The sequence below is a fragment of the Aquarana catesbeiana genome, linkage group LG02 (assembly GCF_042186555.1).
Source record: "Aquarana catesbeiana isolate 2022-GZ linkage group LG02, ASM4218655v1, whole genome shotgun sequence".
NCBI lineage: Eukaryota > Metazoa > Chordata > Amphibia > Anura > Ranidae > Aquarana > Aquarana catesbeiana.
The window spans coordinates 139794896-139866984 of NC_133325.1; the positions used below are offsets into that span (position 1 = coordinate 139794896).

At 44.9% G+C, this 72089-nt stretch overlaps 1 protein-coding gene across 1 annotated transcript; it reads right to left on the reverse strand.

The window, feature by feature from the left end:
• Positions 1–12657: 12657 nt before the first annotated feature.
• LOC141127253 (keratin, type II cytoskeletal cochleal-like) lies at positions 12658–38127 on the reverse strand. The gene is made up of 9 exons (XM_073613533.1): positions 37717–38127; positions 30634–30842; positions 29629–29689; positions 28552–28647; positions 27341–27505; positions 26317–26442; positions 21024–21244; positions 14012–14046; positions 12658–12776 (listed from the first exon to the last, which is right to left on the reverse strand). The coding sequence occupies exons 1-9, from the start codon at positions 38125–38127 to the stop codon at positions 12658–12660; spliced, it is 1443 nt and encodes a 480-aa protein (XP_073469634.1).
• Between the last annotated feature and the right edge of the window lie 33962 nt (positions 38128–72089).

Consider the following 72089-nt stretch of genomic DNA (forward strand, 5'->3'; position numbering starts at 1 on the left):
ATCCCTCCTTGACCACCGTTACAAGGGGAAAGTCTCCAAACTCATCCTGTCCCCACAGAAGGAGCAGAAGATGAAATCTCTTGAGGTCACCTTAAAGAGGAGTTTATGTAATTTCTTTCCAGACTCTGTCAGGTTACAGTCTTGTGGAAAACATAGTTTTGAGGCTTCTGTTGGTCAAGAGAGGAGCAGTGGAGAAGGGAGCCGCCTCATGATGCTTTTCAAAAACATTTTAGTCCTCGGCGCCCAGGTCTGTCAGCTTCCACATCCCATCGGCAGCGTCTGAATCATATGGCGGGAGATTATCTAAGGGTGAAAACAGACATAGAGAGCTTTCCAGTTGATGATCCAGTGTGTTACAGGGTCAATAGAATAGACCACTGGCCAGAACTTGTCCAGTATGCAATTGAGCTGCTTGGCTGCCCTGCATCCAGTGTGCTTCCTGAACAGGCATTCAATGCTGCCGGAGGTTTTGTGACAGATAAGACAGGTCTGTCCACAGACTCCATTTACCGGCTGACATTTATCAAAATGAATCAGTCCTGGACTATCAAGCCCCTGATGCTGATGTCACTGATTAAGTGCTTTGTGGTTCTGGAATCTCTGAAAGACTGTCTAGGCTACCTAGCTTTGTGGGTGTTGATTTCATATGGAAGAAATTTTTTGGTGTACGTTTCATGGTCACAATTAACACTCAGGGAACAATTTTTCTGCACCTGTTTGACAGGTGCATACCATTTCAATTTTTGACAGCAAAGCCAATTCTAAGTTTCCTCCAATGTACCTCTATAGGGTTATGGTATGAAGGCACCACTGACAATCAAATGCTAATTTTTCTACACCTGTTTGACAGGTGCATATCATTTCAATTTTTGACAGCAAGGCCAATCCTTGCTTTCATCAAGAGTACCTCTATAGGGTTACGGTATAAAGGCACCACTGACACCCAAAGACAATTTTTCCACACCTGTTTGACACCTGTTACTTCTATCCAAAGTCTGCGAAACAGACACCAGAATGTATCAAAAAAATCTCTAATCTTGTTCGAAGTGAACATAATTGTGGCCTCATCATACAGACTGGTTCCCCAAGCCATTACAAAATAAAGAAAGCTTGCAGGAAAATTTAATTTTTTTTTTACTTTATAAATGTCATTATTGCTGCAGCAAGTTCTATACATGGTACATATATGCCACTTTATAGGCAGACTAGGAGGACCCCCACAGGCACTATATTTAAAGGAATTTTTCATTTTTATTGTTATTTCTCATTTTTATGGTTTCATGTTAAGCATCAATAAATCACTGCTCATTTAAAAATGTTTTCTACAAAACATTTTTCATTGATATATGTCCTCCAGGGCAGTATCCAGACCCCCATAACCATTGTATGCCCAATTACTTACATATAAGCCTTCAAAATGGGCACTTTTGATTTTTCCAGTTCGGGTCTCATAGACCCTAATCAATGGGGTTCATTATTCGGTCCAGAACTTTTGCACTGTTCGAATGTTCTGCCACAAACCAAACCGGGGGTCCATGTCTAGTGATCAGGGACACTGTAACTGGTGTGGCAGTGATTAGGGACTCTATAACTAGTATGGCACTGATTAGGGACACTGCAACTGGTATGGCGGTGATTAGGGACACTGTGACTGATGCGGCAGTGATTAGGGACACTGTGAGTAGGTGGCAGTGATTAGGGACACTGACTATTGACAGTATGTAAAAAAAACAACCCTTATGAACAGCTGGAGATCTTCAGGCAGAAATTTGTAAACATTGCAAAGCAATAAATAGGAACACCAAAAGAGACTGATTATACTACACTAAAGCCTAGCACACACCAGTAGTTCAATGTTAGTACAGCGATCTCCCCTACTGTGCTATTGTGTTCTGACAGGGGGGCGCCCCCCCCAACAGAGCACTCCGGTCAGTGCTCTCAGCCTGGTAGCCCGACAGCAGACCTTTTTTGGTCATGCCCCTTCGACAGAAGTCAGCCGCATGGCTGGCTTCTGTTGGACCGACTTCCCAGTACTCTGGGCCAAATGTCGGCTGATTTCTACTGAACCAGCCGATGCCGTCTGACATTTGGCCCATGTGTACTAGGCTTTTGGGTTAAAACCCTTTTTTGTTAGGGATAGAGCAATCTTAGGACTTTGGTATTTACTCCTGGTAAGCAGTGTAATGGCAAATGACATACGCTGGTTTTACTGTTTGGAGTTATTGCTGTGACAGTCTGCTGTGCTGCACTTTTTGGCTTGAAGTGGATTTTAAAGATGTGATTTTAATGGTGGAAGAGAGTGTTATTTTAATAAATATCATTACGTTATTGCACTATTGGATCACTTTCTTTTTTTCATGTGGAGAGAACTCCTTACTATTATACTCTGGATATGTAAAGGTGAACCACTGGAGGCCATTTAATTTCCCCCTTCTGTGTGGGACAAAGCTTTAAAGCCTAACACGAGAGTGTGGACGAAAGGAGCTGGTGAGTTTATTAACCTAAGGGGAGTGGATTCACAGTCACAGAGGTGCGGTGGAAGAGTGTTTAAATTGAAGATCTACACTGTATCACGTCACGGATTAATATTATTGGACATTGATTTATCACACATTTATGAACTTTTCTTACACTGGTTCATTTATTTTTTAACTCCTTATACACAATTTTGTTCGTGCACAGATGTTTTATTCACTTAATTGTTTATGCGCATACATTTTGTGGATTTGGATCACATTGTTTTGATGCACAGAAGTGGAAAGGAGTGATTATATTTAATATTATTATTAGTATATTTAGTTGTAGTTTTTCTTAGCGCTGCTATTTGAATTCATTATTGGTTGGGGCTGGATTTTGGTGAATCAAATTTGTGCACAAATGACAATGTATACATTTTATCGCCCCATCAGACTTGGGGAAAATTTGGTCATGTATGCAAACTTGCTGCATTTTACTCTTACTACTTACTTTGGCCTTGCTCCAGTTTAAAGCCATTAACAAAAAGTTTGAGTACTGTCCTAGAAAGTAAGGTAGCTGATCAACTGGGTGAAATTAACAGTCAATGCTTTCTTACAGTACAGGTAAGTTTCAGTCAAGAGTAAACAGAAAGGTAAACTTACATGAAATCAGGCCGATCTGGAGAGTGTTTACTTTGTCTCAGATCTCTCTGTTTGTAGCATAAATAAGTATATATAGATAAGGAATAAGTAATCAAGACTACTGAATTATGTCCTATTTATTTTTATCTGTTCTAAAATGAAAGTTTATACATAATTGTGTTTCTTCTGCCTTCTCAATTTACAATGTTATATTTTATTTTAATGTATACAGCAACACAATCTGACAACTGAAACTGATGCGCGTTGGCTCCAAAATATGGATGAGGAGAATTGAGAATTTTTATTTCCCCAACATTTAAACAGAATTTCAACTAAAAGGTTAATTCTGCCAACATTTTACCAAAGACGAAATCAGTAATTTCACAGCAATTTAAATTTTATGAAAATCACTCTGCCCATTTCTATCAGTGAGGTTATGTGTCATATTCAAGAACCAATAGGGAGGTTTTGGAGAGGGTCAGGGCCTGGCGCCACAAGTAAAATATGAGGTTTCCATATAATTTCAGCTCTTCCGCTTTTATATCTGGATTCGCGGATAGTTCTGACTTGCAATTTTGACTTGAGGCAACCTGTGCGTGTGAATTTTTTCATATTACAGTATATGCTCAGTTCCCATAGCCCATGTCTGTTTTAACTATTTCCCATCTACAATTTGTAGAATCTCCTTGCTTGTTTTCCCCTGTTTTGGGAATGTTAATCTACGTTCACACTATGACAACTCGCAGCCAACACACTAGCCGTCAAACCAAGCTATAGAAAAAAAGCTCTGGGCTCCAATAATTAACAAAGACTCTTGGAGTCTAAGGCTGCAGCTGGCAGCCTATGTGTGCACGTCTGTAGTAGGCAGATGTGGCCTACGACCGAACAGCACAAAGCTGACAGTGAGTAAGCCAGGAGGCTGAAGTGTACAGTATGTTTATACAGTGATGGTGTAACCCCTGCGAGGGAAGATTACTGTTTGTTTGAACTTTTTTGTTTCCTTTAAATAAAAGTGGGCTGCCAAGCCTTTAAAATACAGTCTGGACTGACACGTGTTACTGAAAACGCATGCACCACTTGAGTATAATCACCCGGAATCTTACAATTATATATACAGTATCTCACAAAAGTGAGTACACCCCTAACATTTATGTAACTATTTTATTATATCTTTTCATGTGACAACACTGAAAAAATGACACTTTGCTACAATGTAAAGTAGTGAGTGTACAGCTTGTATAACAGTGTAAATTTGCTGTCCCCTCAAAATAGCTCAACACACAGCCATTAATGTCTAAACCGCTGGCAACAAAGGTGAGTACACCCCTAAGTGAAAATGTCCAAATTGGGACCAAAGTGTCAATATTTTGTGTGGCCATGATTATTTTCCAGCACTGCCTTAACCCTCTTGGGCATGGAGTTCACCAGAGCTTCACAGGTCGCCCCTGGAATCCTCTTCCACTCCTCCATGACAACATCAGGGAGCTGGTGGATGTTAGAGACCTTGCGCTTCTCCACCTTCCATTTGAGAATGCCCCACAGATGCTCAATAGGGTTTAGGTCTGGAGACCTGCTTGACCAGTCCATCACCTTTACCCTCAGCTTCTTTAGCAAGGCAGTGGTCATCTTGGAGGTGTGTTTGGGGTCGTTATCATGTTGGAATACTGCCCTGCGGTCCAGTCTCCGAAGGGAGGGGATAATGCTCGGCTTCAGTATGTCACAGTACATGTTGGCATTCATGGTTCCCTCAATGAACTGTAGCTCCCCAGTGCCGGAAGCACTCATGCAGCCCCAGACCATAACACTCCCACCACCATGCTTGACTGTAGGCATGACACACTTGTCTTTGTACTCCTCACTAGGGATGAGCCGAACACCCCCCTGTTCGGTTCGCACCAGAACATGCGGACAGGAAAAAAATTTGTTCGAACACGCGAACACCGTTAAAGTCTATGGGACACGAACATGAATAATCAAAAGTGCTAATTTTAAAGGCTTATATGCAAGTTATTGTCATAAAAAGTGTTTGGGGACCTGGGTCCTGCCCCAGGGGACATGGATCAATGCAAAAAAAGTTTTAAAACGGCCACTTTTTTGGGAGCAGTGATTTTAATAATGCTTAAAGTGAAACAATAAAAGTGTAATATCCCTTTAAATTTTGTACCTGGGGGATGTCTATAGTATGCCTGTAAAGGGGCACATGTTTCCCGTGTTTAGAACAGTCTGACAGCAAAATGACATTTCAAAGGAAAAAAAGTAATTTAAAACTACTCGCGGCTATAAATGCGTTGCCGGTCCGGCAATACACATAGAAGTTCATTGATAAAAACGGCATGGGAATTCCCCACAGGGGAACCCCGAACCAAAATTTAAAAAAAAATGACGTGGGGGGGTCCCCCTAAATTCCATACCAGGCCCTTCAGGTCTGGTATGGATATTAAGGGGAACCCCGGCCAAAAAAAAAAAAAAAAAATGACGTGGGGGTCCCCCTAAATTCCATACCAAAATCTTCAGGTCTGGTATGGTTTTTAAGGGGAACCCAGCGCCAAAATAAAAAAAAAACGGCGTGGGGTCCCCCCAAAAATCCATGCCAGACCCTTATCCGAGTACGCAACCTGGCAGGCTGCAGGAAAAGAGGGGGGGACAAGAGAGTGGCCCCCCCTGAACCGTACCAGGCCACATGCCCTCAACATTGGGAGGGTGCTTTGGGGTAGCCCCCCAAAACACCTTGTCCCCATGTTGATGAAGACAAGGGCCTCATCCTAACAACCCTGGCCGGTGGTTGTGGGGGTCTGCGGGTGGGGGGGCTTATCAGAATCTGGAAGCCCCCTTTAACAAGGGGACCCCCAGATCCTGGCCCTCCCCCCTGTGTGAAATGGTAAGGGGGTACAAAAGTACCCCTACCATTTCACAAAAAAACTGTCAAAAATAACAAGAGACAGTTTTTGACAACTCCTTTATTTAAATGCTTCTTTCTTCTAGCTTCCTTCAGTTTCTTCCTCCATCTTCTTCTTCTTCTGGTTCTTCTGGTTCTTCTGGCTCTTCTGGTTCTTCCTCCGGTGTTCTCGTCCAGCATCTCCTCCGTGGCGTCTTCTTCCCTTCTTCTCCTCGGGCCGCTCCGCATCCATGGCTCCCGCTCTTCTCTTCATCTTCTTCTCTTCTTCATCTTCTTCTCTTCTTCATCTTCTTCTCCGGGCCACTCCACATCCATGCTGGCATGGAGGGAGGCTCCCGCTGTGTGACGTTTCTCCTCTTCTGACGGTTCTTAAATAACGGGGCGGGGCCACCCGGTGACCCCACCCCCTCTGACGCACGGTGACTTGACGGGACTTCCCTGTGGCGTCACAGGGAATGCCACAGGGAAGTCCCGTCATGTCCCTGTGCTTCAGAGGGGGTGGGGTCACAGGGTGGCCCCGCCCCCCATTATTTAAGAACCGTCAGAAGAGGAGAAGCGTCACACAGCGGGAGCCTCCCTCCATGCCAGCATGGATGCGGAGCGGCCCGAAAAGAAGATAAAGAGAAGAAGATGAAGAGAAGAAGATGAAGAGAAGAAGATGAAGAGAAGAGCGGGAGCCTCCCTCCATGCCATGGGTGCGGAGCGGCCCGAGGAGAAGAAGGGAAGAAGACGCCGCGGAGGAGATGCTGGACAAGAACACCGGAGGAAGAACCAGAAGAGCCAGAAGAACCAGAAGAACCAGAAGAAGAAGAAGATGAAGGAAGATAGAAGAAAGAAGAAAGAAGAAGCATTTAAATAAAGGAATTATCAAAAACTGTCTCTTGTCATTTTTAACATTTTTGACAGTTTTTTAGTGAAATGGTAGGGGTACTTTTGTAACCCCTTACCATTTCACACAGGGGCCAGGATCTGGGGTCCCCTTGTTAAAGGTGACTTCCAGATTCCGATAAGCCCCCCGCCCGCAGACCCCCACGACCACTGCCCAGGGTTGTGGGGATGAGGCCCTTGTCCTCATCAACATGGGGACAAGGTGTTTTGGGGGGCTACCCCAAAGCACCCTCCCAATATTGAGGGCACGTGGCCTGGTAGGGTTCAGGAAGGGGGGCGCTCTCTCGTCCCCCCTCTTTTCCTGCAGCCTGCCAGGTTGCGTGCTCAGATAAGGGTCTGGTATGGAATATAGGGGGACCCCCACGTCATTTTTAAAAAAAATTTAGGCTGGGGTTCCCCTTAATATCTATACCAGACCTGAAGGGCCTGGTATGGAATTTAGGGGGACCCCCACGTCATTTTTTTTTCCTAATTTTGGCTGGGATTCCCCTTAATATCCATACCAGACCTGAAGGGCCTGGTAGGGAATTTAGGGGGACCCCCACGTCATTTTTTTTTTAAATATTGGTGCGGGGTTCCCCTTAATATCCATACCAGACCTGAAGGGCCTGGTATGGAATTTAGGGGGACCCCCCACGTCATTTTTTTTTCTAATTTTGCCTGGGGTTCCCCTTAATATCCATACCAGACCTGAAGGGCTCTGTGGGGAATTCCCATGCTGTTTTTATCAATGAACTTCTATGTGTATTGTCGGACCGGCAATGCATTAATAGCCGTGAGTAGTTTTAAATTACTTTTTTTCCTTTGAAATGTCATTTGAAATTTCATTTTGCTGTCAGACTGTTCTAAACACGGGAAACATGCGCCCCTTTACAGGCATACTATAGACACCCCCCCAGCTACGAAATTTAAAGGGATATTACACTTTTATTGTTTCACTTTAAGCATTATTAAAATCACTGCTCCCGAAAAAAACGGCCTTTTTTAAAACTTTTTTTTGTATTTATACATGTCCCCTGGGGCAGGACCCAGGTCCCCAAATACTTTTTATGACAATACCATGCATATAAGCCTTTAAAATTAGCACTTTTGATTTCTCCTATAGACTTTTAAAGGGTGTTCTGCGGCATTCGAATTTGCCGCGAACACCCCAAATTGTTCGCTGTTCTGCGAACTTGCCAACAGCCGATGTTCGCTCGAAGCTCATCCCTACTCCTCACCTGGTTGCCGCCACACACACTTTACATTATCTGAACCAAAAACGTTTATCTTGGTCTCATCAGACCACAGGACATGGTTCCAGTAATCCATGTCCTTAGTCTGCTTGTCTTCAGCAAACTGTTTGCGGACTTTCTTGTGCATCATCTTTAGAAGAAGCTTCCTTCTGGGACGACAGCCATGCAGACAAATTTGATGCATTGTATGGCATATGGTCTGAGCACTGACAGGTTGACCCCCCACACCTTTAACCTCTGCAGCAATGCTGGCAGCACTCATAAGTCTATTTCCCAAAGACAACCTCTGGATATAAGGCTGAGCATGTGCACTCAACTTCTTTGGTCGACCAGGCCTGTTCTGAGTAGAACCCATCCTGTTAAACCGCTCTATGGTCTTGGCCACCGTGCTGCAGCTCAGTTTCAGGGTCTTGGCAATCTTCTAATAGCCTAGGCCATGTTTATGTAGAGCAAAAAAATTTTTTTCAGATCCTCAGAGGGTTCTTTGCCATGAGGTGCCATGTTGAACTTCCAGTGACCAGTATGAGAGAGTGAGAGCGATAACACCAAATTTAACACACCTGCTCCCCATTCATACCTGAGACCTTGTAACACTAACGAGTCATATGACACCGAGGAGAGAAAATAGCTAATTAGGCCCAATTTGGACATTTTCACTTAGGGGTGTACTCACTTTTGTTGCCAGCGGTTTAGACATTAATGGCTGTTTGTTGAGTTATTTTTAGGGGACAGCAAATATACACTGTTATACAAGCTGTACACTCACTACTTTACATTGTAGCAAAGTGTTATTTTTTCAGTGTTGTCACATGCAAAGCTATAATAAAATATTTACAAAAAATGCGAGGGATGTACTCACTTTTGTGAGATACTGTATGTAGTATAATGTATATCAATTGCCATAAAAAAGGATTGTTCACATCGGTCTCCATTTAATCTGTTGTTATATAATAATCACAGGGATGCAACGTCCTTCAAATGCAAATATTTTTACTTGTAATCCAACTGTTATACAACAATCATCACATTGCAGCTCTGCAATAGTTTCGAGCGACCACACACTTTTTAAGCCATAATGTGAATTGAACAGGTGGAAGACATCAGATAAATACCATACACCAGAAGTCCCACAAATGTAACCTATAAAAACATTTTAATAGCCAGTGCATTAGTATCAACATACCATATTAACCGTTACTGCTAGAGTTCATAATAGTCCACATTACTGATAATGATAATCCAGAAAAAAAACACACAATACAAATGTTATAAATTGAGTTCAGTGAGTAAAATAAGTATTTAAACCCCAAGCAAAACATGACTTAGTACTTGGTGGAGAAAACCTTGTTGGCATGCACAGGGGTAAGATGTTTCTTGTAGTTGGTTACAAGGTTTGCACAAATCTTAGGAGGGATTTTGGTCCACTCTTCTTTACAGATCTTTTCTAAATCCTTAAGGTTTCTATGCTGTCACTTGGCAACTCGAGGTTTCAGCTCCCTTCATAAATGTTCTATAGGATTAAGGTCTGGAGACTGGCTAACCCACTCCATGACCTTAATGTCCTTTTTCTTGAGTCACTCCTTTGTTGCCTTGGCGCTATGTTTTGGATCATTGTCATGCTGAAAGATCAATCCATGACCCATCTTCAGTGTTCTTATTGAGGGAAAAAGGTTCTCATCCAAGATTTTACAATACATGACCCCGTTCATTGGCCCCTAATGCGGCAAAGTACCTTTAGCAGAGAAACAGCCCCAAAGCATAATGTTTCCACTTCCATGCTTGACTGTAGGGATGGTGTTCTTATGGTCATAGTCTGCATTTTTCTTCCTCCAAACACAGCGAGTCCCCCTCCTCAAGAAGGCACATTACAGTCATTTAAATGATTCCGAGAAGGATTGGACGAAAGTGCTGTGGTCAGATGAGACCAAAATTAAGCTCTTTGGCATTATTTCGACTCACCATGTTTGGAGGAAGAAAATTGCTGACTATGACTCAAAGAACACAATCCCTACAGTTAAGCACAGGGATGGAAACATGATGCTGTGGGGCTGTTTCTCTGCTAAATGTATAGGCTGCCTTTGTCGCATTGAGGGGCCATTGGACGGGACCATGTATTGTAAAATCTTGGATGAGAACCTTCTTTCCTCAGTCAGAACTCTGAAGATGGGTCGTGGATGGGTCTTTCAGCATGACAATGACCCAAAACATAGCACCAAGGGAACAAAAGAGTGGCTCAAGAATAAGAACATTAAGGTCATGGAGTGGCCTAGTCACTCTCCAGACCTTAATCCTATATAAAATTTAAGGAGGGAGCTGAAACTTGGAGTTGTCAAGTGACAGCTAAGAAACCTTGAAGATTCAGAGAAGGTATGTAAAGAAGACTGGACCAAAATCCCTCCTGAGATGTGTGCAAACCTGGTCACCAACTACAAGAAATGTCTTACCTCTGTGCTTGCCAACAAGGGGTTGTCCACCAAGTACTAAGTCATCGTTGCTTGGGGATCAAATACTTATTTTACTCACTGAACTGCAACTCAATTTATAGCATTTGTTTTATGTGTTTTTTTTCTGGATTTTTGGTTGATATTCTGTCTCTATCAATTATAATACACCTATGATAAAAATTATAGCCCCTTAAGTGGGCAAACTTACAAAATCTGCAAGGGATCAAATAATTATTTCTGATATATATATATATATATATATATATATATATATATATATATATATATATATATATATATATATATATATATATATATATATATATATATATATATATATATATATATATATATATATTAGGGATGGGCCGAACACCCGGTTCGGTTCGCACCAGAACATGCAAACAGGCAAAAAATGTGCTCAAACACGCGAACACCGTTAAAGTCTATGGGACACGAACATGAAAAATCAAAAGTGCTAATTTTAAAGGCTTATATGCATGGTATTGTCTTAAAAAGTGTTTGGGGACCCGGGTCCTGCCCCAGGGGACATGTATCAATGCAAAAAAAGATTTAAAAATGGCCGTTTTTCGGGAGCAGTGATTTTAATAATGCTTAAAGTGAAACAATAAAAGTGTAATATCCCTTTAAATTTTGTACCTGGGGGATGTCTATAGTATGCCTGTAAAGGGGCACATGTTTCCCGTGTTTACAACAGTCCGAGAGCAAAATGACATTTCTAAAGGAAAAAAAGTCATTTAAAAGTACTCGTGGCTATAATGAATTGTTGGTCCCGGCAATACACATAAAAGTTCATTGATAACAACGGCATGGGATTCCCCCACAGGAGAACCCTGGACCAAAATTTTTTAAAAAATGCGAGGGGGACAAGGGTCTGGTATGGATTTTAAGGGGAACCCCGCGCCAATTTTAAAAAAAAAAATGGCATGGGGTCAGACCCTTATCTGAGCATGCGACCTGGCAGGCCGCTGGAAGAGAGGGGGGACGGGAGAGAGACCCCCCTCCTGAACCGTACCAGGCCACATGCCCTCAACATTAGGAGGTGGGTAGCCCCCCAAAGCACCTTGTCCCCATGTTGATGGGGAAAAGGGCCTCATTGTCAGAAACCATAAGCCAGACCAAGACAGAAGTACAGTTAAATCACACTTGTTTATTAATAAAAATAAAAAGGTAAATAGAGTAAGCTTAGTCAAAGCATAGCCAGAGTCCAGTAACCGAATCGGGTAGTCAGCCAAGCCAGAGTTCAGTAACCAGATTGGGTAATCAGCCAGGCCAGAAGTCAGGGATCCAAGTGGAGGACAGCAAGCAGGATAAGGAGCCAGAAGGGATGTCACACAGTATATATAAATGACACAACAAATGACACAATAAATGCATTTTTCAATAAGCATAACTAATTTAATTTCCAAGCAGAAAAAGGGAGATAATACACACAATCTCTAAATACAAATCAGCTTTTACAATTTCAGATTTTTTTTTGTCACTCTAGAGCTGAATGCCAGCTTCCACCTTGCACACTATGAAGTAAGCGTTGCATACTTGTGTCCACATCAAATTAACAGGTAACACTAAAATGTGCTTACTATGCTCACTATATGTTAGAAAAGATAGCATTTGAATGAATCTAAGACAAGTAAATATTCATACTAAAGTATTCTGCTTTAGTAAAATGCATTGGTATGGTGTGCATTAAGGAGTTCTAGGCTATTTTGGTTGTTAATAATCAGCCACCTTTATCTGTATTAATGACCAGCTGTAAGCTGGATACTTCCAGACAAAAGGTTCAATTGTTGTACACAAAATTATATATTTGCAAGGACTCAACAACTACAAACCTTCTGAGACATATACGTTTCTAGTCCTGCCAACTTCAAATCTTGGCAAATCATTATTCTGTTTATATTCAAGGCAAAGTTGAATTACCGGATTGCCATACCATGCAGTGAAAGTTCCAGAAATAAGCACTGAAATTTATTTGCACATTTATAAACTGGAAATTGTCATGTTGGCTTCAAATTGGTTTACATATTGACATTTGACAAGCTATGAAATGCTAGGACATGGTCACATTGTCTTTAACTATGGCCATGTCCTGAACTGTATTTCCCTTTAGACAGACTGCTTGAGCTAAATCCGTTCTTGTGATGATGTCCACTCCCTCCACGGGATCCTCCACTGCTAGAGTGTAGTACAGCTATAAAAAGAATACAAAGAATTAGTTACCAAATGTGTGAAAAGTTAACAGATGCTGAAAATATAATGAAGAGATTTTGGGCTAATTCAGACTAGTGCATTGGAAACTACTGAATATTTTACCCCTTTTTTGCCCTTTTTTAACAAATGAAACCACCAAGCTCCTCATTCACTCCCTTGTTATCTCTCGCCTTGACTATTGCAACTCCCTTCTCATTGGCTTACCTCTCCATAGGCTATCCCCTCTTCAGTCTATCATGAATGCTGCTGCCAGACTTATCCACCTTACCAACCGCTCAGTGTCTGCCAACCCTCTACTTCAATCCCTACACTGGCTCCCAATCACCCAGCGAATTAAATTCAAAATTCTAACCACAACATACAAAGCCATTCACAACTCTGCCCCAAGCTACATTATTAATCTTGTCTCCAAATAGCACCCAAATCGACCTCTCCGCTCTTCTCAAGACCTCCTGCTTTCAAGCTCTCTCATCTCCTCCTCCCATGCTCGTCTCCAGGATTTCTCCAGAGCCTCTCCCATCCTCTGGAACTCGCTACCTCCATCTATCCGGCTATCCCCTACTCTTACTACCTTCAGGCAATCCCTGAAAACTCATCTCTTCAGGAAAGCCTATCACGTCTCCAACTAATCTCCTACCACTTCCACCAGCTCATTCCCCACAGTTACAACCTTTTGTACCACCTGCCGCACCCTATTAGATTGTAAGCTCTTCTGAGCAGGGCCCTCTTAATCCTATTGTATTGTATTGTATTATAACTGTATTGTCTCCCTTTCATATTGTAAAGCGCTGCGTAAACTGTTGGCGGTATATAAATCCTGAATAATAATAATAATAAAAAGTGTATATCTGCATTGTGGTGTGCTGCCATTCATTCAGAATCACATCCAAATGCACATATATAGTACATAGTAACATATCTCCACTTAAGCGCACAACAACACACATTCCATGCGCTGATGTGCTGTTTTGGGAATAAATGGTGCTGGTGCATTTTTACATGCATTGTGTTGACTGCCCATTTAAAACAAATGCATGTTAAAGCACCACAAAAATGGGAATGGGCCCAAGGACAATGTAGTATTTTGTATGCTATGCTATTGCTGAAATCAAAATTCTGACTTAAAATGGAACAGGAATTTATAAAGTTGAATTCTGAAAGTATAAAGCATCTGTTGAATATTTATTACACTTTCTGTAGAAATATTATACTTACAGATACTAACAGCACCACCTCCCTCTCCAGATATCCTAAAAGATAAAAAGAGATTAATTTTAGTTAGAACAAGAATGTCTTATTAACTATTAATGGAAAAAATATTATTTTGACTCTTCTTCATTCATTTTTTATTTTTAGTTTTTTTTATTTTGTAAACAGAACTTTAAAAGTCAATTTGATTGTCATGAAGCTTGGAATAGTGGCTATGCAATTCGTAATGCCATTTGGGATGAAGAATGCTCCGGCTACCTTCCAGCGGATGATAGATGAACTCCTCGATGGTCTGCAAGATTTTGCATGCGCATATCTTGATGACATCGCAATCTATAGCCAGACATGGGAGGAACATCTTAGACACCTGGGAATAGTGCTAGATAGGATCCAAGCCGCTAACCTGACCCTGAAGCCAGACAAAAGTAATATCGGGATGTCTGAGGTGCAATATCTGGGACATAGAGTGGGATGTGGGAAGTAGAGGCCAGAACCTGCAAAAATCGAGGCCGTCCTAAACTGGCCAGTTCCCAGAGCCAAGACCCAGGTACTTGCATTTTTAAGGACAGCAGGGTACTACAGGAAGTTTGTACCCCACTATAGTGACATAGCGAAACCCCTGATGGACCTGACCAAAAAGACTCTCCCTAGACAGGTCCTGTGGTCCCTGGAGTGCGAGACAGCATTTCATCAGTTAAAAACCGCCCTAACACAAGCTCCCATACTGGCGGCACCCTATCCTAACAAACGCTTTGTCATTCATACAGATGCCTCCATGTTCGGACTGGGAGCCGTACTAAGTCAAGTTGGTGATGACGGGAAAGAGCACCCAGTGGCGTATCTCAGCCAAAAGTTGTTAACCCGTGAAGTTGGATATGCTGCCGTGGAAAAAGAGTGTTTGGCCTTAGTCTGGGCTTTAAAGAAATTGCAGCCCTATGTGTATGGACGCTCTTTTACCATCATGATGGACTACAATCCTTTGATATGGCTTAACCGGGTGGCGGGAGAGAACGGCCGATTACTAAGGTGGAGCTTGGCTTGGCAACCGTACAATTTCACCATACAATATCGGCCAGGGCCTCAAAACGGGAATGCGGATGGGTTATCCCGGCAGACAGACCTGGAACCTTAAGACTACTTTTCCAACATCCTCGAGTTGACCCTTTCGGGGTCCCACTGTGGCTGTTGGACTGTTTCCCAAGGGGGAGTATTATCATGAAGCTTGGAATAGTGGCTGATTCATAATGCTGGGACAAACACTGTTAGGAGACGCTGATGTCATCAATTCCAGCTACCTGTCTGTTGTCTGCTAAAATGTGTATTGTAAATAAGTCTCTAGCATGGGATCTAAGAGTCATTAGATCCCCATTGTTGTTTGTGTTTAATTAACTCTGCTATTGTGATACTGTTGATTGGATTTTCTGAGCTACAAGATGGCCAGTCTGGCCTAAAGGTCATGTCTGAGTCATCTAGGCTGTCTAAAGGGATTAGTTAATTAGCTCATGTTAATTAGGTTAATTAGGTTACAGCTGTATTATTAGAGTAATATGAGCAGGAGGTCTGCACCTCCACTTTTAGTGTATAAAAGAGTCTGTATTGTGCAATAAAAGAGATTCCTGTTTGAACTTACATACAGCCTGCCTGGTGTTTGTTCTGAGCTATCACAACTGGGTTAGAACAGCACATAGCTGAAGTTCTAATCCCGGAGCATTGGATGACCAAACCATCAGACGTTGCAATCTGATTCAATAGCTGCAAAGGAGTGTCGGGAGAGTGGAACCGAGCGAGCAAGGGGCTCGTTACATTGGTTGGCAGCGGTGGGATTTGCTCTCCAGTTACTGGGACACTCCAAACCACCACAGTGAATGGCCAGCTATGCAGCCTGCAGGAGAGCCATGCTGAAAGACTTACTTGAGAGCCGTGGAGGGACCGGTGAGACAAAGAACAAGGCCACCCTGATCAGTGAGCTAGCCAAGATGGATCAGAGGGATGGTGATGCGGGACCCCGGTCAGTTGAAGACTTGTTTCAGCAACGAGTTCGAGAGCGGTTGGCATTATATGGTGCTAACCCATCAGAAACCGCCAAACAGAATGCCATTAAAGACATCCAGCTGCAGGATGAGCGACAAAAGAGAGAACTAGAGCAACAACATGAGCGGAGAATGGCGGAAATACGGCAATTGAAGACAACACCTAAAGATACAGCGCCTTTCCGTAAGTTGCCCTTTCGGGCGTTCAAACTATTTAAGGAAGGAGAGGAGGAAATTGAAGCATTCCTGCAGGACTTTGAGAGACTATGCCAGATACATAATGTACTGTCCCAAGATTGGGTTGCCTTACTGGCGAGTAATTTGACTGGCAGAGCAGCCGATGCGTATCGGGCCCTGGAGGACGAGGACGCTAAAGATTATGACCGGGTAAAAGAAGCTCTGCTAGCCCAATTTGCCATTAAACCCGAAGTCAGTCGGAGTAAGTTTAGAGAATCCCGGAAACAAGCCAACATAACATACGTGGAGTGGGCACATCGTCTGCAGCGAAACCTTAAGGGCTGGTTCCAGGGAAGCCACACTAATACCATAGAGGACATCACCCAGCTAGTACTCTTAGAACAGTTCTTTAACCACACCCCTCCGGTAGTACGGGATTGGGTGCAAGATAAGCGACCACAGACTGTACAGCAAACGGCTACTTTAGCTGATGAATGTCTGGACTCTCGAAGGTCAGGCGAAAGTGAGTGCTATCCACTATCTCGGCCCAGTTTACCAGCCTCTAACCCAACTTCAGTATCTCAGTGGTCTGCCTCTAGACCCCCAACCCGACCCAACCCTCCTAACGGACCTAAGTGCAATACCTGTAACCAAACCAGTCATCTGCAGCGATATTGTCCTACCCGATCCACGAGGTACCGAGAGACTGCTCATCCATCCAGACCAGTGGCTCGTTGCTTCCAGAACGAGCCCAACCATCGAGATGTTCAGGAAGAGTTTGGCAAACTTTTTGAGGCTGATCCCATCCAAGCTGCTGCCGGAGATAATCGGCAGCACCATCGTCAGGCAGTATGGGTTAATGGGCAGCCAGCCCAGGGACTCCCCGATTCCGGGGCTTCGATTACCCTCATCCAGCCTCACATGATTCCCCAGTCGGCCCGGACCGGCCAGACTGTTGCAGTCAAGGTAGCAGGGGGCCAGGTGCTACATTTATCCACCGCCCAAGTCCTCTTGGATTGGGGCTCAGGGGAGAGACAAGTGCAAGTGGGATTACTACGTGAGTTACCCGCGGAAGTACTTTTGGGGAACGATTTGGGGCATTTGACTTCCTCATATGCCCCAGAGGCCGCCATGGCCGTGACCACCCGACATCAGAGCCAACTTCAAGGCAACTCCACTCCTATGGGGACCCAGGTAAGACCAAATCCTCCTACGTTACCCCGACTTGACAACCCTGCGTCCTGGTATTCTCCCTCCGACATTAGGCAAGAGACTCAGAATGACCCAACATTAGCTGGTTATCGGGACAGGGCGGGCAAGGATCCAGGGGGGTTGGGGGAAGACAGAATAGAGTGGGGGGGTTTCTATATCGTTACACTGAGGGAATGGGTACCGGTAAGCAACAGGGTCCCCACAAACAGCTAGTTGTACCCTAGAAATACAGACGGGAGCTATTGCGGCTGGCTCACGACATCCCTTGGCCGGACATTTAAGGATAGCTAAGACCCGGAGTCGGTTGTCTCATGCATTCTTCTGGCCCAGGTTACATGCTGAGGTGCGAGAATACTGCCGGACCTGTGAGACTTGTCAGAAAGTAGGGAAGACAGGGGATCACCCAAAAGCCTCGCTGCAACCCCTGCCGATCATTAGAGAACCCTTTAGCCGCATAGCGGTTGATATTATAGGCCCACTGGCCTGCCCCAGTGCCACTGGGAAGAAGTATATTCTTAAGGTGGTGGATTACGCCACCCGCTACCCGGAGGCCATTCCCTTATCCACTAGGGTAGGGTTTCCCCAGGAGATATTGTCCGATCAGGGTACCCAGTTCACAACCGAGCTGACGCAGCAGCTCTGGCGTCTCTATGGGATTAAACCCCTCCAGAGCGCCCCCTACCACCCTCAGACTAACGGACTGTGTGAGAGATTTAACGGGACCCTGAAGCAGCTGCTTCGGGCCTTCGTGGAGAGTAGGAAGGATTGGGAGAAATATCTTTCCCATCTACTGTTCGCCTATAGAGAGGTACCCCAAGAGTCCACAGGGTTTTCCCCATTTGAGCTGTTGTATGGGCGAAGGGTTAGGGGGCCCTTAGACTTAGTGAGGGCTCAGTGGGAGGGGGTAGAGGATCCAGAAGGCCTCCCCATCCTTAGTTATGTCTTGGAACTCAGGGAGCGCCTGCGGGAACTTACCGATCTAGTCCATGAGAATATGCAATCGACCCGGAGTCAGCAGAAGGTTTGGTATGATCGGTCTGCGAGAAATCGCACCTTTTATATCGGACAGAAAGTCCTGGTACTAAAACCCCTGAAGCAAAATAAATTACAGGCCTCCTGGCAGGGCCCCTTTCAGGTGGTAAAACAGCTGTGCGATACCACCTACGTGGTTGCCAGCTGTGCAGACACAAACATTAAGAGGACGTTCCACATTAATATGATGAAGGCCTATCATGAGAGGACTGAGGCTGTAGCCGCCATATGCGCTCCTGCCACCGGGGACTCTACATATCTACCGATGCTGGAGCTTCCCGAAATCAGTAACTGTTCCAGGGGTGTGGAAGATATATGGCTAGGAGATAGATTAGGATCCCAAGAACGAGAACAGGCCAGAGAATTACTCCAGGACCGGCAGGAGTTGTTCTCGGCACTCCCTGGGTACACTCACATAGCTGTGCACAAAGTAGAGACCCCCGGGCAGAAGCCCCTGAGACAACCAGCCTATAGGATTCCCGGAGCAGTGCAAGAAGGGATAAGAGCAGAGATTAGGGAGATGCTCGAATTAGGGGTGATCGAACCATCGGCAAGCCCCTGGGCTTCCCCTGTAGTATTAGTCCCAAAACGGGATGGCACGACCCGATTTTGTGTGGACTATAGGCGACTGAATGACTGTACTGTGACAGATGCCTACCCTATGCCCCGAGTGGATGAATTGCTGGACAAAATAGCTCAGGGACATTATCTGATGACTATTGACCTTTGTAAAGGCTACTGGCAGATTCCCTTGGAAGCGGAAGCAATTCCAAAGTCGGCCTTCATCACCCCGTTCGGCCTTTACCAGTTTCGGGTAATGCCATTCGGAATGAAGAATGCTCCGGCTACCTTCCAGCGGATGATAGATGAACTCCTCGATGGTCTGCAAGATTTTGCATGTGCATATCTTGATGACATCGCAATCTATAGCCAGACATGGGAGGAACATCTTAGACACCTGGGAATAGTGCTAGATAGGATCCGAGCCGCTAACCTGACCCTGAAGCCAGACAAATGTAATATCGGGATGTCTGAGGTGCAATATCTGGGACATAGAGTGGGATGTGGGAAGCAGAGGCCAGAACCTGCAAAAATCGAGGCCGTCCTAAACTGGCCAGTTCCCAGAACCAAGACACAGGTACTTGCATTTTTAGGGACAGTAGGGTACTACAGGAAGTTTGTACCCCACTATAGTGACATAGCAAAACCCCTGATGGACCTGACCAAAAAGACTCTCCCTAGACAGGTCCTGTGGTCCCCGGAGTGCGAGACAGCATTTCATCAGTTAAAAACCGCCCTAACGCAAGCTCCCATACTGGCAGCACCCGATCCTAACAAACGCTTTGTCATTCATACAGATGCCTCCATGTTCGGAGTGGGAGCCGTACTAAGTCAAGTTGGCGATGACGGGAAAGAGCACCCGGTGGCGTATCTCAGTCGCAAGTTGTTACCCCGTGAAGTTGGATATGCTGCCGTGGAAAAAGAGTGTTTGGCCTTAGTCTGGGCTTTAAAGAAATTGCAGCCCTATGTGTATGGACGTTCTTTTACCGTCATGATGGACCACAATCCTTTGATATGGCTTAACCGGGTGGAGGAAGAGAACGGCCGATTACTAAGGTGGAGCCTGGCTTTGCAACCGTACAATTTCACCATACAATATCGGCCAGGGCCTCAAAACGGGAATGTGGATGGGTTATCCCGGCAGACGGACCTGGAACCTTAAGACTACTTTTCCAACATTCTCGAGTTGACCCGTTCGGGGTCCCACTGTGGCTGTTGGACTGTTTCCCAGGGGGGAGTATTGTCATGAAGCTTGGAATAGTGGCTGATTCATAATGCTGGGACAAACACTGTTAGGAGACGCTGATGTCATCAATTCCAGCTACCTGTCTGTTGTCTGCTAAAATGTGTATTGTAAATAAGTCTCTAGCATGGGATCTAAGAGTCATTAGATCCCCATTGTTGTTTGTGTTTAATTAACTCTGCTATTGTGATACTGTTGATTGGATTTTCTGAACTACAAGACTGCCAGTCTGGCCTAAAGGTCATGTCTGAGTCATCTAGGCTGTCTAAAGGGATTAGTTAATTAACTCATGTTAATTAGGTTAATTAGGTTACAGCTGTATTGTTAGAGTAATATGAGCAGGAGGTCTGCAACGCCACTTTTAGTGTATAAAAGAGCCTGTTTTGTGCAATAAAAGAGATTCCTGTTTGAACTTACATACAGCCTGCCTGGTGTTTGTTCTGAGCTATCACAACTGGGTTAGAACGGCACATAGCTGAAGTTCTAATCCCGGAGCATTGGATGACCGAACCATCAGACGTTGCAATCTGATTCAATAGCTGCAGAGGAGTGTCGAGAGAGTGGAACCGAGCGAGCAAGGGGCTCGTTACATTGATTATTTTGCAATCCCATTAATAGACACATTAAGGTGCTTATGCCCTTTCTACTTTGTTAGCAGTTGATAGCGAAAAAGGACTACAATATCACTCAATACACGCCAACAGCCAAGCCAACAAATGGTGGTTTATTTATTTATGCTTGTATGTTGTGAAAAGGTACATACCTGCATTCTTCTCCTTCCAACAGTTTTCTGTAGGTGGCGATCTCAATATCCAGAGCAAGTTTAACATTCATCAGTTCCTGGTATTCTCTCAGTTGGCGAGCCATGTCCTGCTTGGCTTTCTGTAGAGCTTCCTCTAGTTCAACTAATTTGTTCTTAGCATCCCTGACTGCCACCTCTCCACGTTCTTCAGCTTCTGATATGGCGGCTTCCAGTTTTGCGCGCTGTCAGAGATACCAAGGAAAAGAAAATGTGTAATTAAATAGAGATAAAGAGTATATTGTGCCCTCTTAAATAGGCCTGAGGACACCATAGGAATTATAGTGTTGGATGCACACTTGCACAGTATATCTTCTTTTGAAAACATTAGAGGCAGCTGGAAAAGAAAATCAGCACTGTCTATAATTAGTATTTTGTTAAATACAGTGGGGACGGAAAGTATTTAGACCCCCTTAAATTTTTTACTCTTTGTTATATTGCAGCCATTTGCTAAAATCATTTAAGTTCATTTTTTTCTTCATTAATGTACACACAGCACCCCATATTGACAGAAAAACACAGAATTGTTGACATTTTTGCAGATTTATTAAAAAGTAAAACTGAAATATCACATGGTCCTAAGTATTCAGACCCTATGCTCAGTATTTAGTAGAAGCACCCTTTTGATCTAATACAGCCATGAGTCTTTTTGGGAAAGATGCAACACATTTTTCACACCTGGATTTGGGGATCCTCTGCCATTCCTCCTTGCAGATCCTCTCCAGTTCTGTCGTTCTGTCAGGTTGAATGGTAAACGTTGGTGGACAGCCATTTTTAGGTTTCTCCAGAGATACTCAATTGGGTTTAAGTCAGGGCTCTGGCTGGGCCATTCAAGAACAGTCACGGAGTTGTTGTGAAGCCACTCCTTCATTATTTTAGCTGTGTGCTTAGGGTCATTGTCTTGTTGGAAGGTAAACCTTCGGCCCAGTCTGAGGTCCTGAGCACTCTGGAGAAGGTTTTCCTCCAGGATATCCCTGTACTTGGCTGCATTCATCTTTCACTCGATTGCAACCGTCGTCCTGTCCCTGCAGCTGAAAAACACCCCCACAGCATGATGCTGCCACCACCATGCTTCACTGTTGGGACTGTATTGGACAGGGGATGAGCAGTGCCTGGTTTTATCCACACATACCGCTTAGAATTAAGGCAAAAAGTTCTACCTTGGTCTTATCAGACTAAAGAATCTTATTTCTCACCATCTTGGAGCCCTTCAGGTGTTTTTTAGCAAACTCCATGCGGGCTTTCATGTGTCTTGCACTGAGGAGAGGCTTCCATCGGGCCACTCTGCCATAAAGCCCCGACTGGTGGAGGGCTGCAGTGATGGTTGACTTTCTACAACTTTCTCCCATCTCCTGACTGCATCTCTGGAGCTCAGCCACAGTGATCTTTGGGTTCTTCTTTACCTATCTCATCAAGGCTTTTCTCACCCGATAGCTCAGTTTGGCCAGACGGCCAGCTCTAGGAAGAGTTCTGGTCATCCCAAACGTCTTCCATTTAAGGATTATGGAGGCCACTGTGCTCTTAGGAACCTTAAGTGCAACAGAAATTTTTTTGTAACCATGGCCAGATCTATGCCTTGCCACAATTCTGTCTCTGAGCTCTTCAGGCAGTTCCTTTGATCTCATGATTCTCATTTGCTCTGACATGCACTATGAGCTGTAAGGTCTTATATAGACAGGTGTGTGTCTTTGCTAATCAAGTCCAATCAGTATAATCAAACACAGCTGGACTCAAATGAAGGTGTAGAACCATCTCAAGGATGATTAGAAGAAATGGACAGCACCTGAGTTAAATATATATATAATGTCAACAATTATGTGTTTTTATGTAAATATGGGGTGCTGTGTACACATTAATGAGGAAAAAAAATTATTTTAGCAAATGGCTGCAATATAACAAAGAGTGAAAAATTTAAGGGGGTCTGAATACTTTCTATCCCCACTGTATGTTTTGGTACACACTTCATATCAACCTATTTTTCTGTCTACGGCAAGCCACTGCCTCACATTTAACAGCGGCATCCTCAGCTTGCCCTGTGAGCTACTTTAATTGGCCATGTGATTGCCTATTTAGAGTTTGCATACACTTCATTAATAAAAAGAATACCACATATGTGAGTAAATAACAGTGACATCTTTACATCTCCAACAAGACATATTATTGGCAGGACTCCTTTAGTTGACCATTTGAGGGGCACATTAATATGATTTTTCAAATACAACTATAGTTTTCTTGGAGATTACTTTCATAGGAGACGTTAGAAGAGCTCTATTCTATCATAATCTTTGCATAAAGGATGATGGATACTAATATTTATGATATTTATAGGTAAAGTTGATCCAGGATAGGATAGGATAGGATTATGTATATCAAGGTTTTCAATGTATGTGTGTTTTGTTTTTTTGGGGGGTTTTTTTGTGGAAAACTAGATGGGCTTATGTCTTTTTTCAACCAGACTATGTAACCATATGTAACTATGAAGGAATATCCCTAGCCTAATTCAAACTCCAAAAAATCAAATTCAACCTTAAAGTGGTTGTAAAGGCAGACTTTTTTCATCTTAATGCATTCTAGGGACCTGAGAAGGGGAGGATCCAGGTTTCTCTGTACAAAACCACTGCATAGAGCAGGTAAGTATAACATGTTTGTTATTTTTATAGGAAAAAAAAACGAGACTTTTGTATCACTTTAAATATCTGGTTAATATAGGGTAGATAATATATGAGTGTTTTAGGGAAATTATATTTTGTTTCTTCTTTTTCTCAGAAGGGACAGCCTGTCCATCATTAAGAATTAGGGGATAGATGAATTATAGTCTAGGTCAAGATAAAACTGTTTTCTTAGTTTTGTACAGAAAAGAAAGTGTTAGAAACCCTGGCAAGTTTTTACTGCTATCCAGGGCTAGGTTAGAAAGATTTCTTCTCACCCCCTGTCCTTCTGGCAATTTTTTTACCAGATATGAAATGAAGGGAGCTCTCTGAAAGCAACACTGACCCAAGCAAGTCAATTTTTTTTTTTTTGAGGCGTAGGGGAAGGCTAGAACCCCTGTCAGATTTTTCCTAACTTCTTGTCTGGTAAAACCATTGTAAAAAAGACAGAAATTGAAGGAAATGTATCTTACAGAGCCCAGGATAGCTTTAAAAAAACAGGCAGGTGTTCTAATCCTTCCCCATTCTATCCAAAACTAGAATACATTTTGGTTTGACATATACGTTAGGTAAACATCTGATAAATTATCTTATTTTCTAGTTCCGCCTCTTTCAGAGGGATTGGGACTATTGCGGTACCAGGAGGAATGTAAGAAGACTTTGTTTAAAAAATAATAGATTTATTTCAAAATAGCAATAAAAAAGTCCTGCAAAGGACACGTAATATACATCATCATGATTTAACATACACAAAGAACAGTGATTGTTACAGCATTGTTGACACTTAGTTAGTAGAACTAATGCCCACACAGATGCATGGACAGAGGTTGTATAGTATAATACTTGCAGACGTGACCTCTACAGTTTCGCGGTCACAGCCGCTTCTTCAGGAGGCGTCTGATAGTATATAATCAACCTATAACCTCAAGGGTTTTTGGAGCGATACTGTGAGACGTCCTCAAGAGGCGTTCCCTCGGGGGCGAGCCAGGGAGGCAAATTGGGGTGATACGTTGCTGTAGTATTAAAAGCTAGACTCAAGGGCTGCTGGCACCCAGAATGAAGTGACTAATGCAGCTGATGGCCAGTAAGCCACACCGCAATGCCAAGAGGAGTCAAGGGGCTCCGGGTGGTGCCGGTGGAGTGCTGGGTGTCCGCCTGTGACGTCACAGGCGGACACCCAGCACTCCACCGGCACCACCCGGAGCCCCTTGACTCCCCTTGGCATTGCGGTGTGGCTTACTGGCCATCAGCTGCATTAGTCACTTCATTCTGGGTGCCAGCAGCCCTTGAGTCTAGCTTTTAATACTACAGCAACGTATCACCCCAATTTGCCTCCCTGGCTTGCCCTCGGGGGAACGCCTCTTGAGGGCGTCTCACAGTATCGCTCCAAAAACCCTTGAGGTTATAGGTTGATTATATACTATCAGACGCCTCCTGAAGAAGCGACTGTGACCGCGAAACTGTAGAGGTCACGTCTGCAAGTATTATACTATACAACCTCTGTCCATGCATCTGTGTGGGCATTAGTTCTACTAACTAAGTGTCAACAATGCTGTAACAATCACTGTTCTTTGTGTATGTTAAACCATGATGATGTATATTACGTGTCCTTTGCAGGACTTTTTTATTGCTATTTTGAAATAAATCTATTATTTTTTAAACAAAGTCTTCTTACATTCCTCCTGGTACCGCAATAGTCCCAATCCCTCTGAAAGAGGCAGGACCCAATTGGAGAGGTCTCTGCTCTGGTTTCTCTTTCAATCCCACTTTTTGTCTTATTCATATTCAGGATGATGGTGCCTATTGATGATATTATACCTTTTTTGTAAATCATGTGGCACACACTTGAATTCTCTTATTTTCTAGTTCATTCAAAATTTAAAGTAAAAAAAAATGCTATTTTCCAGTACTAATTGACTGTCTTCATATTTCTCAAATCAGATACAAAGAATAATTTACCTAGGTTCAGAAATTGTCTCACTTGTTATATAAATGGGTATGTGTTTAACTAGAGAGGGTATTTTGTCTTTCTAAAGCCCAACAATCTTTTTTTAAGTTTTGCCTTGTAAAGAAGTAAAAAACTAACACATGCCAACTGTCGCAGATTTGCTGGGGTAATCCCACTTCCAGCTGTTCTGTCCTGATTATGCTGTGTCCCAAGCTGCTTCCCAAAATTAGAGCATCACTAAAGACATTGTACCTGCGAGTGGGCATTTGCTGCATAATTAGAAATAAGGCCACCCAGAAAGTGGATGTGATCTGTACAGGACCATTGGAAAGTGGACAAGTTCTGCTCAGATTCAGGACTGCTTGGAAGGAGATGCGTGTGGGCTGTGGGCAGGGGTGGCAGTATACCGGTGACTGTGATGAAAATGTTGCCAAGTATGCTACCATGATGTGAATTTTAAAAAACAAATGTCAGTGGGCATGAAGTGGATTGATTAAAAAAGTATGATGTCAGTGAACAGTATTTATGTAAAATGAGCGTATTAGCAAGGATAGGCATGGTTTCTTAATGAGAATGTTTTGTAGAGTTACATTTTTGAAAGGAATACTTGTTTTAACATCCAGTCCAGGCAAAACAAAAATCAAATCAAAACAGATTATACCTGATCCTTCACACTTTCAATTTCTCCTTTAAGTCTCTGAATGACACGGGTAAGTTCTGCAATTTCATGCTTGGTATTTTGTAGATGATCTCCGTGTTTTCCAGCACTCATACGCAGCTCTTCATACTAAAAATTAGAAATATCCAGTTACTGTATACTATGAACAGTAATTAAACACAATGAAAACACATTTTTTTGCCCAATTCAGGGCCAAACTTTTATTTATTTTTTTAAATGTCCCCCAGGTACCCAAGAAAAAGCAAAAACTGCAGCTGTGACCCACAGTACTTCTTCTTGCCCAGAGGATGTTCTCAGTCTATCGAGTTGACATCATTCAACCTGGAAGACTAAGAATTCTACTGTGTCATTGCCCCACTTCCTAATGGGGCATCACCAGTGCACCCTTCATTCAAAGTAGGGACCACCCAGTCTAGAGAAGCAGAGAAGATGAAAAGGGAAGCTGTGGCATCACATAACCAGCCTAATGACTTTGGAAAGAGTGGGTATTAAAACAAAAACAGCATAAAAAAACTGCCAGTGGGGATCATAAATAGGAATAAATTAGGGAGAGGAACCCAATTTTTTAAGCATTATACCCAAATTTACTTGGCTCCCAAGAGCCAACAGATAGTAATATATGTAACAGATAGTAATATAACATGTAGGTGTTTTATTAAAGAAGCAATTTTTAAAATGAATATGTTTCTTCAAACTTCTAGTTAATCAATAAGGAAATTAGCTGTTGCTTACATTTCCCTCTACTTTACCAGATATGTAAGGTTTACTTAGGCATACTAAGCATTTAAAGACTATTAATTTAGAATATCATCTATAAAATGTTGTCTGAGGTGGAAATCCAGCAAATAATGTGTTATATGGTAGTAGATTTTTTACAGAATGTTTTTTTTTTCTGAAATGCAGTTGGGGTTATGCTATGTGGTAAATTTACATGCAAACAGTGTTTATCTGAGTTTTTTTTAATTCCAGGTAACATTTTTGAAAGGTATGTTTTGAAAACACATACTCTAGTTTGGTACAATATCTCAGCCTCTGATCTGCTCCTCTTAGCAATCTCTTCATACTGATTCTTGACTTCAGAGATGATACCGTCAAGGTCCAGGTCTCGGCTGTTATCCATGGACACAATAACTGAAGTGTCTGAGATCTGGGCTTGCATTTGAGAAATTTCCTGTAAACAATAGAAAACGGTAAAATATCATTATGTTCTGCTTTTCTCAAATTTTATCCAGAAATTGGACTCCAGCTCAACATGTTAAATGATATCTCCTGGCCACTTTGTGCTCTTTTTAAACAAGGAGTTTGCTTTAAACATTCATATCAGAAAAGAAACAATGTGGAGTATTCCCTAAGTGTACATACCAGACTCTTATCCTTGATAAGAGTCTGCTATGGATGCGAAGGGTGGCTTCATGCAAAAAAAAACAAAAAGAATGTGGGGTCTCACAAAAACCCATACCAGATCCCTATCTGAATATGCACACTGAATATGCACACAAGACCGTCCAGCTGCATTCTGTCCTTGAGAGGACAGCATCCAGACACCTGTAGTAGTGGTAGTATGTCAGGTAGTATGTCAAAATGCAGCTGGATAGCCTCATGTGTAAGGGGTCTTACCTAACAAAAGATTTGTATTTCTGTCCCTATAGTCCCAAAATGTATTCGGATTTCTGAGATTTACCTAGCCTTGTCTGGCAGGACAGGAGACTGTAGTTTCCTCTGCTTTATTTTTGTAACTCTTACAGGCATTGCCCCTCTCCCCAATCTGTAACTAAACAGTGAAAGGGGAAGTCGCAGCGTGATCGGTTCATCCCTGGGTCATTCTGTTCTCCGATCAGCATGCTGACTGGTTCCTTGTGCTGCTTCTCTCATTCTCCATCTGATCCCTGTTATATAGGGATTGCATAAGACTGATAGCCAGTCAAGCAAGTTATTAAACTGCTTGCATTAAAAAAAAAAAAAAACACCTGCTAAGATCACCTTTTTATACAAGTACTAGCTTTGAATATAATGGTGTGTATAAGCTTACAGAAGATGACTAGTGGATGGTGTGAAAAATAAATATTTTGCCTTGTTTCTTCTGTCATTTATAGGAATAGGTCTAATATGCAAATGAAATGCAGCCAAGGATAAAATCAGAATTCACTCAAATCCACAATACATGAAAATTAAGTTTGAATGATTGTTTGATTGACATTATTGTGAAATAGTACATACCGCATCAAACAGTGCACGCAGGAAGTTGATCTCGTCTGTTAGAGAGTCTGCTTTAGCTTGGAGTTCTGTCTTATTCATAAATGCTGCATCTACATCCTAAGAACAGGAGAAAGATAAAAGAGAAGTATTTTTTTTAAAAAAAGTAGTTTTTGTGTTTGGAAAATTATGTCAATGATAAAAAAAAAATGGAAAACATATTAGAAAAATGAAAAATGTTTAAAGAGCTTATATATGTATTAAAATATTAGCATATAATATGTTCATATTATAATAGTTGACATTACGGTAATAACTAATAATTAACTTATAAGGCACTGATGCATTCCAGCACCTTTCAAGAACAATATGGCATTCTCTGTAGTCCATGCTGTGCTGAAGGTTGCAATTTAATGATCCACACAAATGCACACATGCACTCACACCAATATCTCTTCTAAATGGTACACAAGTGTACCTTAACAGGTACACACAAAGCTTCCTTCAAACAAATGACTTAAATGGTATGTCTGGGCAAACTGAACATGAAAAAAAAAAAAACTTGTTCCATACATCTCATTATCTCTTCTATACATGTCTGCAATACATGCACATTTACCCATGATCTATTCCATTGTGGCAGGGTGACTTTCTTTTAAATAAAAGTAGGCAGGAAAGCCCTGAAAACTACTTCTGGCATGGAGTAACCTCACTGTTTTGGCACTACCAATGAGCTACAAAGCCTCAACTTGTCACACACCCTTTAAAAATACCTTTTGATTTACCAAAACTCCAGTGTGCTCCTGGCTTCCTGTTTGGGGTGACAACACAGAGCCTTTTCCAGTCTCAAGCAGTGGGGTCAGCCCTGTCTGTTGAACTACAGAATACAGTACCTATCCCCTAGTCCTGTGCTGCCCTGACTCTAAAAAGCCTGCCCACAGGGTCATGCATATGTCAACAGAAACTGAGCTCCCAGCAACGTCCCCTGCAAGAATTTTACAAGACTGATAATGACCTCAAGGAGAAATAACAGCTTAGATTAGCAGCCCTGAGATGCAATAAGGATGATCTGCCTAAGTTATTGTTTTATGTGTCACTTACCCTCTTAAGGCTAACAAATTCGTTCTCTGCAGCTGTACGTTTGTTTACCTCTTCTTCATATCTGCAGGAATACAATGGATTTTTAAACATATACCCCTGTTTGACAGTTATATTGTGGTCAATAATGACAGGAAATATTGTCAGATCACTAATCCAGGGAAGTTACAGAGTTACATAGTTACACAGTAGGGGAGGTTGAAAAAAGACACAAGTCCATCAAGTCTAACCTATGTGTGTAATTATATGTCAGTATTACATTACATATCCCTGTATGTTGTGGTTGTTTAGGTGCTTATCTAATAGTTTCTTGAAACTATCAATGCCCCCCGCTGAGACCACCGCCTGTGGAAGGGAATTCCACATCCTTGCTGCTCTTACAGTAAAGAACCCTCTATGTAGTTTAAGGTTAAACCTCTTTTCTTCTAATTTTAATGTGTGGCCACGAGTCTTGTTAAACTCCCTTCTGCAAAAAAGTTTTATCCCTATTGTGGGGTCACCAGTACGGTATTTGTATATTGAAATCATATCCCCTCTCAAGCATCTCTTCTCCAGAGAGAATAAGTTCAGTGCTCGCAACCTTTCCTCATAACTAAGATCCTCTGGACCCTTTATTAGCTTTGTTGCCCTTCTTTGTACTCGCTCCATTTCCAGTACATCCTTCCTGAGGACTGGTGCCCAGAACTGGACAGCATACTCTAGGTGTGGCCAGACCAGAGTCTTGTAGAGCGGGAGAATTATCATTTTATCTCTAGAGTTGATCCCTTTTTTAATGCACGCCAATATTCTGTTTGCTTTGTTAGCAGCAGCTTGGCATTGCATACCATTGCTGAGCCTATCATCTACTAGGACCCCCAGGTCCTTTTCCATCCTAGATTCCCCCAGAGGTGCTCCTCCAGTGTATAGATTGCATTTATATTTTTGCCACCCAAATTATTATTTACATTATTTTACATTTTTCTACATTGAACCTCACTTCAGCCACTTCTTTTTTTGTTCAATACTCACTTTGCCTTGAATTCTTCCACTGTTTCCTCCATGTTCCTTCTTTCTGCCTCCAGGCGAACTTTTTCACATGTGAGACTCTCCAGTTGTCTCCTGAGGTTGCTGATAAAAGCTTCAAACAGAGGTTCAATCTGACACCTGGCTTTCTTCTGCTCTTGTAGAAAAGCCCATTTGGTCTCCAGCATCTTGTTCTGCTGTTCCAAAAATCTCACCTAGCAGTAAAAAGGAATATGTGTGTCATGTCTGCAGTGGTAATTTACATAGCAGGGCTCTCTGATTCTTCCTATATTAAATTGTATTTTAACTATACTGTCTGCCCTCATGTTGTAAAGCGCAGCGCAAACTGTTGGCGCTATATACAGTGCCTTAAAAAAGTATTCTTACCCTTTGAAATTTCCACATTTTGTCATGTTACAACCAAAAACAAAATGTATTTTATTGGGATTTTATGTGATAGACCAACACAAAGTGGCACATAATTGTGAAGTGGAAGGAAAATGATAATTGGTTTTCAAATTTTTTTACAAAAAAAATGTGAAAAGTGTGGCGTGTATTTATATTCAGCCCCCCTGAGTCAATACTTTGTAGAATCACCTTTCACTGCAATTACAGCGAAAGGTGGTTTGAGGTATGTCTCTACCAGCTTTGCAAATCTAGAAAGTGACATTTTTGCACATTTGTCTTTTGCAAAATAGCTCAAACGCATTTGTGAACAGCAATTTTCAAGGCTTGCCACAGATTCTCAATTGGATTTAGGTCTGGACTTTGACTGGGCCATTCTAACACGTGAATATGCTTTGATCTAAACCATTTCATTGTAGATCTGGCTTTATGTTTAGGGTTGTTGTCCTGCTGGAAGTTGAACCTCCACCCCAGTCTCAAGACTTTTGCAGACTCTAACAGGTTTTCTTCTAAGATTGCCCTGTATTTGGCTCCCTCCATCTTCCCATCAACCCTGACCAGCTTCCCTGTACCTGCTGGATAAAAGCCTCCCCACAACATGATGCTGCCACCACCATGTTTCACGGTGGGGATGGTGTGTTCAGGGTGATGTGCAGTGTTGGTTTTTTGCCACACAAAGCGTTTTGCTTTTATGCCAAAAATTTCCATCTTGGTCTCATATGGCCAGAGCACCTTCTTCCACATGTTTACTGTGTCTCCCACATGCAAATGACACTTCTTATGACTTTCTTTTAACAATGGCTTTCTTCTTGCCACTCTTCCATAAAGGCCAGATTTGTGGAGTACACGACTAATAGTTGTCCTGTGGACAAATTCTCCCACCTGAGCTGTGGATCTCTGCAGCTCCTCCAGAGTAACCATGGGCCTCTTGCGGCTTCTCTGATTAATGCTTTCTTTGTCCGGCCTGTCAGTTTAGGTGGACGGCCATGTCTTGGTAGGTTTGCAGTTGTGCCATACTCTTTCCATTTTCAGGTGATAGATTGAACAGTGCTCCGTGAGATGTTCAAAGCTTGGGATATTTTTTTACAACCTAATCCTGCTCTCCACAACTTTATCCCTAACCTGTCTGGTGTGTTCCTTGGCCTTCATGATGCTGTTTGTTCACTAAGGTTCTCTAACAAACCTCTGAGGGCTTAACAGAACAGCCGTATTTATACTGAGATTAAATTACACACAGGTGGACTCTATTTACTAATTAGGTGACTTCTGAAGGCAATTGGTTAGTTAGGGGTATCAGAGTAAAGGGGCTGAATACAAATGTATGCTACACTTTTCACATATTTACTGTATTTGTAAAAAATTTTGAAAATCATTTATAATTTTCCTTCCACTTCACAATTATGTGCCATGTTGTGTTGGTCTACTCTATCACATAAAATCCCAATAAAATACATTTATGTTTTTGGTTGTAACATGCCAAAATGTGGAAAATGTCAAGGGGTTTAAATACTTTTTCAAGGCACTGTAAATCATAATAATAATAATAATAATAATAATAATATGTTTACTTGCATGTAATGCTTTTCTTATATTTGCAAAGTGACTCTAAAGTAATGAAAAGTAGTAATCTTGTGCAGCAGACACATGTACATGATCTCTAAAGTATATGATCTTGCCTTTTCCATGCTCCCTCCTTTTACCACTGTTGGTCCATAAAACATTGAATATTTGTGGATATGGGGCACAGAAGGACCCCCTGCTTTGCACAACATATTGGCAGGAGTTTTGTGTATTCTTAGTGGCTAATTACGAACTTCAAGTCCTTTCAAATAAAGGGAAGTTGGTGGGCTTAACTCCATTAAAATTTTGACTCTTAGAAAGACAACAAATCAGCAGCAGATAACTGAGAAGGGGTGTGGAAAAGGTGGCAACAGGCATGAGGTTACCTTTAATTCCATTGCTTTAGTACAAGTACAAAGTTGCTTTGAAGAAGTCTTAAAAGGCTTAATTTTCTAGTTGATGTGAGTGTACTTTTAAAGAAGAGCTCTACAATAACATGATCCCTGGATCGAAGTGAGATTTTTTTTTATGATGATGTGAGATACAAAAATTTATATGCAAATGTAAAGGCTACAGCTGCTATATGAATGTAAATAAAATGGAATCAGGGAATCAGTGATTTTAGACAATAGCCTGTACTTCAGCTTTTGACAAATCGTGTAAAGTATTTCTAAAGACAAAACTTTTTTTTTCATTTTGGGATAGAGTATTGTTGTTTGTTTGCTATTGTTATACAGGATTAATACAGCATCAAAAGTCTGCACAGCACTTTACAAATTAAAGAGCAATTGTACAGTTACAATTTAAGACAAAAGGGTTGGGAAGACTTCTGGTGAGAGCTTACAATCCAAAAAGGGATGGCAAGTGATACAAGAGGTAGTAACTGTGTGGAGGTGTTCCAGAAAGAAATTTTTCAGGTGCTAGATAAAAGAGGGATAGGCTTTTCTAAAGAGATGAGTTCTAGAGGGTGTGAGACAGTGACCTCCCATATGACCTTGGGAGGAGGCAATGAGGGAGCTAGAGAACAGGAGGTCTTAAGAATGTAAGGGTCCTTTCACACTGGGGCGGTTTGCAGGCGCTATTGCGCTAATAATAGCGCCTGCAAACCGACCCGAAAGTGCCGCTGCTTTAATTCCAGTGTGAAAGCCCCGAGGGCTTTCACACTGGAGCGATGCGCTGGCAGGACAGGCAAAAAAGTCCTGCTAGCAGCATCTTCGGAGCGGTGAAGGAGCAGAGTATATACCGCTCCTTCTCCGCTCCTGCCCATTGAAATCAATGGGACGGCGCGGCTATACCGCCAGCAAAGCGCCTCTGCAGAGGCGCTTTGCGGTGGTTTTAACCCTTTCTCGGCCGCTAGCAGGGGGGTAAAACCGCCCCGCTAGTGGCCGAATATCGACGGTAAAGCCCCGCTTACAATAGCGGCGCTTTGCCGCCGACAACGCCCCCGCCCCAGTGTGAAAGGACCCCAAGGAGGATAGTTATGATATTAAAAATACATTTTATAGGTGCCTTTCAGAACACCCCATGTCACCTTGCAAGAATAGCAACAGAACCACAAAAAATAAATTAATAAAATAAATATACATTAAATATACATTAAATTACAAAAACAAGTCAGACAGAATATGCTAGATTAACCACTTGCCTACTGGGCACTTATACCCCCTTCCTGCCCAGGCCAATTTTCAGCTTTCAGTGCTCTCACACTTTGATTGACAATTACTCAGTCATGCAACACTGTAATCATATGAAATGTTTGTCCTTCTTTTCACTCAAATATGACACCAAAATGGCCCCATTTTGGAAAGTAAACACCCCAACATATATTCTATGAGGCATAATGAGTCTTTTGAACGTATCATTTTTTCCACAAGTTTTTGGAAAATGTGGAAAGAAAATGAAAACCTTTTTTAACGCATTTTTTTACACATTTTTATGGCACTAATGGGCGCTGATGAGGATCCACTAATAGGGTAGCACTGATGAGCACTGATGTGCACAATTGGGCACTGATGAGCACTAATAGGGCACTGTAGTGGCACTGATGAGCACTGTAGTTGCACCGATGAGCACTATTAGGGCACTGTAGTGGCCCTGATGAGCACTGTAGCGGCACTGATGAACACTTTAGTGGCACTGATGAGCACTCACTAATGGCACTGCACTGTAGGGCACTGATGTGCACTGTAGGGAACTGATAAGCACTGTAGTGGCACTGATGAGCACTGATGAGCACTGTAGTGGCACTGCTGAGCACTGTTGTGGCACCGTGCAGCACCGATGAGCGCTATAGCGGTACTGATGGGCACTGGTGGCACTGCAGGGCACTGATAAGCACTGTAGTTGCACTGATGGCACTGTAGTGGCACTGATGAGCACTGAGCTCATGCTGCTCCAAAGTGTCTCTCTCCTCTCCTCACACACTGTATTGGTGTGAGGAGAGAAGAGAGCTGAACTGGGCATGACGCCAGTTTGCTGACAAAGCGATCGCACCGTCATTGGATGGAGCAATCATATGGTAAAAGACCGATGTGATTGGCCCTTTACATCGATCACTTGAAGCCAGTGAAGGTGCTGAAGGACAGGAGTGGTATGATTAAAAGAGGGGGTTCTGGTGATGATGTGGGCAGCAGAGTTCTGAACCAGTTGTAGTTTATGGAGGGACTTGAGAGGAAGACTAAAAAGAAGGGAGTTACAATAATCTATGCAGGAGTGAGGAATTTACACAGGTGATTAATCTTGCATAAATGGAAATATGCTGACCAAGTAACATTACTGATGTGGTCTTGGAAAGATAGTGTATTGTCAAGGATGATACCCAGACTCTTTACCTGAGGTGAAGGGAAAACTGTGGAGTTATCAATATTAACTGAAAAACTGTTAAATTTGTCAGGGTAGATTGCGTGCCGATGAGGAGAACCTTGGTTTTATCAATATTTGATTTGAGAAAGTTAGAAGAAATCCAGGAATTTAATTTCCTGTAAACAGTCGGTAATGGATTTGGGTGGAAGGGTGGTAGAAGGTTTAGTGGACAGGTAGAGCTGGGTGTCATCTGCATAGCAATGGAAGTGGATGTTAAGTTATGGTGATCTTTTGAGACAAGGTTGGTGATGTAGATGAGGTCAGAGTTGCTTTGTATATTGTTGTTAGCATTTTAAATTTTACTCATTGGGAGAGTGAAAACCAGTGGAGCATATTTATCAATGTAAACATATTAACTGACCAGGGGAGGGGGTGTAAAGAAAGAATAGAAGGGGTCAGAAGACAGAGCCTTGGGGGACCCTTATGATAAGAGGAAGAGGAGAGAAGAAGATTGTAGGTGACACTAAAGGAATGCTTAGATAGATAGGAGGAGAACCAGAAATTAGCATGAGTCTTGGAGGCCAAGGGAGGGGAGTTTTTTTGAGGATGAGTGTGTGGTCAACTATGTCAAGGGCAACAGAAAGGTCTGGTAGTAGGCCATTGGTTTTATTACTTATTAAGTCATTTTAGAAGAGGTGTTCTGTGGCGTGTTGTGGGTTAAAGTCAGACTATAATGCCCTGTACACATGACCAGTTTTGCCGTCGGAATAAACTCTGAAGGTTTTTCCGACGGAGTTCCAACAGAATTCTGCTCAAGCTGTCTTGCATACACACGGTCACACCAAAGTCCGACCGTCAAGAACGAGGTGACGTACAACACGTACAACGGGACTAGAAAACGGAAGTTCAATAGCCAGTAGCCAATAGCTTCCGTCTCATACTTGCTTCAGAGCATGCATCGTTTTTGGTGCATCGGAACAGCATACAGACGAGCATTTTTTCCGAAAGTAATCTGTTCCATCGGAAAAATATAGAACATGTTCTCTATCTAAGTCCGTCTGAATTTTCAACGTAAAAAGTAGGAAATTCCGCTCGTGTACACGTCATTAGAGGTTAAAAAGTTATTGTTAAAGTAGCAGCCCAGAGAGTTGTAGACTAGGTGTTCTAGGTGTTCTCCCCCCCCCCCCTTTGTATGCAATTTAAGAGATTTCCCTTAACTTCATGTCTTATAGGTACAACAGTGAGCAGAAGCAAATCTTTCTAAAAAATGTTTTAAAAAAGGTATGCTTTACATATACTTTAAATTGTATCAGATGAGGAGGTTTCACCCTCTTGGCTGTGTTGTCTGGAAGGGGCGTAGCCAGTAGCTACATAATAGTTGGCAAATAGAACATTTCACATATGTGTATTTTAGTTGTGTTTTTAGCTGTTTGCCTGAATTTCAGCAGTATTTATAGCAAGTGATCTATATCGAGATACAAAGGCAAACTTTCACTATAAACCAAGTGATCCCAAGCATATGTCATCTTGTTAACCAAGTGCAAATACAGACAAGGTGACTAACAATAATGCCCCGTACACACGGTCAGACTTTGCTCGGACATTCCGACAACAAAATCCTAGGATTTTTTTCCGACGGATGTTGGCTTAAACTTGTCTTGCATACACACGGTCACACAAAGTTGTTGGAAAATCCGATCGTTCTAAACGCGGTGACGTAAAACACGTACGTTGGGACTATAAACGGAGCAGTGGCCAATAGCTTTCATCTCTTTATTTATTCTGAGCATGCGTGGCACTTTGTCCGTCGGATTTGTGTACACATGATCGGAATTTCCGACAACGGATTTTGTTGTCGGAAAATTTTATCTCCTGCTCTCCAACTTTGTGTGTCGGAAAATCCAATGGAAAATGTCCGATTGAGCCCACACACGGTCGGAATTTCCGACAACACGCTCCGATCGGACATTTTCCATCGGAAAATCCGACCGTGTGTACGGGGCATTAGAGTACAAAAAGACTCATGTTGTGCAGTTTAGCAAAAATATATAGTTTGGAGAACCCATGCTTAGCTTTAAATTAATGACACAAATCCAAAACATAAAAGAAACCCTGCAAAAAGTAACCCTGCCAACATGTGGTTCATGATGCGTTACTGCTTACCGGGGTAAAACTATACATTTTAACTGCTGTATTTATATGAGTGTAAGGTATTCATGTGTCTAGATTTAGCAGATTATCTGTATCCTGTTATATGATGTTACATTTTTCAGACATGATACATTAAAAACCTTATAAAAAAAAAGCTTAGTTGTCAATTACCTTGTCAATAAAAGTGGCAAACTTGTTGTTAAGACCCTTGATTTGGTCCTTTTCATCTGTTCTCACTTTCTGGATATTTGGGTCAAGCTCCAGGTTCAGAGGTGCCAAAAGATTTTGGTTCACTGTAACAGGGACAATGCCTGCAGAGTTAGATCCACCAAAGCTATGTCCATATCCATGTCCAATTCTTGCTGAGTGACTCCCTCCAACTGACATCTTATGTCCTCCAGAAACAACGCTGTACACACTTTTACTACCAAAACTTGGAAAGACTTTGTGGCCAATTGAGACTTTTTTTGTGCTGATAGGGTTGATGCTGTGCTTGCTCGCTGATGGTAAGCAAGCTGAGGAGGAGCTGAAATTCCTGTGTGCAGAGCCGCTGTGGGTAGAATGATGAGATTGATGAGACATGTTTCTAGTTATCAGAGGGCAATGTTGTGTTATTCTAGATTTGAAGTGCTGTGAGATGTGAACAATTTCTTCTATATCCATAGCACAGACATTTACCTTTTATACACTCATAGAATTGGGTTTGGCCACTTTGATCTTTGACAAAGACCCAGTAATTTTGTCTTATGAGCTTGGATGTCTGACATTACTATAACGCTGTCCTCCTAGTTTAATAGATGGCAAAGCATCAACACACCTCAAATATTAATGTAGATTAAAAGCATTCACATTTACTATAAAAAAAACCTCTTTGAACAGTGAAAACCCCAAGAATAAAAAGCAAATCATCTGAAGATTTCAATCTATACACGTATATAATTAACCAAAATTTAGTGGGTACATGTTACACCAGACATTTTATTTTCTTAAAGTAGATCTAAACCTTAACTCACTGATATGCTGCATCACTAAATATCATAAACAACTGTCATTTTGTATTGTTTTATGAAGTATACTGTTTTCATTTTTTTGCATTGGTTGTTGCATATCATTTTTGCTTATCATCTTCATTGTTTTGCAGTCACTCACTTTCTACAAGTGTAGCGGTACCCCGTAGGGGCTGTTGGTTGTTTGTGGTCCGTCTCTCACCCTGCACAGCCAGGTACACAATCTTGGGACTTCAACTATATACAGTCTCTGTATATACACCTCCTCACTGCCAGCTCCAGCACATCACTTGATTACTGATCTCACTCTTCAGCACATCCCTTGATTGCTGATCTCACTCTCCAGCACATCACTTGATTCCTCACTTCCAGGACCAGCTAGCACTATGTTTTAGGCCTGACACTGGCTCCGCCAGGCCTTAGCAATTGCCCTTTGTAGGCAGAGACCGCAGGCCCCTTTGGTGTAGCAAAAATGTAGGTAGTCCTAGTGCTAGCTGTCCATGTGGCTACTTATCCCAGCACCACCTCTTCAGGCCCTGCCAGTCCTCCTTGCTGCAGCTGCCTCTCTCCACTGCCAGTGCCACTACAGTCCACTTTACTGGCTCTGCACCCATCTCAGACTGCACTCTCCAAGTCCCATCAGGCGTGCCTCCCCAGTCCTCCTGACTATGTGAACACTCACCACCCCTCCTGGCTGCACTCTGTGGAACTCCTGGAGACTTGCCCGACAGTGTTTCCCCCCCGCTGTCTGCTCTTACTCCTCCTGTGCCTCCTGGTAAGGACACCTCTGGGGGTTGTAAGAGGGTCCCGTCTGCACCCAAGCCCAGGCCCAAGGTCACCCCCCCTCCCAAACTGGGAGCTCCCTCAATGGCCACGACAACCTAAGACTCCATCTCCATTTTCCACCCGATACCAACTCCTCCCCAGCTGGGCTGACCTTAAGTATTTGAGGAGGCCAGCCCCCTGCCAATCCTAGTTGGGGATTGGTCAGGGCCCTCAGAATAATCCAGACAGCTCGACCTCTCCTCTTCTCCTTCCTTTCCAGAGGATTCTAGCATTTTCTGGAAAGAAGTGGGAGGTCTTAGTGATGCTGCCTGTTTTTCACCCAGCTCTCCTTGAGTCACTCAAACCCTGACCTAGAAAGAAACCACACACAGGCTTGGCTGCCAGGCAAGCCTGGAAATTTACCTACACTAAAGAAAAAACTCTGCACACATCCTAGTACCTAGTAGGTGCTACACAAGCATTCCATCTTTATCTGCACATTATTTGCTCTTGACCAGCTAATAGTGATGGCAGTGGCCCATGACTGTACAATGTTTGCTGACACGACCATTTGTCTCCACCAGGGTTGTATGTGACAGGATAACAATGCAGGAGCACAGCTGTCATACCATATCAAGCGGTGTCTGCGCAAGGACCTTCATGTCACTAAAGCTGGCCATGGATGTATCAAAATTTGGCTGGTACAGCAGGACTGGGCAAATTTTGATCCATATACACTATATTGCCAAAGTTTCGGGACACCTACCTTTACACGCACATTAACTTTAATGGCATCCCAGTCTTAGTCCGTAGGGTTCAATGTTGAGTTGGCCTACCCTTTGTAGCTATAACAGCTTCCACTCTTCTGGGAAGGCTGTCCAAAAGATTTAGGAGTGTTTCTATGGGAATGTTTGACCATTCTTCCAGAAGTACATTTGTGAGGTCAGGCACTGATGAACAAAAAGGCCTGGCTCTTAGTCTCCACTGTAATTTATCTCAAAGGTGTTCCATTGGGTTAAGGTCAGGACTCTGTGCAGGCTAGTCAGCCTCCACCCCAAACTCGCTCATCCATGTCTTTATGGACCTTGCTTTGTGCATTGGTGCAAAGTCAGGTTGGAACAGGAAGGGGTCATCCCCAAACTGTTCCCACAAATATGGAAGCATTAATTGTCAAAAATGTCTTGGTATGCTGACGCCTTAAGAGTTCCCCTCACTGGAATTCTTATCTACGCCGTTCCATGGTGTGCTGGCAAATATTTTCATTTTGACTTGAACCAGTATCCAGCTGGCTGTTGCTACAGCACCCATATTTCGTGAGCTCATCCAGGAAAGTGTGCGATGGGAATATGAAGTCTCACTGGAATTAAGGGGCCAAGCCCAACCCCTGAAAATATATAAATAAATAATTGCGCTGATATTATCCTGTTAATAATACACCGTGTGTCTTAAAATGTAAGTACCATAAATAAGTGAACTTTCAACAATAAGATAAGTGACTGTGAATAAATAATGAACAGTCCTCCTGTGAACTAAAATACACTTAATAAGTGAATATACACAAATAAAACGTCCACTAATTGTGTAACATAAATGTTCTTTGTAAAAAAGTGACGGGACCTTATATGTAAGCCCAGATATATAGCAGTGGATTCATTAGTGGGTATGCTTAAGTATATAGCAACGGGTTCAATAATAATACCAATTTCACTGCCGTTGGTTTATGGTACAGTTTTCCAGTTTTCAGCGGACTTCCACGATATGTAAAGCAAACACAGAAAACAAAGCCATTGCGCAGGGATTATACCAGATTGGTGTTTAAATAATATTGATGATCTCACTCACATGTCCCCGTTAGAATGATTGCATAAAAGAAAATGATCAGCTGCATTCAGCTAAGCGCTGGAGGCTCCTCATCCACTGCCAGTGCACAGAGGTTGGGGTGGAGGAACTTGACTGGCCTGCACAGAGTACTGACCTCAACCCGATAGAGCACCTTTGGGATGAATTAGAGCAGAGACTGGGCAAGTTAGGGCAAGTAGGGCAGGTTGGGGTAGTATAGGGCAGGTTGGGGTGGTATAGGGTAGGTTGAGGTGGCACAGGTCAGGTTGGGGTGGCACAGGGCAGGCTGGGGTGGTATAGGGCAGGTTGGGGTGGTATAGGGCAAGTTAGGGTGATATATGGCAGGTTGGGGGGCACAGGGCAGGCTGGGGTGGTATAGGGCAGGTTGGGGTGGTACAGGGCAGGCTGGGGTGGCACAGGTCAGGTTGGGGTGGTATAGGGCAAGTTAGGGTGATATAGGGCAGGTTGGGGTGGCACAGGGTGGGCTGGGGTGGTATAGGGCAAGCTGGGGTGGTACAGGGCAGGTTGGGGGGCACAGGGCAGGCTGGGGTGGCACAGGGCAGGTCAAGGTGGTATAGGGCAGGCTGGGGTGGTATAGGGCAGGTTGGGGTGGTATAGGGCAAGTTAGGGTGATATAGGGCAGGTTGGGGTGGCACAGGGCAGGCTGGGGTGGTATAGGGCAAGTTAGGGTCATATAGGGTATGTTGGGGTGGCACAGGGCAGGCTGGGGTGGTATAGGGCAGGTTGGGGTGGTACAGAGCAGGCTGGGGTGGCACAGGTCAGGCTGGGGTGGTATAGGGCAAGTTAGGGTGATATAGAGCAGGTTGGGGTGGCACAGGGTGGGCTGGGGTGGTATAGGGCAAGCTGGGGTGGCACAGGGCAGGTTGGGGGGCACAGGGCAGGCTGGGGTGGTATAGGGTAGGTTGGAGTGGCATAGGGCAGGCTGGGGTGGTATAGGGCAGGTTGGGGTGGTACAGGGCAGGCTGGGGTGGCACAGGTCAGGCTGGGGTGGTATATGGCAAGTTAGGGTGATATAGAGCAGGTTGGGGTGGCACAGGGTGGGCTGGGGTGGTATAGGGCAAGCTGGGGTGGCACAGGGCAGGTTGGGGGGCACAGGGCAGGCTGGGGTGGTATAGGGCAGGTTGGGGTGGTACAGGGCAGGCTGGGGTGGCACAGGGCAGGTTGGGGTGGTATAGGGCATGCTGGGGTGGCACAGGTCAAGTTGAAGTCTCACTGGAATTAAGGGGCCAAGCCCAACCCCTGAAAATATATAAATAAATAATTGCGCTGATATTAACCTGTTAATAATACACCGTGTGTCTTAAAATGTAAGTACCATAAATAAGTGAACTTTCAACAATAAGATAAGTGACTGTGAATAAATAATGAACAGTCCTCCTGTGAACTAAAATATACTTAATAAGTGAATATACACAAATAAAACGTCCACTAATTGTGTAACATAAATGTCCTTTGTAAAAAAGTGACGGGACCTTATATGTAAGCCCAGATATATAGCAGTGGATTCATTAGTGAGTATGCTTAAGTATATAGCAACGGGTTCAATAATAATACCAATTTCACTGCCGTTGGTTTATGGTACAGTTTTCCAGTTTTCAGCGGACTTCCACGATATGTAAAGCAAACACAGAAAACAAAGCCATTGCGCAGGGATTATACCAGATTGGTGTTTAAATAATATTGATGATCTCACTCACATGTCCCCGTTAGAATGATTGCATAAAAGAAAATGATCAGCTGCATTCAGCTAAGCGCTGGAGGCTCCTCATCCACTGCCAGTGCACAGAGGTTGGGGTGGAGAAACTTGACTGGCCTGCACAGAGTACTGACCTCAACCCGATAGAGCACCTTTGGGATGAATTAGAGCAGAGACTGGGCAAGTTAGGGCAAGTTAGGGTGATATAGGGCAGGTTGGGGTGGTATAGGGCAGGTTGGGGTGGCACAGGACAAGTTGGGGTAGTATAGGGCAGGTTGGGGTGGTATAGGGTAGGTTGAGGTGGCACAGGTCAGGTTGGGGTGGCACAGGGCAGGCTGGGGTGGTATAGGGCAGGTTGGGGTGGTATAGGGCAAGTTAGGGTGAAATATGGCAGGTTGGGGGGCACAGGGCAGGCTGGGGTGGTATAGGGCAGGTTGGGGTGGTACAGGGCAGGCTGGGGTGGCACAGGTCAGGTTGGGGTGGTATAGGGCAAGTTAGGGTGATATAGGGCAGGTTGGGGTGGCACAGGGTGGGCTGGGGTGGTATAGGGCAAGCTGGGGTGGTACAGGGCAGGTTGGGGGGCACAGGGCAGGCTGGGGTGGCACAGGGCAGGTCAAGGTGGTATAGGGCAGGCTGGGGTGGCACAGGTCAGGTTGGGGGTGGCACAGGTCAGGTTGGGGTGGCACAGGGCAGGCTGGGGTGGTATAGGGCAGGTTGGGGTGGTATAGGGCAAGTTAGGGTGATATAGGGCAGGTTGGGGTGGCACAGGGCAGGCTGGGGTGGTATAGGGCAAGTTAGGGTGATATAGGGTAAGTTGGGGTGGCACAGGGCAGGCTGGGGTGGTATAGGGCAGGTTGGGGTGGTACAGAGCAGGCTGGGGTGGCACAGGTCAGGCTGGGGTGGCATAGGGCAAGTTAGGGTGATATAGAGCAGGTTGGGGTGGCACAGGGTGGGCTGGGGTGGTATAGGGCAAGCTGGGGTGGCACAGGGCAGGTTGGGGGGCACAGGGCAGGCTGGGGTGGTATAGGGCAGGTTGGGGTGGCATAGGGCAGGCTGGGGTGGTATAGGGCAGGTTGGGGTGGTACAGGGCAGGCTGGGGTGGCACAGGTCAGGCTGGGGTGGTATATGGCAAGTTAGGGTGATATAGAGCAGGTTGGGGTGGCACAGGGTGGGCTGGGGTGGTATAGGGCAAGCTGGGGTGGCACAGGGCAGGTTGGGGGGCACAGGGCAGGCTGGGGTGGTATAGGGCAGGTTGGGGTGGTACAGGGCAGGCTGGGGTGGCACAGGGCAGGTTGGGGTGGTATAGGGCATGCTGGGGTGGCACAGGTCAAGTTGGGGTGGTACAGGTCAGGTTGGGGTGGCACAGGACAGGTTGGGGTGGTATAGGGTAGGTTGAAGTGGCACAGGTCAGGTTGGGGTGGCACAGGGCAGGCTGGGGTGGTATAGGGCAGGTTGGGGTGGTATAGGGCAAGTTAGGGTGATATAGGGCAGGTTGGGGTGGCACAGGGCAGGCTGGGGTGGTATAGGGCAGGTTGGGGTGGTACGGGGCAGGCTGGGGTGGCACAGGTCAGGTTGGGGTGGTATAGGGCAAGTTAGGGTGATATAGGGCCGGTTGGGGTGGCACAGGGCGGGCTGGGGTGGTATAGGGCAAGCTGGGGTGGTACAGGGCAGGTTGGGGGGCACAGGGCAGGTTGGGGTGGTATAGGACAGGTTGGGGTGGTACAGGGCAGGCTGGGGTGGCACAGGGCAGGTTGGGGTGGTATAGGGCAGGCTGGGGTGGCACAGGTCAGGTTGAGGTGTCACAGGTCAGGTCGGGGTGGCACAGGGCAGGTTGGGGTGGTATAGGGTAGGTTGGGGTGGCACAGGTCAGGTTGGGGTGGCACAGGTCAGGTTGGGGTGGTATAGGGCAAGCTAGGGTGATATAGAGCAGGTTGGGGTGGCACAGGGCAGGCTGGGGTGGTATAGGGCAGGTTGGGGTGGTACAGGGCAGGCTAGGGTGGCACAGGTCAGGTTGGGGTGGTATAGGGCAAGTTAGGGTGATATAGGGCAGGTTGGGGTGGCACAGGGCGGGCTGGGGTGGTATAGGGCAAGCTGGGGTGGTACAGGGCAGGTTGGGGGGCACAGGGCAGGCTGGGGTGGTATAGGGCAGGTTGGGGTGGTACAGGTCAGGTTGGGGTGGCACATGTCAGGTTGGGGTGGCACAGAGCAGGTTGGGGTGGTATAGGGTAGGTTGGGGTGGCACAGGTCAGGTTGGGGTGGCACAGGGCAGGCTGGGGTGGTATAGGGCAGGTTGGGGTGGTATAGGGCAAGTTAGGGTGATATAGGGCAGGTTGGGGTGGCACAGGGAAGGCTGGGGTGATATAGGGCAGGTTGGGGTGGTATAGGGCAGGTTGGGGTGGTACAGGGCAGGCTGGGGTGGCACAGGTCAGGTTGGGGTGGTATAGGGCAAGTTAGGGTGATATAGGGCAGGTTGGGGTGGCACAGGGCAGGCTGGGGTGTTATAGGGCAAGCTGGGGTGGTACAGGGCAGGTTGGGGGGCACAGGGCAGGCTGGGGTGGTATAGGGCAGGTTAAGGTGGTACAGGTCAGGTTGGGGTGGCACAGAGCAGGTTGGGGTGGTATAGGGTAGGTTGGGGTGGCACAGGTCATGTTGGGGTGGCACAGGGCAGGCTGGGGTGGTATAGGGCAGGTTGGGGTGGTATAGGGCAAGTTGGGGTGGCACAGGGCAGGTTGGGGTGGCACAGGGCAAGCTGGGGTGGTATAGGGCAGGTTGGGGTGGTACAGGGCAGGCTGGGGTGGCACAGGTCAGGTTGGGGTTGTATAGGGCAAGTTAGGGTGAAATAGGGCAGGTTGGGGTGGCACAGGGCAGGCTGGGGTGGTATAGGGCAAGCTGGGGTGGTACAGGGCAGGTTGGGGGGCACAGGGCAGGCTGGGGTGGTATAGGGCAGGTTGAGGTGGTACAGGTCAGGTTGGGGTGGCACAGGTCAGGTTGGGGTGGCACAGGGAAGGTTGGGGTGGTATAGGGTAGGTTGGGGTGGCACAGGTCAGGTTGGGGTGGCACAGGGCACGCTGGGGTGGTATAGGGCAGGTTGGGGTGGGGTGAGCTCATGATATTTCCTCCCTCAGGTGCCACTTCCCCTGATTTCCCTGTCAATATCAACGGCTCAACTATCAACCCATCTCCCCACGCCAAGGTCCTAGGTGTAATCCTGGACTCTGAACTAACCTTTCGACCCCACATTCTATCACTATACAAAGCTTGCCGCCTCAATCTTCGCAACATCTCCAATATACGCCCCTTCCTAACCAATGTCACCACAAAGCTTCTAATCCACTCCCTGGTCATCTCCCGCCTCGACTACTGCAACTCCCTCCTCATTGGTTTACCTCTAAATAGGCTATCCCCACTTCAGTCCGTCATGAACGCTGCTGCCAGGCTCATCCACCACACAAATGGCTCTGCGTCTGCCACACCCCTCTTCCAATCCCTCCATTGGCTGCCACTCAGTCACCGAATTAAATTCAAGATACTAACTATAACTTCAAAGCCATCCACAACCTGGCCCCCAGCTACATCTCTAACCTAGTCACAAAATACCAAGCTAATTGTTCTCTTCGCTCCTCCCAAGACCTCCTGCTCTCAAACTCCCTTGTTACCTCATCCCATGCTCGCCTTCAGGACTTCTCCAGAGCCTCCCCCATCCTCTGGAATGCTCTACCCCAATCCGTCCGATTTTCTCCTACTTTATCCACTTTCAGACGATCCCTGAAAACTCATCTCTTCAGAGAAGCCTATCTGGCCCCCACCTAACAACTGTACATTTATCTTCTCAATCAGCACATCACCCATAGTTATTACCTCTTGTATCTCTTGACCTTCCCTCTTAGATTGTAAGCTCTAAGGAGCAGGGCCCTCTGATTCCTACTGTATCAAAGTGTATTGTACTTGTACTGTTTACCCTCAAGTTGTAAAGCGCTACGTAAACTGTTGGCGCTATATAAATACTGTATAATAATAATAATAATAAAAAATAATAATAATATAGGGTAGGTTGGGGTGGCACAGGGCAGGCTGGGGTGGTATAGGGCAGGTTGGGGTGGTACAGGGCCATAGTGAAGGAGTCTGTGGGAGGAGTGGAGGAGGCAGCCACACCCCCAGCTCTGCCCACCAACTTTGGCTCACTCGTGGATATTAGAATGAGTGAGGAGTGTTACAGGCAGCCTACCCCGCACGGCTGGATGCCCTTCTCGCACCGCTCCGCTACAATACAGTAATACAAAGTAATACAGTACAGTGTTTGGCGGCGGCCCCGGTGTCACCCCTCTGGCGGGTGTCACCTGGTGCGGGCTGCCCCCCCGCACCCCCATAGCAACGCCACTGGTCCACAACCTCAAACAGTCACACTCCAAACTCCACTATAGTGAAGACCAAAGAGCTGTCGAAGGACATCAGAAACAAAATTGTAGACCTGCACCAGGCTGGGAAGATTGAATCTGCAATAGGCAAGCAGCTTGGTGTGAAGAAATCAACTGTGGGAGCAATAATTAGAAAATGGAAGACATACAAGACCACTGATAATCTCCCTCAATCTGGGGCTCCATGCAAGATCTCACCCTGTGGGGTCAAAATGATCACAAGAACGGTGAGCAAAAATCCCAGAACCACACAGGGGGACCTAGTGAATGACCTGCAGAGAGCTGGGACCAGCGTAAAAAAGGCTACCATCAGTAACACACTACGCCGCCAGGGACTCAGATCCTGCAGTGCCAGACGTGTCCCCCTGCTTAAGCCAGTACATGTCCGAGCCCGTCTGAGGTTTGCTAGAGAGCATTTGGATGATCCAGAAGAGGATTGGGAAAATGTCATATGGTCAGATGAAACCAAAGTAGAACTGTTTGGTAGAAACACAACTCGTCATGTTTGGAGGAGAGAGAATGCTGAGTTGCAACCAAAGAACACCATACCTACTGTGAAGCATGGGGGTGGCAACATCATGCTTTGGGGCTGTTTCTCTGTAAGGGGAACAGGACGGCTGATCCATGTACATGAAAGAATGAATGGGGCCATGTATTGTGAGATTTTGAGCGCAAACTTCCTCCCATCAGCAAGGGCATTGAAGATGAAACGTGGTTGAGTCTTTCAGCATGACAATGATCCCAAACACACCGCCCGGGCAACAAAGGAGTGGCTTCGTAAGAAGCAATTCAAGGTCCTGGAGTAGCATAGCCAGTCTCCAGATCTCAACCCCACAGAAAACCTTTGGAGGGAGTTGAAAGTCTGTGTTGCCCAGTGACAGCCCCAAAACATCTCTGCTCTAGAAGAGATCTGCATGGAGGAATGGGCCAACATACCAGCAACAGTGTGTGACAACCTTGTGAAGACTAATGCCCCATACACACGGTCGGATTTTCCGATGGACAATGTCCAATCGGAGCGTGTTGTCGGAAATTCCGACCGTGTGTGGGCTCCATCGGACATTTTCCATCGGATTTTCCGACACACAAAGTTTTAGAGCAGGCTATAGAATTTTTCCGACAACAAAATCCGATTGCGTCAATTCCGACCGTGTGTGGCCTGTTCCGACGCACATAGTGCCACGCATGCTCAGAAGAAATTCCGAGACGGAACAGCTCGGTCGGGTAAACTTAGCGTTCACAATGGATACAACACTTTCATCACGGTGCAATGTTAAAAATGGTTAAAAATACAGCGCACTCTCTTCTTCTTTATAATGTGAGAAGAATGAAGTAGTTTTGCTGCTCATATTCACACAGACTTCTCACAAACGTATTTCTTTATTATTTATCGGGATTCCCTCAATATATTTTGATTTGTCACATCTGACAAAATTTTTTTTTTTTTTTTTTTTTTTTAAGGCAGTTTTTTTTTAGATTTTAGGTTTGTATTTTTTCAAAGGCTGATCTTTGTTTTATTTTATTTTTAGTTTTACTCCAGAATATTTTTGTGTGTTTTTTGTGTGTCAAGTTACCACAACACCATTATTATCTTGTATTATTTCATCTCAAGGAGATTGTTTGGTGTTGGTGTCACTTGTTAATTTCACGTAGTATTTTTGAAATGTACCTGAATCCTCACAAACAAACTGTCCTTTTTGAAGGAAAAAACACATAGGCAAGTATAATTGAAACCAAAAATCCTTTATTAAGGGCTCAGAACCAAACAAAGAGGGAGGCAACACTGGATAAATAGCAGAAATTAGCGAAGCCTTTAACCCCAGGGCAGACATCAATTCTTGAACATCAAAATTGGTGGCCTGAGGAGTCCATATGTAAGGGAGTGCAGTCTGGTCCAGAAGTCCCAGAGAGAAAGCAGCAGATGACATGTGTCCCCAGGCTGTGGTACCACAAGAGGCTGCATCTTTTGCCAGACTAGACTGGAGCCAGGGTCATCACTTTCTGGTCTTCCTTCCACGCTTCATTCCCGGCTGTGGCTCTGCTGTTGGAGATGTGGAAGGAGGAGGAGTAGGACCTGGAGGAGGACTAGTAGGACCTGGAGGAGGAGAAGTAGAAGGACCTGGAGGAGGAGGAGGAGGACCATGCGTGAGGTCACAAATGTGGGTATCAGATGTTAGTTGGGCCCTCAACCCCTTATTGAGAGCTTCCAACATTAATGACTCACACATGAGTTGTTGGCCTTCCTCCATCCGCTGCATTTTACAGGCAATTATGGCAGCAAAGTCCTCCTCCACAGTGTGTGGTGCTCCCAGGGCCTCTGTAGCCTTCCAAAAGAGGCCCATGGCAGCCTCCTCTAGGGTACTCCTCTTCCTGCCACTTTCTCTTTGCAGGTGGATGGGAGGGACCTGCATATCAGGCAGCCTGCTCGGCCCGGCCACCTCCTGGCTGAGACTTCCCTGTGTATGAAAAAGGGACATGGTTTTAGTTTTTGCATCATCAATCACAATCATAAATTAGTACTCCAAACTAACATCTAGTTAACATCATTGATTGGACAACCTGAACTATTTAGAGGAATGCTATACCTGGTTCAAGCTGGGCTCCTCCACATGTTGCTGCCTGGAAGGCCCAGGTTGGGCGTCAGAAGCCTTAGCTGGGGGGGGAGGAAGCGTGAAAGGAAGACTGGAGAGTAGGGATGAGCCGAACACCCCCCGGTTCGGTTCGCACCAGAACCCGCGAACGGACCGAAAGTTCGCACGAACGTTAGAACCCCATTGACGTCTATGGGACTCGAACGTTCGAAATCAAAAGTGCTCATTTTAAAGGCTAATTTGCATGGTATTGTCCTAAAAAGGGTTTGGGGACCCGGGTCCTACCCCAGGGGACATGTATCAATGCAAAAAAAACTTTTAAAAACGGCCGTTTTTTCGGGAGCAGTGATTTTAATGATGCTTAAAGTAAAAAAAAAAAAGTGAAATATTCCTTTAAATATCGTACCTGGGGGGTGTCTATAGTATGCCTGTAAAGTGACGCGTGTTTCCCATGTTTAGAACAGTCCCTGCACCAAATGTCATTTTTAAAGGAAAAAATCTCATTTAAAACTGCTTGCGGGTTTAATGTCATGTCGGGTCATGGCAATATGGATGAAAATCAGTGAGACAAACGGCATGGGTACCCCCCAGTCCATTACCAGGCCCTTTGGGTCTTGTATGGATATTAAGGGGAACCCCGCACCCAAATTAAAATAAGGAAAGGTGTGGGGCCACCAGGCCCTATATACTCTGAACAGCAGTATACAGGCGGTGCAAACAAGACAGGGACTGTAGGTTTGTTGTTAAGTAGAATCTGTTTGTAATTTTGAACATTTTTAACGTGTTTAGCTCCAGCCAAAAAATCTTTTCTAAGCTTTTTGGAAAACATAGGGAAGGGTTATCACCCCTGTGACATTTGTTTTGCTGTCTTTCCTCCTCTTCAGAAGATTTCACCTCACTTTTTTGTCCCAATGAAAAATGTTTTTTGAAAATTTGGGTTTTTTTGTGGAACAAGGATTGGAAAGCATCAGTGGAAAGGAGAAATTGTTTTCCCATATTAACTCTTACAGGAGAGAATTTCCCTTCCTAGGGGTAGATTTCATCTCACTTCCTGTTGTCTCCTTCCGTTTGCAAGTAGGAGTCGTTTGTAAGTTAGATGTTTGAAAGTAGGGTCCTGCCCTATATACTCAGCAGAAATTTGGGCCTTAGGTGTTGCTATGGCCACAACACTGTAAGCCCTCACAGGGCCCTGCTGTGAAATATTAGATCAAGAATTGTAATTACATGCCCCTGTTGAACAGGAGCTGAAAAATTAGGCCTTAGGCACTGGTGCTGGTGCCACAACACTGCAACCCCTCACAGACACTCTAGTTGGAACGCAGGAACGAGCCCTGCTGCAAATTATTGCTTCAAAAATTGTAATTACACGCCCCTGTTAGACAGGGGCAGAAAAATTGGGCCTTAGGCACTGGTGCTGGTGCCACAACACTGCAACCCCTCACAGACACTCTAGTTGGAACGCAGGAACGAGCCCTGCTGCAAAGTATTGCATCAAAAATTGTAATTACACGCCCCTGTTAGACAGGGGCAGAAAAATTGGGCCTTAGGCACTGGTGCTGGTGCCACAACACTGCAACCCCTCACAGACACTCTAGTTGGAACGCAGGAACGAGCCCTGCTGCAAAGTATTGCATCAAAAATTGTAATTACACGCCCCTGTTAGACAGGGGCAGAAAAATTGGGCCCTAGGCACTGGTGCTGGTGCCACAACACTGCAACCCCTCACAGACACTCTAGTTGGAATGCAGGAACGAGCCCTGCTGCAAAGTATTACATCAAAAATTGTAATTACACGCCCCTGTTAAACAGGGGCTGAAAAATTGTGCCTTAGGCACTGGTGGTGGCGCCCAGAACCAAAAATGTTCTTACAAGCTATCAGCGTGATGATTGAGGAGGAAGAGGATAATTACTCAGGGATAGTCACTCAGCATCAGCATAGGCAGTCTTTGAAGGGATCTGAGATTTCAAAAAAAATTATTCGGTTACATCAGCATCAGGTGCTTGGTAGCTGGTGGTGATCCAAGACTCATTCATTTTTATGAAGGTCAGCCGATCGACCGAGTCGGTGGACAGACGCACCCTGTGATCGGTTACCACGCCTCCAGCAGCACTGAATGTGCGTTCCGAAAGAACGCTGGATGCAGGACAGGCCAGTAGCTCAATTGCATACTGTGCAAGCTCTGGCCAGTGATCCATCCTCAAGACCCAGTAACCCAGAGGATTTTCGGTGGGAAAGGTGTCCAAGTCTGATCTTGCCCCTAGGTATTCCTGCACCATGTAAAACAGACGCTGGCGATGGTTGCTGGAACCGATCATACCTTGGGGCTGCGGACCAAAAAATTGTCTGAACGCATCGGTCAGACGGCCACCTTCTCCACCGCTCCTTCTTTGACTGACCGAAGCCTCAGCAACACGTTGTCCAGAAACAGGAGTTTGTAACCTCCCAGTCTCTGGGAACGCGTTGCACAGACCTTTCTGCAAGGCCTCCCGAAGATGTTTCATCCTCTGCTCCCTCTGCGATGGCAAGATAAGGTCCGCAACCTTACCCTTGTAACGTGGATCAAGGAGGGTTGCCAGCCAGTATTGGTCCTTCTCCTTGATACCACGAATACGAGGATCCTTACGCAGGCTTTGCAGGATCAGGGAGGCCATGCAGCGTAGGTTTGCTGAGGCATTCGGTCCGGAGTCCTCTGGGTCACTAAGAACGACATGGTCCGCAGCCACCTCCTCCCAGCCACGTACAAGTCCATGTGTTTCTTGGGACTGATCCCTTAAAGACTGCTGCTGATGCTGAGTGCCAGGCTCCACCTCCATACTGACACAATCTTCCTCCTCCTCCTCTTCCTCCTCGTCCTCTTCCTGTGTGATCGGCGGGCACGCAGGAACACTGTCTGGATAAAGGGGGCCTTGAGAGCTAAGGAAGTCCTCCTCTTCCTGCCTCTGTTCTGCCTCAAGTGCCCTGTCCATTATTCCACGCAGCGTGTGCTCCAACAGGTGGACAAGGGGGACAGTGTCACTGATGCATGCACTGTCACTGCTCACCATCCTCGTGGCCTCCTCGAATGGTGACAGGACAGTGCATGCATCCCTGATCATGGCCCACTGGCGTGGGGAAAAAAAACCAAGCTCCCCTGACCCTGTCCTGGTGCCATAGTCGCACAGGTACTCATTGATGGCCCTCTGCTGCGTGTGCAGCCGCTGCAGCATGGCCAACGTTGAGTTCCACCTGGTGGGCATGTCACAGATTAGGCGGTTCTTGGGCAGGTTAAACTCCTTTTGGAGGTCCGTCAGCCGAGCACTGGCATTATATGACCGGCGGAAATGCACACAGACTTTCCTGGCCTGCCTCAGGACATCCTGTAAGCCCGGGTACCTGCCCAAGAACCGCTGCACCACCAAGTTAAGGACGTGAGCCAAACAGGGCACATGGGTCATTTGTCCCTGTCGGAGGGCAGAGAGGAGGTTGGTGCCATTGTCGCAAACCACCATTCCTGCCTTAAGTTGGCGTGGCGTCAACCACCTCTGAACCTGCCCCTGCAGAGCTGACAGAACCTCTGCCCCAGTGTGGCTCCTGTCCCCCAAGCACACCAGCTCAAGCACCGCATGGCATCTTTTGGCCAGCGTACTTGCGTAGCCCCTTGAACGCCTACGGAGCACCGCTGGTTCAGAGGAAGAGGCCATGGAGGAAGAAGAAGAGGAGGGGGTGGAGGAGAGAGGTGTGTCACAATCAGCATTTTGGAGGCGTGGTGGCGGAACAACCTCCAACACTACTGCACCTTGTCCTGCATCCTTCCCAGCTGCCAGCAGAGTCACCCAATGCGCCGTGAAACTTAGGTAACGTCCCTGTCCATGCCTGCTGGACCATGAGTCAGCGGTAATATGCACCTTACCGCTGACCGCCCTGTCCAGCGAGGCATGGACATTGCCTTCCACATGCCGGTAGAGAGCCGGAATCGCCTTCCGTGAGAAAAAGTGGCGTTTGGGTACCTGCCACTGAGGAACCGCACATTCCACAAACTCACGGAAGGGGGCAGAGTCTACCAACTGAAAAGGCAGCAGTTGAAGTGCTAGCAATTTTGCCAAGCTAGCATTCAACCGCTGGGCATGTGGATGGCTGGGAGCAAACTTCTTTCGGCGGTGCAGCAGCTGGGGCAGGGAAATTTGCCTGGTACAATCTGACGTCGGTGTACCAAAAGCAGATTGCCCACAAGTACTTGGCTGTGACACACCTAATTCTACACCTTCATTCCTCTCACTGCAGGTCTCAGAGAGGACTGAAGGTCTAGTGGGGTTGGAAATCTCAGCTGATGAGGAGCAAGGAGAGATCCTCTTTGTTCTTTGGTGTGGGTCTTTTAGATACGCTTGCCAACGAACTGCATGGCAGGTCAACATATGTCTGGTCAAGCATGTGGTACCCAAGCGGGAGATATTTTGGCCACGCGAGATACGCTTGAGACATATGTTGCAAATAGCAGCGGTGCGATCTGATGCACTCGTCTCAAAAAAGGCCCACACCAAAGAACTTTTTGAATAACGCGCAGAGACTGCAGCGCCCTGCACATGTGGAGCTTTGGGGTGTGATGCAGTCAATGTGCTGCCCTTAGGCTGGCCCCTGGAGGGCATCCTGCCTCGTTGGTGATGTGCTGCCGCCTCCTCCTCCTCCTCCTCCTCCTCCTCCTCCTCCTCCTCCTCTCTCCTATCAGGCACCCACGTTGAGTCAGTGACCTCATCATCCCCTCCCTCCTCATCACTGGAGCAAACCTGGCAGTATGCTGCAGCAGGGGGAGCATGACTGCCAGATTGCTGTCCTTCTTGGGCACCCCCTCTGTCCGCGCTCATGTTACTGCCTTCATCGAGCTCAGTATCGTCATCAGAGCCTTCCAAACGCTGGGCATCCTCCTGGAGCATGTACCCAACACTGTGGTCAAACAGTTCGAGGGAATCCTCATGAGGACATGGTGGAGCTAGGGAAGGAGTCACTGATGACATTGAGCTGAGGGAAGAGGCCGCTGCTTTGCCAGACAAAGCACCCTGGGCATGGGTGAGAGAGGATGAGGAGGATGAGGACGGCTTGGTCATCCACTCGACCAAGTCTTCCGCATGTTGCGGCTCAACATGGCCAGCTGCCGAAAAAAAGGCCAAGCGTGTCCCATGGCCACGTGCTGATGAGGATGCACCGTCTCCACGACCAGCACTAGACACAGAGCCTGCTTGCCCTCTCTTATTGGCTTGTGACTGTCTGCCTCTCCTTCTTGGCCTTCCAGACATACTAATGGCCTGTAGCTGCACTAAGCTGGGATAGAACACCTGTAATTTTCTTCAAGTAGCTTTATATACTGTAACCAGACAAGCCTGCCTGTCAGTAGGAAGATAACAGGAACGGATCTAGCTGAACACTGTGAGCAGGACGCACTGTACTAAATGTAAATAGTCTAGCTGCCTGACCGTGGTACTAATAGGATCAAATAGAACACCTGTAATTTTCTTCAGGTAGCTTTATATACTGTAACCAGACAAGCCTGCCTGTCAGTAGGAAGATAACAGGAACGGATCTAGCTGTACACTGTGAGCAGGACGCACTGTACTAAATGTAAATAGTCTAGCTGCCTGACCGTGGTACTAATAGGATCAAATAGAACACCTGTAATTTTCTTCAGGTAGCTTTATATACTGTAACCAGACAAGCCTGCCTGTCAGTAGGAAGATAACAGGAACGGATCTAGCTGAACACTGTGAGCAGGACGCACTGTACTAAATGTAAATAGTCTAGCTGCCTGACCGTGGTACTAATAGGATCAAATAGAACACCTGTAATTTTCTTCAGGTAGCTTTATATACTGTAACCAGACAAGCCTGCCGGTCAGTAGGAATTTAACAGGAACGGATCTAGCTGAACACTGTGAGCAGGACGCACTGCACTAAATGTAAATAGCAGGAACGGATCTAGCTGAACACTGTGAGCAGGACGCACTGCACTAAATGTAAATAGTCTTGAAGATAACAGGAACGGATCTAGCTGAACACTGTGAGCAGGACGCACTGCACTAAATGTAAATAGCAGGAACGGATCTAGCTGAACACTGTGAGCAGGACGCACTGCACTAAATGTAAATAGTCTAGAAGATAACAGGAACGGATCTAGCTGAACACTGTGAGCAGGACGCACTGCACTAAATGTAAATAGCAGGAACGGCTCTAGCTGAACACTGTGCGCAGGACGCACTGCACTAAATGTAAATAGCAGGAACGGATCTAGCTGAACACTGTGAGCAGGACGCACTGCACTAAATGTAAATAGCAGGAACGGATCTAGCTGAACACTGTGAGCAGGACGCACTGCACTAAATGTAAATAGCAGGAACGGATCTAGCTGAACACTGTGAGCAGGACGCACTGCACTAAATGTAAATAGCAGGAACGGATCTAGCTGAACACTGTGAGCAGGACGCACTGCACTAAATGTAAATAGTCTAGAAGATAACAGGAACGGATCTAGCTGAACACTGTGAGCAGGACGCACTGCACTAAATGTAAATAGCAGGAACGGATCTAGCTGAACACTGTGAGCAGGACGCACTGCACTAAATGTAAATAGCAGGAACGGATCTAGCTGAACACTGTGAGCAGGACGCACTGCACTAAATGTAAATTGCAGGAACGGATCTAGCTGAACACTGTGAGCAGGACGCACTGCACTAAATGTAAATAGTCTAGAAGATAACAGGAACGGATCTAGCTGAACACTGTGAGCAGGACGCACTGCACTAAATGTAAATAGCAGGAACGGATCTAGCTGAACACTGTGAGCAGGACGCACTGCATTAAATGTAAATAGTCTAGATAGAAGATAACAGGAACGGATCTAGCTAAACTGAATACAGTGTATATATATATATGCAACACCTGGGATGCATATATATACACAATACACTGTAAGTGCAGCTAACTGACTGACTGTTCTGCCTAATCTATCTAACTCAAATCAAATGACACTGTCTCTCTCTCTCTCTATCTCTCAGCACACCGGAACACACACTACACAGGGCCGCCGTGCAGGCGGCCTTATATAGTGTGGGGTGTGTACTAAATCCCCTGAGCCATAATTGGCCAAAGCCACCCTGGCTTTGGCCAATTACAGCTCTCTCTACTGACGGCGCTGTGATTGGCCAAGCATGCGGGTCATAGTGCATGCTTGGCCAATCATCAGCCAGCAATGCACTGCGATGCCGCAGTGAATTATGGGCCGTGACGCGCCACACGAATTTAGCGCGAACGGCCCATAACGTTCGCAATTCGGCGAACGATCGAACAGCCGATGTTCGAGTCGAACATGGGTTCGACTCGAACACGAAGCTCATCCCTACTGGAGAGTGATGACCTGGGTTTTGTCTGACCTGCCAGAAAATGCAGCCTGTCATAGTACCACATCCTGGGGACATAGATGTCATCTGCTGCTCCGGATCTCTGCGAATCCTGGACTTTCTTGCGCTCCCTTAGATATGTACTCCTCAGGCCACCAATTAGGATCCTCAAATAGGTGATGTCTGCCGTGGGGATCACCTGCTTCACAATTTCCAACAATTGATCCAGTGCTGCCTTCCTCTTTGTTTGGTTCTTATAATGTGGGTGGTTGATCTCCCACAGACAAGGCAGCTCCCTGAACATGTCAATGAAGATTGCCATGAAGTCGGTATCGTTCAAGATATCCATTTTCACTGCAAGACACAACACAAGACAAACCCTAATGTCAGGCAAAACTCTCCTAATCTTGTTACAATATAGGCCTCAATGTAGAAGCAGTATAGGCCCAAGTTTGGCTCTTACCTTCGTTATCATGATCGGCGCCTCCAATACTCCTTCGTCCGCTCACAGATCGTACGTACTACGCACGGGTGTTACGCTTTATACACACTGCGCATGCGTGTAACTCCGCCCGCCCCTGACGTTCTTTCTAGTCTATTCCCCGCCCCTTTTCGTTCGGCGCAGTGGGTGAAGAGCACATGGCGGAGTCAGAGCAAGTGCGTGCTAATTATAGCAACGAGGAGGAGGAAAGCCCGGATCCGGAAACGTCCCGATCCAGAAGGAGACGATTTAAGGCCACAAATATGTCCTTTGGGGAGATGTTGGAGATGGTGGACATCCTGAAGAAGGCCGACTATGACGGGAAGTATGGACCTTACCCCAACCTCAATATCAGAAAGGCCAAGATCATGGCGAAAGTGGTCAAAAGTCTGCACCGGAATTTCGGGGTACCATGATCGAAAGATCGGCTCAGGAAGCGGTGGTCAGACCTGAAATTAAGAGAGCCCGAGCAGTACAGAAAGATCCGGAGAGTGCTGCAAAAAAGTAAGTAGTTGTGCTGTGTTCCTATTCTTTTTGTCTTTATTACGTTCGTGCTGCTCCATATGCTTTTCTTAAGTGTTGTACAGTTTAAAATGGCAACTTTAATGTTCATGGGCCCATTATTCGTTCGTATCAAACATTTTTCTTTCGGCCTATAAAACACCATTGTTTAGGCCATATGCATTTGCCAACATTTTTTAGGGCCTACTTGTATGAAAAATATTTGGTTGTGTAGATGGGTTTGTGACTCGAATTAAATGCAAACTAGATTCTGTGTAAGGAGAGGACACTCAGCAGCTGTTTTCACATCTGGACACTGGAGCACTAGTGTGGGACACCAGAACACCATTTTTATTAGGGGGCCCCACACAGGTGCTCCAGTGTATACTATAGGGGGGTCTACATCTGTGAAGCTTGTACAAAACAGGTAAAGTATTGAAGCTTGACAAAGGACAATAAAAATGCTACATCTTGGAACTCTGCCAAAATAGACAATTGTACCCCACTTCCAAGCAATGTTTCATCTTTAGATTTTGGCCATCAAATATCTGTGTGCTAATTATACCATTTTTGTTTTACATAGGGGAGAAAAGACTTGGAGGACACCCCTCATCCGAGGAGACCACAGACCTCCCACCTCTGGAAGAAGGGGAAATACCCCCAACCCAAGCTGAGCAGGAGGAGGAAGACGTGGTGGAAATTGACACCACAACAGGTAAGTGTCTGCGACCACAGACTCAGGTAAGAGATGGATGCCGGCAGATTTTTGATACCTGTTTTTGTTTGGTTTCTCTCTTTTTAGGTGATCGTGATGTTGTGGATCGAGATCCTTTCACATCAGAAAGTGCCCAGATCCTGATCGGGGAGATCATGGGGTGTAATTTAGAATTGGAAAAGCTCAAGAAAAAAATCAATGATGTTATTCAAAAAAATAATAACATCATTGATGTTTTGGGGCGAATTTAAAACCCCTCAAAATCACTTTGTTTTTTTGTGTGCTACAATCTTAAAAATGTTTTAGCGATGTTTAGAAAAGCCAAATTTGGAGGATGCACACAGTGTGTCAACATGTGCTATCTGCCATCACGGGAGATCAATGGACGCGTTTTGGGGGTGCAACCCCTTCCTCAATAATAAAGTAGCTGTGAGGAAGGGGTTGCTACCCCAAAACACGTCCCTTGATCCCCCGCGATGGCAGCTAGCACATGTTGACATTCATAAATTGGTGTGCATCTTCCAAATTTGACTTTTCAAGGGGTGACTTCACCCCAGCTGAACGCAAAATCAAACACAGTTCCTAAATACTCATGTCTGATATTGCCTTCAAGTTTTACCATATGTGAACTTTGTAAGTTCAAGATTTTTGTCTTTCTTGTTGGTTTTACACATGCCTGTTTTATCTTAAATGGACATTTCTATTTTTGATAATGCCACCCCAAAATTTGTTATACAACAAACATGTTGGTTTGTTTTAAAAACCTTTTCTAAATGCACATGTGATTGTGCAGGTATTAAAAAGATTGTTATCAAGAATGTGTGGATTATTGTCTCAACGCTACAACACTTTTGTGGTGATGTAATTGCTGCTTTCTGTGAAAATGGGGGTTATTTCCTAAGGGCAAATCCTCTTTGCACTACATGTGCAGTTTCAGTGCAGTTTCAAGTGCACTTGTAGTGCAAAGTGTCTACGCCTTTAGTAAATAATACCCAACAGTGCTTTGTATAAGGTTACACAATCACGCCATTTTCAGGACTCCCCACATTGCTGTCAGGGTCAGCTAAAAGAAACACAAGCAGTAAATGTCACCAAAGATTAGCTTTTTTTTTTATTTGATAAAGGCTTCACAAATTGTCTGGCATATTGATGGCCCCCCTACCTGCAAAGAACTCAAGGTATCTTAACCGCACATCACGGGCACTCAGGGAGGGCAAGCCAGGATGGCCACTTTCAAGCGCCGTCAGGGTTGTTTCATGTAGAATTCCGGCCTCAGGCCCAACTGAGCCAGCATAGTTGGCAGAATGTTGGCGTAAAAAGGTATGTAGAACACAGCACGCCAGGATTATATGATTAAGTTTATACTCCCCCATATGGATGGGTGTCAGAAATAGGCGGAACCGGCTGTCCATGATTCCAAATGTGTTCTCCACCACTCTTCTGGCTCTGGCCAGCCGGTAATTAAAAACCCTCTGTTCTGGGGTGAGGGTCCTCATCGGGAATGGCCGCATAAGATGGTCCCCCAGCGCAAATGCTTTATGCGCAATGAAGACGAATGGGAGTCCTTCCACATTGTCTTCTGGAGGTGGCAATTCCAAGCTGCCATTCTGGAGACACCTGTAAAACTCCGTCTGGGCGATGACTCCACCATCGGACATCCGGCCATTGTTCCCCACGTCCACATACAGGAAGTCGTAATTAGCCGACACCATCGCCAACATCACAATACTATTGAACCCCTTGTAATTATAATAGTACGACCCCGAGTTGGGTGGTGGGACAATGTGGAACGTGTTTCCCATCAATTGCCCCTCCGCAGTTAGGAAAGTCCCATCACTAGGCAAAGTGGGAGGCCACAGTCTGCCATTCTTGTGGCGTGGAAGGAAACTGTTGAGGAAAACAAAAAAAAATTACTATTTTTGCACATAAACATGGCAAGCAGATTAGACACAAACATTCTTGGCCAATATCCAGATAACATTTATTAAGGGGAATTTTACAACACCAAAGTATAAGGTACACCTATCATATTCCACCTGCCCCCCTCTCATGGGCCATTTCTAACATTATAGGGGGGGGGGGAATCTTGGACAGGTAACCCTCTCCACTTCATTGAGAGATGAATGCCTAAACAATGTGTATTTCTTGGAACAGCCCCTCCTTAGTTACACTATTGACAGCCCACTGGACAGGTAAGTAGTGTCATAATACAAAGATATAAATACACACTGTACACATTTTAGCACATTTGGACATTCTGCTATTACCTATCAAGATAATAATAGGATACAAAAACTTTAAACAGTACCATTTGAAAGTATTCAGGCAGGCCCTTGCATTACATGCTTTGGGGAATTCATCCATACATCTGACCACAAAAGAGGTGGGTATAGTGTGTATGGGTTTGGCAAAGTCAGCAGATAGATGATTGAGGATAGATAGAGAATTGGGATCAGCTGACTTAGCAGTTAGGGGGAGGGAGGGTTACTAAAAATGATTTGGGGACACCACAAAAAAAGCCTCTGGCACTCTGCCTGAATGTAAAGCACAAATCACATTTCAAAACATTTTAGGGGGTGTTTGGGGTAAAGCACTACTATGGAGCTGATAAAATACATTGTTAAGTGACTACATGAGGTGAATATACGGCCAGGAGAGTATGCTGGGTAGGTAAGTGAAGGCAAATATGTATGAAGGACTAAAAAAATAATGACATAAAAATCCAGCATGCATGAGAACAAAGGGGACATTCACAGCATATTACAATTATGGTAATTAAAGAATGAGGAGAGAAATACAATATATTAGCAAACATTCAATACCATCAAATGTGATATTAAAGGATAAAAATCTTACCTTCATATACTCCTTCTGCAGGACCTGGATGATGGCAGAACAGTTCTCTGGGATAATGATCCCCAGAGCCTGGGGGAGATGCCTGTCGAGAACTTCAAGTCCTGCAGGCTTCTCCCTGTCGCCAAGTACCGCAGGGTAGCGACGAGCCTCTGCTCCGCAGTGATGGCTTGCCTCATGCAGGTATACTGCCTGCTGATATAGGGGGTCAGCAAAGCCAGCAGACGGTGAAATACGGGATCCGTCATCCTGAGAAAGTTCCTGAAATCATCAGGATTATTCTCACGGATCTCACGGAGCAAAGGCATATGAGAGAACTGGTCACGCTGAAGCAACCAATTCTTGGTCCATGAACTCCTCCCCACCCTGTTCATGGACTGGACTTGTGTCAAGGTCAGGACCCCAACACCAAGCCCCCGCACAGCACGAACTCTACGAGGAGTACGTATATGCAACATGGCTAGAAAACGGTCGGCTGCTCAGAACGAAGTAACAGAACGCACTGAAGAACAGCAAGGCCTGTGAAGAGCGACCTGAAAAACAGTAACAAACGAACAAGAACACACTGACAAGTCAATGGTACTCGCTGCACGCACTGAAGAGCAGATACAAACCCACAAGCACAAACTGAACCGCAGAAAACGATCTGAAAGCCACGAGTCTGAAAAAGCGCGAATCGTCTCTCGCCAAACTTTTAATAACACGGGATTAGCAAAAGGAGCCCAAAGGGTGCCGCGCTTGGTTCTGAACTGGCCTTTTCTAGTCTCGTCGGACGTGGTTGACGTCACCGCGTTGTTGGCGATCGGAAATTCCGACAACTTTGTGCGACCGTGTGTACGCAAAACAAGTTTGAGCCAACATCCGTCGGAAAAAAATCCTAGGATTTTGTTGTCGGAATGTCCGATCAATGTCTGACCGTGTGTACGGGGCATTACAGAAAATGTTTGACCTCTGTCATTGCCAACAAAGGATATATAACAAAGTATTGAGATGAACTTTTGATATTGACCAAATACTTATTTTCCACCATAATTTGCAAATAAATTCTTTCAAAAATCAGACAATGTGATTGTCTGGATTTGTTTCCACATTTTGTCTCTCATAGTTGAGGTATACCTATGATGACAATTACAGGCCTCTCTCATCTTTTTAAGTGGGAGAACTTGCACAATTGGTGGCTGACTAAATACTTTTTTGCCCCACTGTAAATATATATATACAGGGGGTCCCCGGGTTACGAACGAGATAGGGACTGTAGGTTTGTTCTTAAGTCGAATTTGTTTGTAAGTCGGAACAGTACCTTTTTTAAGTACAAATCCAGTCTCAGAGTCAGGAAGTGAGATTAAATCCATCTAATGAGGATACAGACAGTATAATTTTTTTTATTTTAATTATTCTTTACTTTTTTTAATCACTTTGTTTTTTTTTTTTAATTTAATTAATACTGTATTTCTTATTTTTTTTATTTTTTTATAATTTTTTTTTCACTTAACTTTATTGCTATCACACAGGAGAAAACAATTCCCTGTGTGATAGCAATTGGAGGTGACAGGTTCCCTTTATTGACCCTGTCACCTCCTAGCACTGCTAGATTTTCTGTCAGAGCTGAGAGGGGAGGAGCACAGCTCTCCCCTCTCACTCTTTACATGGCGGCAGGGACAGGAGGAACAGGTACAGTACACTGCATATTAAGCATATTACAGTACTGCTCACAGGCTGTTACAGGCTGCTCACCTGATGGCACAGCAGGGAGATGGATAGATGCTGTGTCCAGGCAGGCCGGCCGCGGTGCACCTCCGCGGGGCAGCGCTCGTAGGAAAGACCGGGGATCCTGGAGGCTTCACTAGGCCGGACAAGGCCGCGGTGACGTCACTCGGGCCCCGTTCGTAAGTAGGGGTCGTTCGTAAGTCGGATGTTCGTAGGTCGGGGACCCCCTGTATATATATATATATATATATAAATATATATATATATATATATATATATTGTGCAATGTGTATTTTTATGTTGTATGTTTGTCTTAATAAAGAAATAGTGATTATAAAAAAAAAAAAAAAAGATTGACTTCTCATGACCAGGAATGAGCACACACTATATTACTAAAAGTATTGGGACACCTGCCTTTACATGCACGTGGACTTTAATGGCATTCCAGTCTAAGCCCCACTGTATATATATATATATATATATATATATATATATAGTATATATATATATATATATATATATATATATCTTTCATTAACATACTACACTAACCCCACCCCAAGAAAACACACTGGGTCCTTGATCATGTCCTCTTCAAAAAAAAGAAAGAAAGAAAGAGGAAAGAAAAAAAAAGGGAAAAGCCCACTGTCTTACCACCCACAACCAAAACTCAATTTGTGCAAAACATTATTCAAAGTATAATTAAGAAGGGGGCTTTACAGCGCCCTACTATGTGTGTCAAACAACCAACAATACAATAAAAAAAGTGTATAATTTCAAATTTCGATTTTCGTGTCCTATTTAGTGTTTTGATTCAATATTATCTTACGCTACTATTTCATTTTTATACCTCTCCACTTTTCATTTCAATCTACCCTTCTTTATGTGTTTCCATTACGTGTTGACCATCCCATGCCTAATTTATTATTATAGCTTATCCTCTTCCTTTAATGACATAATCATCTCTCCACTGTGCCTTCCGGAGGAGGAAAAAAGAAACAACACTAGCAGATGATGGCATCCCATGAAAAAGAAAATGTAATGGAGAGAATTCTATAGGTCTAAATGTCATTTTCTTAATCCAAAGGGGTATTTCCTCCCAGAAAACTTTAATCTTTGAGCAATGTCACCATAAATACAGAAATGAACCCCTTTGGTTACATCCCCTCCAGCAGTTAGCATATGGGTATATCTGAGCCAATCGAGCCGGTGTACGATACATCTTGTCAGGAATTTGTAAGACTTCTCCTGTATATGGGAACTTATTGAAGTATGGTGTGTCGCTCCCATCAGACTTTTAATTAGCTCTGATGTAAAATTATAGCCCAGTTCTCTCTCCCATTCTCAAATGAAATAGGAAGTTGCCATATTTTGAGCGCTCAGAACCAGCCTATACATTCAAGACAACATATGACCCGGCTCTGATAAGTTAACACACCATTCCTCAAGTAGTAGGCGGCTACGCTGGTCTGATCTTGTACTTCCACTTTGAACAAGTCTGTCAGTTGACGGTATTTCCATACAGCCATTGGTACTTCCCCCAGTATTCGAACCAAATCCCCCAATTGAAGCAATTTACCCAGTGGGGCCACCCATCCCGTCATCCTGCTCTCTCAGACCCATCTCCCTCAAAACTCCGACCATAAACCACCCCACCCCACCCTATCAAATGCTTTTTCAGCATCCATTGAAATTACTACACTCGGGGTCTGGTTCGGTCCATTATGCATCCAATGCAATACTTGCAGGGTCCGAATAGTACTATCTCTAGCCTCTTGGCCCTTCATAAACTCTGTTTGATCTGGGTGAATAATCAATTTAAATATATGTTCTTGTAACCTTAGGGCCAGAATTTTAGCCAGGAGCTTAGTGTCAGAGTTAAGGAGTGAAATGGGCCTGTAGCTGGCACAGCACTGAGGTTCTTTCCCTACCTTCGGGAGAACCGTCACATAAGCCAACTGTGCCTCTGGAGGCAATGGGTTAGAGACAGAGATAGAGTTAAGGTATCTGCAAAGAGGAACCAACAGGATTGAGGAAAACTTTTATAATACATATACATATTTGTGAAACCATCAGGTGCCAGGCTTTAACCTAATGGCAAAGCCACTAACGCTCCGCCCAGCTCATCAAATGGAGGTTGCTTTTTCCATCTCCTCCAAGGCTGCAGATGGAATGGCCTGTAGCCCTGAGGCCTCAAGATATTCCCGAACTCTATCAAAACATCCACCCTCCTCTGTCCCCACAGGAACTGAGTCTATATTATATAAAGACGCATACGTGTGATGAAACTCTACGCTAGCTATTGCATGGGGGTCCACTATCTGCTTATCGCCTATCTTTATAGTGTGAACATGGCATGAATCTTGTTGTTTCTTTAGTTGTCTAGCCAATAGTCTCCCACCCTTATTCCCCTGTTCATAGAATCGGTGGGCAAAGTATCTATGTTTATTTTGAACTTTTCAATCGAGTAGCGGTTTTAAGTCTGCCCACAGTTTCTCCAGTCTCTGCATGTCCCCAGGTTTTAAATGGGTCTTATGTTTAATTTCAAGTTTATGTATTTCCTCTAGGAGCACAACCATTTCACTCTGTCTCTCTTTTTTAATACGCAAACCCATTGAAATTAACTCCCCTCTGATGACCGCCTTATGGGCTTCCCATACTACTTGATCAGACACCTCCACTGATATATTGGTCTCAAAATATAGGGCTAATGTGCTAGACAAGGATTCCACATTCTGTTTATCATCCAAGATAGATTAATTCAATCGCCATGTTCTTTCCAGGCTCCCAACGATGCCGGACATATCGTTAAACTTATTAGAGCATGGTCTGACATGGTGATTGACTCAATAGTTGATGTATTTACATAATTCAGATAATATTGATCGATCAACAACATATCGATCCTTGAATATACATTTTGTATTTTGGAGTAATAACTGAAATCCCTGTCCCACTCAGGCAGCACCCTTTAACTGTCCACCAAATACAGAGAGCATAGGCACTGTTCAACATATCTTAACGCCTTATGAGACACAAAGGTTTTCCCCGAAGAGGTGTCTAAACTAGGGTCCAAGATAATGTTAAAATCCCCTCCCATAACCAATAGACCTTCTCGAAACTTCCCCAAGATATCCAAAGTTTTAGATAGAAATTTAACCACTTGCCGACCGCCGCACGACTATATACGTCGACAGAGCGGCACGGGCAGGCAAAAGGACGTATATGTACGTCCTTGCCTGCCCGCGGGTGGGGGGTCCGATCGGACCCCCCCCCGGTGCCTGCGGCGGTCGGCAAATCTCCCCCGGCGATCGGAGGTGAGGGGGAGGCCATCCATTCGTGGCCCCCCCCTCGCGATCGCTCTCAGCCAATGGGATCATTTCCCTGCCTCAGTATTGTACACAGAGGCAGAGGAAATGATGTCATCTCTCCTCGGCTCGGTATTTTCCGTTCCGGGCCGAGGAGAGAAGACTGCAATGTAAGTGCACCAACACACTACACACAGTAGAACATGCCAGGCACACTAAACACCCCGATCCCCCCCCCGATCGCCCCCCGATCCCCCCCCAATCACCCCCCCCCCTGTCACAAACTGACACCAGCAGTTTTTTTTTTTTTTTTTTTTTTTTTCTGATTACTGTATTGGTGTCAGTTTGTGACAGTTACAGTGTCAGGGCAGTGAGTGTTAGGCCCCCTGTAGGTCTAGGGTACCCCCCTAACCCCCCCTAATAAAGTTTTAACCCCTTGATCACCCCCTGTCACCAGTGTCGCTAAGCGATCATTTTTCTGATCGCTGTATTAGTGTCGCTGGTGATGCTAGTTAGGGACGTAAATATTTAGGTTCGCCGTCAGAGTTTTATAGCGACAGGGACCCCCATATACTATCTAATAAATGTTTTAACCCCTTGATTGCCCCCTAGTTAACCCTTTCACCACTGATCACTGTATAACCGTTACGGGTGACGCTGGTTAGTTTGTTTATTTTTTATAGTGTCAGGGAACCCGCCGTTTATTACCGAATAAAGATTTAGCCCCCTGATCGTCCGGCGGTGATATGCGTCGCCCCAGGCAGCGTCAGATTAGCGTCAGTACCGCTAACACCCACGCACGCAGCATACGCCTCCCTTAGTGGTATAGTATCTGATCGCATCAATATCTGATCCGATCAGATCTATACTAGCGTCCCCAGCAGTTTAGGGTTCCCAAAAACACAGTGTTAGCGGGATCAGCCCAGATACCTGCTAGCACCTGCGTTTTGCCCCTCCGCCCAGCTCGGCCCAGCCCACCCAAGTGCAGTATCGATCGATCACTGTCACTTACAAAACACTAAACGCATAACTGCAGCGTTCGCAGAGTCAGGCCTGATCCCTGCGATCGCTAACAGTTTTTTTGGTAGCATTTTGGTGAAATGGCAAGCACCAGCCCCAGGCAGCGTCAGGTTAGTGCCAGTACCGCTAACACCCACGCACCGTACACCTCCCTTAGTGGTATAGTATCTGAACGCATCAATATCTGATCCGATCAGATCTATACTAGCGTCCCCAGCAGTTTAGGGTTCCCAAAAACGCAGTGTTAGCGGGATCAACCCAGATACCTGCTAGCACCTGCGTTTTACCCCTCCGCCCGGCCCAGCCCAGCCCACCCAAGTGCAGTATCGATCGATCACTGTCACTTACAAAACACTAAACGCATAACTGCAGCGTTCGCAGAGTCAGGCCTGATCCCTGCGATCGCTAACAGTTTTTTTTGTAGCGTTTTGGTGAACTGGCAAGCACCAGCCCCAGGCAGCGTCAGGTTAGTGCCAGTAGCGCTAACACCCACGCACGCACTGTACACCTCCCTTAGTGGTATAGTATCTGAACTGATCAATATCTGATCCGATCAGATCTATACTGGCGTCCCCAGCAGTTTAGGGTTCCCAAAAACGCAGTGTTAGCGGGATCAGCCCAGATACCTGCTAGCACCTGCGTTTTGCCCCTCCGCCCGGCCCAGCCCAGCCCACCCAAGTGCAGTATCGATCGATCACTGTCACTTACAAAACACTAAATGCATAACTGCAGCGTTCGCAGAGTCAGGCCTGATCCCTGCGATCGTTAACAGTTTTTTTGGTAGCGTTTTGGTGAACTGGCAAGCGCCAGCGGCCTAGTACACCCCGGTCGTAGTCAAACCAGCACTGCAGTAACACTTGGTGACGTGGCGAGTCCCATAAGTGCAGTTCAAGCTGGTGAGGTGGCAAGCACAAATAGTGTCCCGCTGCCACCAAGAAGACAAACACAGGCCCGTCATGCCCATAGTGCCCTTCCTGCTGCATTCGCCAATCCTAATTGGGAACCCACCACTTCTGCAGCGCCCGTACTTCCCCCATTCACATCCCCAACCAAATGCAGTCGGCTGCATGAGAGGCATTTTTATGTCCTCCCGAGTACCCCTACCCGACGAACCCCCCCAAAAAAGATGTTGTGTCTGCAGCAAGCGCGGATATAGGCGTGACACCCGCTATTATTGTCCCTCCTGTCCTGACAATCCTGGTCTTTGCATTGGTGAATGTTTTGAACGCTACCATACACTAGTTGAGTATTAGCGTAGGGTACAGCATTGCACAGACTAGGACACACTTTCACAGGGTCTCCCAAGATGCCATCGCATTTTGAGAGACCCGAACCTGGAACCGGTTACAGTTATAAAAGTTACAGTTACAAAAAAAGTGTAAAAAAAAAAAAAAAAAAACAAACAAAAATATAAAATAAAAAATAATAGTTGTCGTTTTATTGTTCTCTCTCTATTCTCTCTCTCTCTATTCTCTCTATTGTTCTGCTCTTTTTTACTGTATTCTATTCTGCAATGTTTTATTGTTATTATGTTTTATCATGTTTGCTTTTCAGGTCTGCAATTTTTTATACTTTACCGTTTACTGTGCTTTATTGTTAACCATATTTTTGTCTTCAGGTACAGCATTCACGACTTTGAGTGGTTATACCAGAATGATGCTTGCAGGTTTAGGTATCATCTTGGTATCATTCTTTTCAGCCAGCAGTCGGCTTTCATGTAGAAGCAATCCTAGCGGCTAATTAGCCTCTAGACTGCTTTTACAAGCAGTGGGAGAGAATGCCCCCCCCCCCACCGTCTTCCGTGTTTTTCTCTGGCTCTCCTGTCTCAACAGGGAACCTGAGAATGCAGCCGGTGATTCAGCCAGCTGACCATAGACCTGATCAGAGACCAGAGTGGCTTTACATTCCCTGAGATAACAATAAAAATGATTAAAAAAAAAAAAAAATGAAAGGAACAGTTTTAAAATAAGATAAAAAAGCAAAAAAATAATAAAGAAAAAAAAAAAAAAAAAAAAAAAGCACCCCTGTCCCCCCTGCTCTCGCGCTAAGGCGAACGCAAGCGTCGGTCTGGCGTCAAATGTAAACAGCAATTGCACCATGCATGTGAGGTATCACCGCGACGGTCAGATCGAGGGCAGTAATTTTAGCAGTAGACCTCCTCTGTAAATCTAAAGTGGTAACCTGTAAAGGCTTTTAAAGGCTTTTAAAAATGTATTTATTTTGTTGTCACTGCACGTTTGTGCGCAATTGTAAAGCATGTCATGTTTGGTATCCATGTACTCGGCCTAAGATCATCTTTTTTATTTCATCAAACATTTGGGCAATATAGTGTGTTTTAGTGCATTAAAATGTAAAAAAGTGTGTTTTTTCCCCAAAAAATGCGTTTGAAAAATCGCTGCGCAAATACTGTGTGAAAAAAAAAAATTAAACACCCACCATTTTAATCTGTAGGGCATTTGCTTTAAAAAAATATATAATGTGTGGGGGTTCAAAGTAATTTTCTTGCAAAAAAAAATAATTTTTTCATGTAATCAAAAAGTGTCAGAAAGGGCTTTGTCTTCAAGTGGTTAGAAGAGTGGGTGATGTGTGACATAAGCTTCTAAATGTTGTGCATAAAATGCCAGGACAGTTCAAACCCCCCCAAATGACCCCATTTTGGAAAGTAGACACCCCAAGCTATTTGCTGAGAGGCATGTCGAGTCCATGGAATATTTTATATTGTGACACAAGTTGCGGGAAAGAGACAAATTATTATTTTTTTTTTTTTTTGCACAAAGTTGTCACTAAATGATATATTGCTCAAACATGCCATGGGAATATGTGAAATTACACCCCAAAATACATTCTGTTGCTTCTCCTGAGTACGGGGATACCACATGTGTGAGACTTTTTGGGAGCCTAGCCACGTATGGGACCCCGAAAACCAAGCACCGCCTTCAGGCTTTCTAAGGGCGTAAATTTTTGATTTCACTCTTCACTGCCTATCACAGTCTCGGAGGCCATGGAATGCCCAGGTGGCACAAACCCCCCCCAAATGACCCCATTTTGGAAAGTAGACACCCCAAGCTATTTGCTGAGAGGTATAGTGAGTATTTTGCAGACCTCACTTTTTGTCACAAAGTTTTGAAAATTAAAAAAAGAAAAAAAAAATTTTTTTTTTTGTCTTTCTTCATTTTCAAAAACAAATGAGAGCTGCAAAATACTCACCATGCCTCTCAGCAAATAGCTTGGGGTGTCTACTTTCCAAAATGGGGTCATTTGGGGGGGTTTTGTGCCACCTGGGCATTCCATGGCCTCCGAAACTGTGATAGGCAGTGAAGAGTGAAATCAAAAATGTACACCCTTAGAAATCCTGAAGGCGGTGATTGGTTTTCGGGGTCCCGTACGCGGCTAGGCTCCTAAAAAGTCCCACACATGTGGTATCCCCGTACTCAAGAGAAGCAGCAGAATGTATTTTGGGGTGCAATTCCACATATGCCCATGACCTGTGTGAGCAATATATCATTTAGTGACAACTTTGTGCAAAAAAAAAAAAAAAATAAAATAAATTGTCACTTTCCCGCAACTTGTGTCAAAATATAAAATATTCCATGGACTCAACATGCCTCTCAGCAAATAGCTTGGGGTGTCTACTTTCCAAAATGGGGTCATTTGGGGGGGGTTTGTGCCATCTGGGCATTTTATGGCCTTCAAAACTGTGATAGGTAGTGAGGAGTAAAATCAAAAATGTACGCCCTTAGAAATCCTGAAGGCAGTGATTGGTTTTCGGGGCCCCGTATGCGGCTAGGCTCCCAAAAAGTCCCACACATGTGGTATCCCCATACTCAGGAGAAGCAGCTAAATGTATTTTGGGGTGCAATTCCACATAGGCCCATGGCCTGTGTGAGCAATATATCATTTAGTGACAACTTTTTGTAATTTTTTTTTTTTTTTTTTTTTTTTTTCATTATTCAATCACTTGGGACAAAAAAAATGAATATTCAATGGGCTCAACATGCCTCTCAGCAATTTCCTTGGGGTGTCTACTTTCCAAAATGGGGTCATTTGTGGGGGTTTTGTACTGCCCTGTCATTTTAGCACCTCAAGAAATGACATAGGCAGTCATAAATTAAAGACTGTGTAAATTCCAGAAAATGTACCCTAGTTTGTAGGCGCTATAACTTTTGCGCAAACCAATAAATATACACTTATTGACATTTTTTTTACCAAAGACATGTGGCCAAATACATTTTGGCCTAAATGTATGACTAAAATTGAGTTTATT

Coding starts and splice junctions, on each gene's coding strand:
- LOC141127253 (XM_073613533.1), bottom strand. CDS start 38,127: ATGTCTCATCAATCTCATCATTCTACCCACAGCGGCTCTGCACACAGG. Junction 26,443..27,340: donor AGATATTGTACCAAACTAGA/GTATGTGTTTTC, acceptor TCTAATTTTTAG/TATGAAGAGCTGCGTATGAG. Junction 14,047..21,023: donor TTGGAAGGAGAAGAATGCAG/GTATGTACCTTT, acceptor TTTATCTTTTAG/GATATCTGGAGAGGGAGGTG.